This window comes from Scyliorhinus canicula, chromosome 9 (genome assembly GCF_902713615.1).
Source record: "Scyliorhinus canicula chromosome 9, sScyCan1.1, whole genome shotgun sequence".
Classification (NCBI taxonomy): Eukaryota; Metazoa; Chordata; class Chondrichthyes; order Carcharhiniformes; family Scyliorhinidae; genus Scyliorhinus; species Scyliorhinus canicula.
The window spans coordinates 77449694-77510641 of NC_052154.1; the positions used below are offsets into that span (position 1 = coordinate 77449694).

At 48.4% G+C, this 60948-nt stretch overlaps 1 protein-coding gene across 1 annotated transcript; it reads right to left on the reverse strand.

Moving 5' to 3' along the window:
- Positions 1-15468: 15468 nt before the first annotated feature.
- Positions 15469-58001, reverse strand: LOC119971444 (mixed lineage kinase domain-like protein). Its single transcript, XM_038806981.1, has 11 exons — positions 57857-58001; positions 48743-49205; positions 46814-46915; positions 42909-43083; positions 37888-37985; positions 36115-36250; positions 29617-29701; positions 20766-20914; positions 20181-20230; positions 16385-16525; positions 15469-15647 (listed from the first exon to the last, which is right to left on the reverse strand). The coding sequence occupies exons 2-11, from the start codon at positions 49203-49205 to the stop codon at positions 15598-15600; spliced, it is 1449 nt and encodes a 482-aa protein (XP_038662909.1). The 5' UTR covers positions 57857-58001; the 3' UTR covers positions 15469-15597.
- Between the last annotated feature and the right edge of the window lie 2947 nt (positions 58002-60948).

Here is a 60948-nt window from a genome sequence, read left to right on the forward strand (position 1 = left end):
CTTTTACCTCTTTATATGCACTTGTGCATTCTTCTGTCCAGTGCCACACCTGTTTGGCACATAACAAAGTGTGTAAAGGCTTCAACTGCATTGCTAAAATTTGGAACAGATTTACCATAATAATTTATTATTCCCAGAAACGACTTCATCTGTGTCACATTTTACGGGTGTGGTGCTTCTAAGATTTCAGTCATCTTTTTAGGCTCCTTGTGCAAGCCTTCTTTATCGATGATGTGACCCAGGTAGTTTATGGATGTCTTGAAAATGTCAAACTTTTCCATTTTAACTTGGAGATTGTGGCTTTGGAGGCATTCTTCAAGAGCTCTTGTACACTTGAACCAGTGATGAGAATATAATTGAGATAGCATTGCACCCCATTTAGCCCACTCAGAATTTGATTCATGGTCCTCGGAAAAAGACCAGGTGTAGATATTATCCCAAATAGAAGTCTCCTGTGATGGAACCGATTTTTGTGCATCACAATAGTGAGTAGCAGCTATGATTCTGCAGCCACATTCATTTGTAAGTACACATGTGATAGATCTATTTTACTGCATTTCTGCCCTCCAGACAGTTCAGCAAACAAATCCTCAATCAGCGGCAGTGGATCATGATCTGCGCACAATACTGGGTTAATTGTTGTTTTAAAATCTCCACATATTCATACTAAACCTTCATGTTTTCATACAGGAACTTTTGGTGTCGCCCGATCTCTTGTAATAACTGATTCAATGACTCCTGTTTGGACCAGTCTTTCTAGTTATTTTTTGACTTTTGGCCTGATGGGGTATGGTACTGTTCTAGCTTTGAGACATTTTGGCATACTGTTTGGCTTAATCTTGAGCTGGACTTCAACTCCTGTCATTGAGCCCAGTGAGTCTTGAAACACCTTTTTCTAATTTGCCAGATGTTGTTGTAGGTCGTGCTTTTAATCTACCAGTTGATTCCCCACTCCCCAGTTGAGTTTGATTTGTCCCAACCATGCTCTACCAAATAAAGCAGGAAAGCTTCCATGGACAAAGTGGAGAGGCAACTCGGCTGTTTGTCCATTTACGTCTACTTTTACCATAACGTATCCATTTAATAGTACAACCTCTTCTGTGTACATCCTTAGGATCACATTTGATGGTTTTAACAATAGATGCTTTAACTTTGACTATAAATTGGCTCAGGGTCAATGATACAGTTGCACTCATATGCACTTCCATTTTGACTTGGGTACCATAACGTTTTGTGAATACCCAGAAATGTTTTTGAATACCCTGTACCGGCAAGACACCTAGTTTCAGCTGTTGAAGTTGTCCAGGTACGTCATTTACTGAGGGGTCTTGAACTTTGTCAATTAACTTATAGACTCAACTAGTCTGTTTGGATGTGTTTTTTTCTTGGACATCTTTGATGTCGGTGAAGTTTGCTGTGTCCAATGTGATTTTGCAATATGGCCCCTTTTGCCACTTATTTTCTGTGCTCCAGCATTTCCCTGCTGCGTGCCCAACCTGTGCACATCGTTGACAAGGTGGTACCCTTGCAGACTTGTTTTTGGTAGTCTCCATTTTGTGGATCTTTGCTCCAGTTCCTATCTGTGAAGCTTCTTTTGTTACCAGCCCCATTGATATGGGAACCTCTACAGCAGATTTGAGAGTTAAGTCACTTACAGTAAGCAGCTTCCTCTGAATAGCTTCATGGTGGAGTCCACATACCAGCCTGTCGTGAAGAGTATCGTCTAGTGTTGCACCAAACTCACAGTAGAAGGTTAGCTACGAATTGTAAAATGCTTTCAGCTTCCTCCTGACCACGACAGTGGAACCAAAACCTTTCTGCAATCAAGAACGGTCATGGTGAGATATGTCCTTCCAGAATTTAATTAATTTGTTGTAGGTCTTATCTCCTGGCTTTGCTGGATGAACTAAGTTTGTAGTAGCATAGCATTTTTACACCCGACTGAACTGAGAAATGTTGCAACCTTTAGGTCTTCAGTTTTATTTGCTATAGAGTTGAAATCTTTCTTGGATGTTTGGATTTGTTCATTGTCACGTGTACCGAAGTACAGTGAAGAGTATTTTTCTGTGAGCAGCTTAACAGATCATTAAGTACATGAAAAGAAAGTAAAAGAAAATACATAATAGGGCAACACAATGTCAAACCTGCAAGAAAAGATAAGAGAGAGGTTAGTAATAATGTTAGTCTTAGAATTAAATTTTAAAAGATTGGAACGATTGTAAGATAAGTGAAAAGTGGATCTGTTAGGGAGAGCTCGCAGAGTCGCCACGCTCCAATGCCATCTTGCTGTAAGGATGAGTTCATATAAGTTCCAAATCTCATTGTCTTCATCAAATGCATCCATGGCGCCCATTTTCCCCGCCATTTTGGATACTTCAACCAATCTTCCTCCCTTCCATTTCTTTAGCATGTAAGTAACAAAATATCTCCTGATCCACAATGTAAATTTTCCTTTTGCCTGACTGTGGTTTGCCTTTTCTCGATGAGTGGCCTGTACAGAGTCGAAAGTCGTTTTGAATTCCCATTCCTGCAGCCCATTTCACCTCACCAAGTACACATTCCCTGCACCCTAGAATCTGCCCACTTTCAACAAAAGCAAGTTTTTGAAACTGTTCTGATTACTCACGGTTAGCTCATCTTTTTTAAACCTTCACCATTGACAGTGCTGGGGCTTTTCACCCTTAATCCATAAGATAATCGGAGGAAACTCAGGCACAGAACAATTGTTTATTAGCCAACACGTTTGGAGAACACAGCTTCAGAGAAGGCCTGTGGAGCTGACTCTGCCCAATGTAAGATATCAGGTAATATTTATACAGTGCAGGTCACATAGGCAAAAATATTGTTTCCATTTGGTTGCCTGGTTTAAACAAGTTGCATATGTGCACCCAGGCAAAGTGAGTGTTATCTACTTCTATCTACCCTTCACCTTTCTATGGATCCCTCCCCAACCTCTTTTCTTGGTGTTAGACCCAATAAATGTGTCTGGTCCTTAGGTCGATTTAGAAAAACATGACCTTTATCCTGACTCCCTACAGATAGTGTCTCAAAAACAAGTTAAGGTCACTATGAACCAGTTATACTGAAAACATGTTAATGCCCCGTTTTCGTGACTCCTCGCACATGGTGCTATCTCAGCATTCAGTTAGCATTGTTTGTGTCGAGCTTCCGGTGTGGACCATGGAGTAAGTGGTCACACATAAGGCAGCTCCTGCCCATGGTTACAGAAAAGAGCTCTTTTTTAATCATTACGGGGTGGAATTTTGATGAAAAGACGTAGGTGAATGTTGGAGGAGTACTTTCATCCAGGAATAGTATGTTTCTTGGTTACCAGACCCGGCAGAAACAGTGAAAGATTTGGCTGAAGCTGCAGCAAAGACAAAAGCCTCTTCCAGCAGGCAGTCGGGGGAAGGGTGAGCTTAAGGGCCTCAAGCTGACTTGAGGGCCTTTATTAAAGCTGAATTCTAGCAGCAGAGGGAACAACTGTGAAAAGATCTCGTCAAGGCCATTGAAGAAGCAGTGACGAGACTTCCGGTGGCAGCCATGGAGGAGTAGGTCGCGCATTCGGCAGCTCCCATCTGGAACTGACTCTCGGACCTTTTTCAGGAGTTTCCACGGACTTTTTGGGGCAGATTGGTGAAGCGAACACTGCCAAAAGGATTCTCACTCTGTTGTATGGATAGCTGGACCAGGAGTGGCCGGGTGAAGCGTTTAAGTCCCAGCAGATGGAAGTGTGTGGAGCGGGCGCTGAAGCACGGCATGGCGGCTGGTATAGACCAGGGTGCATGGACGCAGCGGGCACAGGAGCAACAGGAGTTCCTTAGGGGCTGCTTTGCTGATCTTAAAAAGGACATGCTGGCCCCAATGAAGGCATCAATAGACCAAATGATCGCAACTCAGGCAACACAAGGGAATGCGATTAAGGAGATGGAGAAAAAGCTATCCGACCATGAGGATGAGTTGATCGTATTGGCCCTTAAGGTGGAGGCGCAGGATGACTTCCACAAGAAGTGGCAGGAGAGGCTGGAGGACCTAGAAAACAGGTCCAGGAGGCAGAACTTGAGAATTGTGGGCATCCCCGAAGGTGTGGAGGGGTCGGATGCTGGAGCATTCATGTCCAAAATGCTGGAGGCGCTGATAGGATCGGGAGTATTCCCTCGACCCCTGGAGCTGGACGGGGTGCACAGAGCCCTCGCAAGGAAGCCCAAGGTGAATGAACTGCCGAGGGCCATGGTGGTGAGATTTCATCGCTTCTCGAACACTGAACTTGTCTTGTGGTGGGCAAAAAAACAACGGAGCAGCAGGTGGGAGAACAGCGTGATACACATCTACCAGGACCTGGGTGTGGAGCTGGCCAAGAAGCGTGCTTGATTCAACCGGGTGAAGGCGACCCTCTTCAGCAAGGGAGTGAAATTTGGGATGCTACACCCAGTAAGGCTATGGGTCACGTACAAGGAACGGCATCACTATTTTGAGATGCCGGACAAGGCGTGGTCATTCGTCAAACAAGAAAAGCTGGAGTTGAATTAAAGGATGGCTAAGCTTTGGTGGAATGCGGCGGTGGGGCTGGGTAACATGGTACCGTTTCTAATATAAGATTGTGTGCAATGTTGGGTGCGTGTAAGGGCTGTGGTGGTGGCTGGAGGGTGCAGTGTTTTCGGCAAAGTTGAGATACGGAGGGGGGAGGGGGCCCTGTACTTAGTGCGAATTTTCGGGAAGTTGGAGCCTTGGTTCAACAAGTGTCTCCTCATGGGGCAATGTTAGTGTCTTCTGTTTATTTTTTGTCTCGTATTCCTATTTACTCACTGGGGCTGGAGAGGTAGTTTAATTGGTTTATTCACGTGGGGAGAAGGGTCCGGACAATGAGACGACAGTCTGATCGGCGCCAGGGGTGGGAGTTGCCAGGTTCAGCATGGGTCAGCTGACTCTTGGGAGCGTAGTGGGGGGTGAGCAAGTGCCCAGCTGGTGCTTGGCAGGGGGATTTGGGTCGTGGAGCTGTTGGGGGGGCGGGGGGAGGAGGCATCAATTTGGGGGTACCAATTGAGGGTCGGGGGCGGCGGCTCCCAGTTGGGACGCTTGAGGAAGTGAACAGCGCGGGCTCGAGATTGGCCAAGAAAGGGCGATGGCTAGTCGGCCGGGGGGGGGGGGGGGGGGGGGGGGGTTGTGAACCCCCATCCAGGCTGATCACGTGGAATGTGAGGGGTTTGAATGGGCCGGTCAAAGGAGCGTGCGTATTCGCGCATCTAAAGGGGTTAAAGGCAGACGTAGCAATGCTTCAGGAGACACATTTAAAGCCCGCAGATCACACGAGATTGAGAAAGGGATGGGTAGGCCAGGTGTTCCATTCAGGGCTGGATTCGAAGACCAGGGGGGGTAGCAATTCTGATCCGTAAGGGTGTGGCATTCGAGGCTGGGAGAATTGTGGCAGATAAGGGGGGCAAATATATAATGGTGAGTGGAAAGTGGGAGGGGGTCCGGGTGGTGAACGTCTATGCTCCAAATTGGGATGATGTGGAATTTATGAGACACATGCTAAGCAAAATGCCGGACTTAGAGTCACACCACCTGATCATGGGGGGAGACTTTAACACAGTCATTGACCCCGAGCTGGACCGGTCGAAGTCCAGGACAGGGAAACGACCAGCATTGGCTAAGGAACTGAAGGGTTTTATGGAGCAGATGTGGGGGGTGGATCCCTGGAGGTTCGCGCGGCCGAGAGCAAAGGAGTTCTCTTTTTTCTCCCACGTTCATAAGGTTTATTCCCGCATAGACTCCTTTGTCTTGAGCAGGGTGTTAATCCCAAAGGTGGTGGGGACAGAATACTCAGCAATCACAGTCTCGGACCATGCCCCACACTGGGTGGACCTGCGGCTTAGTGAGGAGAGAGGGAAGCGCCCATTCTGGAGACTGGATGTGGGGCTGCTGGCGGATGAAGAGGTTTGCGGGCGGATTTGCAGGAACATCCAGGATTACCTGGAAACAAATTTTACGGTGAGGTAGCAGCGGCAACGGTCTGGGGGGCTCTGAAGGCAGTTGTCAGAGGGGAACTCATCTCAATTCGTTCCCATAGGGAAAAGAGAGAAAGAACCAAGAGGGAGAGACTGGTGGATGAGATACTCCGCGTGGACAGGAGATACGCAGAGGCCCCGAGGCGGGGCTACTGAGGGAGCGGCGGAGTATGCAGGCGCAGTTTGAACTGCTGACCACAGGGAAAGCGGTAGCACAGCTGAGGAAGGCAAGGGGGGCAGTCCATGAGTACGGGGAGAAAGCGAGTAGAATGCTGGCACACCAACTGCGAAAGAGGGAGGTGGCCAGGGAAATTGGGAGAGTAAAGAATAAGGAGGGTAACACGGTCTTTGATCCGGGGGCGGGGAGGTGAACAAAGTCTTTAAGGAATTCTATAGTAAGCTATACGAGTTGGAGCCCCCAATGGGAGCAGAAGGGATGAGGCAATTTTTGGACCAGTTGAGGTTTCCAAAGGTGGAAGTAGACCTGGTGGAGGGGCTGGGGGCCCCGATTGAATTGGAGGAGATTGTCAAGAGTATAGAAGGCATGCAATCGGGTAAAGCCCTGGGGCCGGATGGTTACCAGGTAGAATTCTGTAAGAAATTTTTGGAAATATTGAGCCCACTCCTGATGAGGACCTTTAATGAGGCTAGAGAGAAAGTAACCCTCCCCCCAACAATGTCACAGGCTTTGATCTCTCTCATTCTTAAACAAGGGAAGGACCTGGAACATTGCGGGTCATACAGGCCGATTTCGCTTTTAAACGTGGATGCCAAATTGCTAGCTAAGATTCTGGCCACAAGAATTGAGGATTGCGTCCCAGGGGTGATAGAGAAAGACCAGACTGGGTTTGTTAAAGGCAGACAACTCAATACCAATGTCCGGAGACTTTTGAATATTATGATGATGCCCTCACAGGGAGGGGAGGCGGATGTGGTAACAGCGATGGACGCAGAGAAAGCCTTTGACCGGGTGGAGTGGGAGTACCTCTGGGGAGGTTCAGGTTTGGTGAGGGCTTTATTGGCTGGGTAAAATTGCTGAACCAGGCGCCTGTAGCAAGTGTATGTACAAATTGGCTGAGGTCGGGGTACTTCGAGCTTCACCGGGGAACGAGGCAGGGGTGTCCCCTCTCCCCGTTACTATTTGCCCTAGCTATAGAACCGCTAGCTATGGCGCTGAGAGCCTCGAGGAACTGGCGGGGACTGGTTCGGGTGGGGGGGGGGGGGGGTGGAACATCGGATCTCGCTATACGCGAATGATTTGCTCCTGTACATTTCGGACCCTGTGGAGGGGATGAGGGAGGTTCTGCGGATCCTGAGCACAGCCATGTGTTCTGTCTCTTTTGGATCTGGCCTGTGCCAACCCAATTGCAGCAGGAACAGCCAGCCAAGTTCAAGACCAACGATTGCTACCTGATGAGCCCCGCAGAGACAGAGCCACTTTCTTTGAACCAGCCAAATGAAATGCAGATAAAGGCCTTATCCGTTTGCACAGTGCCGGTCGCCCTGAAGTTAAATATAGGTTATTGTAGCTGATAGGTGTAGTTTAACTCATAGTAGATATTGTGTTTGCATGTCGATATGACACTTGTGTCTGTAAATAAACCGTCATTTGAACTAACTAATTGGTTGTGTGGTCATTTGATCGATATAAGGGAAGGCTTGTGGTTCACCAACATTATTAATAGAATAACAAGGTGACCTTATTCAAATATATAAGATCCTGATGGGGTTTGGCAGGGTAGATGGTGAGATGTTTTCACTATTGGGAGAGTCGCGAACAAGGGACATGGCTACAAGATAAAGGGCTGGCCATTTAAAATCGAGATGCGTAGAAATGTTTTCTTGCAGAGGGTGGTGAATCTCTGGAACACTCTGCCTTGGAGGGTGGTGGAGGCTGGATCATTAGAAGATTTGAAGTGGAGGTGGATAAATATTTGATAGGAGGAATTGAGGGCTTTGGGGAAATGGCACAGAAAAGGAGTTGAGGCCGGCATAGATCAGCCGTGTTCATATTGAATGTGGCGAGCTTGAAGGGTCAGTGCTCGGTAGCACAGTGGTTAGCACTGTTGCTTCACAGCACCAGGGTCCCAGGTTTGATTCCCGGCTTGAGTCACTGTCTGTGTGGAGTCTGCACCTTCTCCCCGTGTCTGCATGGGTTTCCTCCGGGTGCACAAAAAAAATAGAAAAATGGAAAAAGAAAAACCACTAAGTGGTTTCAGCAGATGTTCGAGTGAGTGTTGACCCACCTACACAGCTTCAGCTACATCAGTCACACCTGCGCGGCTTCAACCAAACTGGTCTGCCCGTGTTCTTTTCCTTGGGCGAATCGCCCGGGGCCGGCGGAAATCCAGCCCCCGCCGTGGCAGAAAATCTCCGCCACCCGGGAATTGCCGGGGGCGGGAATCACGCCCCTCCGATCGGCGAGCCCTCTGCGGCGATTCTCCGGCCCGCGATGGGCCGAAGTCCCGCCGCAGAGAGGCCAATCCCGCCACCGTGGTTTGAACCACCTCTGGTGGTGGCGGGATTGGCGGCGCGAGCGGGCCCCTGGGGTCCTGGGGGGGGGGGGCGCAGAGCGATTGGACCCCGGGGGGTGCTCCCACGGTGGCCAGGCCCGCGATCAACGGCCCACCGATCTGTGGGTGGGCCAGTGTCTTGGGGGCACTCTTTTTCTTCTGCCGCCACCACGGCCTCCACCATGGTGGAGCGGAAGAGAATCCCCCCGCGCGCATGCGCCGGTGGTGACGTCAGCGGTGGCTGACGCACCGGCGCTTGCGCGAACCGGCGAAGGCCTTTCGGCCGGCGCCGGGCGGCAGCCGTCAAAGGCCGTTGGCGCCAGTTTTGCCGCTAGTCCGGCGCGGGCCTAGCCCCTCAATGTGAGGGCTTGGCTCCTTTGGGGAGGCCCGACGCCGGAGTGGTTGGCGCCACTCCGCTACGTCGGGACCCCCTGCCCCGCCGGGTAGGGGAGAATCCCGCCCCTGGTGTGCAGCTTCAACCAGACACTCAAGTGAGCATCCGTCACACTTACATGGGTCACGCTTACTGGCTTCAACGAATCTGGTCAACCTGCATTCTTTCTCGGTAGTGGTCTGGCCTAATTTGTGTGACTTCGGCCCCTCAAGCCCGCTTGCAGAGCTCTACCTCCTACCCTGGCGTCTCTCACTGACCTTAGATCTCCTTCCACAGTATATTTGTTACTTGGCCAGATCACTTCAGACAGGGTTACTGCATTAATTATTGGTGGCAAATAAAATATACACCCTCTTTGGGAACTCTGACGATCCGAGTGCCCTGCTCACAGTGCTAATTGGTGTGGTTTTTCTCTCTTAATCCACAAAATAATCAGAGGAGACACATGGACAGAACAATCGTTTATTAACCAACATGTTAGAACATAAAACATACAGTGCAGAAGGAGGCCATTCGGCCTATCGAGTCTGCACCGACCCACTTAAGCGCTTACTTCCACCCTATCCCTGTAACCCAATAACCCCTCCTAACCTTTTCGACACTAAGGGCAATTTAGCATGGCCAATCCACCTAACCTGCACATCTTTGGACTGTGGGAGGAAACCGGAGCACCTGGAGGAAACCCACCCAGACACGGGGAGAACGTGCAGACTCCGCACAGTGAACAAAGCCGGGAATCGAACCTGGGACCCTGGCGCGTGAAGCCACAGTGCTAGCCACTTGTGCTACCGTGCTGCCCTGTTGGGAGAGCACAACTTCAGAGAAGGGCCTTTGGAGCTGACTCTGCCCAACGTAATAAATCAGGTAATATTTATACAGTGCAGGTCATGTAAGCAAAAAATATTGTTTCCATTTGAGCATTGTCTGGTTTAAACTTTACATTAAACAAGTTGCATATGTGCATCCAGGTAGAATGAGCATTATCGACTTTTATTTACCCTTCACCTTTCTATGGATCCCTCCCGAACCTCCTTTCTTGGTGTATGACCCAATAAATGTGTATGGTCCTTAGGTCAATTTAGGAAACAATGTTGTTAACCTTTAACCTGACTTCTTACAGATAATGTTTCAAAAACAAGTTGTTAAGGTCATTACGAACCAGTTAGACTGAAAATATGTTAATGACCCGTTATCTTGACTCCTTGCAGGTGGTGCTACCTCAACATTCAGTTATCATTGTTTGTGTTCATTTTGTCAGATCAGCATATTTATTCTTGACAGCTTTGTGAAATTACCCTTTTCTAGTCCACTATATTGTACTGCATTATGTAAGTCCAAAGGTCCTTAAGAATAATTGTTGATTGCCCCAATTAATTGTTGTTAATAAACCCGATTAATTTGTCCCCTGCAACAATTCCTGCTGTCGACCGACGTGCGAGTCCTGTCCCAAGAATCCTTTCCTCCACTCCCTGCATGGACTCCACTTCTCTTGTTGACGATTTTTGCATCAGCAGTTTTAAAATTTTTCCCTCACAATCCTCATTACCAGTTTTCTCTTTTATTATATTCTCGGAATGTCATAAAGAGAAAAGGTACAGAGGTGCCACACTTTTGGATTTCCTACAAACACAATGCTGCTCATACAAAGTAAGATGGAGAACGGAAGGCCTGTGCAAATCACTCTGCTGACATCACTGCAGATCACACGATGTTCCACCAGCAGGGATGCATTCCCAGGACTTCTGGGAAGGTTTACCCCTCCCTAGTCAATAAATTCTGGTGGAGAGGAAACCCGAGACACTACACGTGTAGTGTCTCCCACCCGCCCTCCTCCTCTAGCCTAATAATAAGACCCATTGGGGTGAGCAGGTGAGTGCCTTATTACATTATTATTTTTCTTTTTCTTATTTGTTAACCAGAACTAGGTTGGAAAAGACTATAGCAGAGGTATCCAAGTTTTTTGTTTTTTTTTAACTGAAATTTATACAAAGTAATAAAGTAATTAACTAATCAGAGATGGCTGGGCAGGTGATGTGCTGCAGCTGTATGATGTGGGAGCTGGCTGTTCCCCTTGTCAATGGCAATGACCACATCTGCAGCAAGTGTTGGTTGCTGCAAGAACTCCGGCTCAGAGTTGATGATCTGGAATCTGAGCTTCAAACACTACGGCACATCCGGGAGGGGGAGAGTTACCTGGACACTTTGTTTCAGGAGGCAGTCACACCTGGGAGATTAAGTAATTCACATTCAGTAAGTGATCAGGGACTTCAGAGTGTGACTGTAAGTGAGGCAGGCAGGGGGAACCTGAGTTCAGGAGTGCAGGAGCCTCAGCCCTTGACCTTGTCCAACAGGTATGAGACTCTTGCTCCCTGTATGGATGAGGAAAAGGGCTCTGGACAGGATGAGCCAGCTGACCACGGTACCATGGTGCAGAAGGCCATTCAAGAGGGGGGAGTAAAAAGACAAGTAGTTGTTATAGGGGATTCTATAATTAGGGGGACAGATAGTATCCTATGCAAGCCGGATCGGGAGTCTCGCATGGTGTGTTGCCTGCCCGGTGCCAGGGTGCGGGACATCTCTGACCGGCTTGAAAGGATATTGGAGCGGGAGGGGGAGGATCCAGTTGTTGTGGTCCACGTTGGGACTAACAACATAGGTAAAGCTAGGGTGGAGGACCTGTTCGGGGACTATCAAGCACTAGGAAGAAAATTGAAATACAGGTCCTCAAGGGTCATAATCTCCGGATTACTGCCCGAGCCACCTGCCAATTGGCATAGGGACAAGAAAATTAGGGAAGTAAACACGTGGCTAAGGGATTGGTGTGGGAAAGAGGGATTCCACTTCATGGGACATTGGCATCAGTTTTGGAACCGGGGGGATCTGTACCGTTGGGACGGTCTCCACCTGAACCGATCTGGAACCAGTGTTCTAGCGAAGAGGATAAATAGGGTGGTCAGTAGGACTTTAAACTTCTGAGTTGGGGGGAAGGGAAAGTGAAAGCGACAGGGAGCATGGAGTTAAATGGCAAGATACGCAGGAGGATAACATGTAGGCAGGTGGATTTAAGCTTGAGGCAGACTAGGAATGCAACAAAAAGGAAGGATAACTTTGGACATCTTAGGACTTCCAATATCTGTAATGATAAGAAAGTTAGCATTAAGGCACTTTACCTGAATGCTCGTAGCATTTGTAACAAAGTAGACAAACTAATGGCACAGATCATTGTGAATGATTATGATGTGGTAGGCATCACAGAGACATGGCTGCAGGGGGTTCAGGACTGGCAGTTAAACATCCAAGGATATACAACTTATCGAAAAGACAGGGAGGTGGGCCGAGGGGGTGGGGTTGCCTTGTTAGTTAAGAACAAAATTAAATCTATGGCACTAAACGACATAGGGTCGGATGATGTGGAGTCTGTGTGGGTAGAATTGAGGAACCACAAAGGCAAAAAAACCATAATGGGAGTTATGTACAGACCTCCTAACAGTGGTCAGGACCAGGGGCGCAACATGTACCGGGAAATAGAAAAGGCATGTCAGAAAGGCAAGGTCACGGTGATCATGGGGGACTTCAATATGCAGGTGGATTGGGTAAATAACGTAGCCAGTGGATCCAAAGAAAAGGAATTCATGGAATGCTTACAAGATGGCTTTTTGGAACAGCTTGTCATGGAGCCCACAAGGGAGCAGGCCTTTCTGGACCTAGTGCTATGTAATGAACCAGACTTTATAAAAGATCTTAAAGTAAGGGAACACTTAGGAAGCAGCGATCATAATATGGTTGAGTTCAGTCTGCAGTTTGAAAGAGAGAAGGCAAAATCGGATGTAATGGTGTTACAGTTAAATAAAGGTAATTACGAGGGCATGAGAGAGGAACTGGCGAAAATCGACTGGAAGCAGACCCTAGTGGGGAAGACAGTAGAGCAAAAATGGCAGGAGTTTGTATGCATAATTGAGGACACTGTACAGAGGTTCATCCCCAAGAAAAGAAAGATTATCCGGGGAGGGATTAGACAGCCATGGCTGACAAAGGAGGTCAGAAAATGTATCAAAGAAAAAGAGAGAGCCTATAAAGTGGCCAAAAGCACTGGGAAATCAGAAGATTGGGAAGGCTACAAAAACAAACAGAGGTTAACAAAGAGACAAATAAGGAAGGAGAGGATCAAATATGAAGGCAGGCTAGCCAGTAATATAAGAAATGATAGTAAAAGTTTCTTTCAATACATAAGAAACAAACGACAGGCCAAAGTAGACATTGGGCCAATTGAAACTGATTCTGGAAGGCTAGTGATGGGAGACGAGGAAATGGCTGGAGAACTTAATAAGTACTTTGCGTCTGTCTTCACAGTGGAAGACATGAGTAATATCCCAAAAATTATAAAGGGTCAGGGGGCTGAGTTGAGTATGGTTGCCATTACAAAAGAGATGGTGCTAAAAAAGCTAAAAGGTCTTAAAATTGACAAATCTCCTGGCCCCGATGGGCTACATCCTAGAGTTCTGAGGGAGGTGGCTGAAGAAATAGCGGAAGCATTGGTTGAGATCTTTCAAAAATCACTGGAGTCAGGGAAAGTCCCGGACGATTGGAAGATCGCTGTTGTAACCCCCTTGTTCAAGAAAGGATCAAGACAAAAGATGGAAAATTATAGGCCAATTAGCCTAACCTTGGTTGTTGGTAAAAGTCTAGAATCGATCGTTAAGGATGAGATTTCTAAATTCCTGGAAGAGCAGGGTCGGATTAGAACAAGTCAACATGGATTTAGTAAGGGGAGGTCGTGCCTGACGAACCTGTTAGAATTCTTTGAGGAGGTGACAAGTAGGTTAGACCAGGGAAACCCAGTGGACGTGGTCTATCTGGATTTCCAAAAGGCCTTTGATAAGGTGCCACACAGGAGGCTGCTGAGTAAGGTGTTCGAGGTGAGCTACTGGCATGGGTTGAGGATTGGCTGTCTGACAGAAGGCAGAGAGTTGGGATAAAAGGTTCTTTTTCGGAATGGCAGCCGGTGACCAGCGGTGTCCCACAGGGTTCAGTATTGGGGCCGCAGCTGTTCACCATATATATTAATGATCTGGATGAAGGGACTGGGGGCATTCTAGCGAAGTTTGCCGATGATACGAAGTTAGGTGGTCAGGCAGGTAGTGCTGAGGAAGTGGGGAGGCTGCAGAAGGATCTAGACAGTTTGGGAGAGTGGTGCAGGAAATGGCTGATGCAATTCAACGTGAGAAAATGTGAGGTCTTGCACTTTGGAAAAAAGAATCCAAGCATAGACTACTTTCTAAACGGTGAGAAAATTCATAAAGCCAAAGTACAAAGGGATCTGGGAGTGCTAGTCGAGGATTCCCTAAAGGTAAACATGCAGGTTGAATCTGTGATTAAGAAAGCGAATGCAATGTTGTCATTTATCTCAAGAGGGTTGGAATATAAAAGCAGCGATGTGCTACTGAGCCTTTATAAGGCTCTGGTTAGGCCCCAATTGGAGTACTGTGTCCAGTTTTGGGCCCCACATCTCAGGAAGGACATACTGGCACTGGAGCGTGTCCAGCGGAGATTCACACGGATGATCCCTGGAATGGCGGGTCTAACATATGATGAACGGCTGAGGATCCTGGGATTGTATTCATTGGAGTTTAGAAGGTTAAGGGGAGATCTAATAGAAACTTACAAGATAATACATGGCTTAGAAAGGGTGGACGCAAAGAAACTGTTTCCGTTAGGCGAGGAGACGAGGACCCGTGGGCACAGCCTTAGAATTAGAGGGGGTAAATTCAGAACAGAAATGCGGAGACATTTCTTCAGCCAGAGAGTGGTGGGCCTGTAGAATTCATTGCCGCGGAGTGCAGTGGAGGCCGGGACGCTAAATGGCTTCAAGGCAGAGATAGATAAATTCTTGATGTCGCGAGGAATTAAGGGCTACGGGGAGAATGCTGGTAGGTGGAGTTGAAATGCCCATCAGCCATGATTGAATGGCGGAGTGGACTCGATGGGCCGAATGGCCTTACTTCCACTCCTATGTCTTATGGTCTTATGGTCTTATACATTGCACATTTAACCTGCTTATCTGGATTTAAAAATAAAACACATTTAACCTGCTTATCTGGATTTAAAAATAAAACAATCACCCCTGAAGGTTTGGAACATCTATCCACGGCATGAGTGAGTCTTGTGGTATTATCATAACTGTAAGAACGGCAAGGGTTAATGAAGTGTCTAGAGTAGCCACTAGAGGGAGCTGCAGTTACAACTGTATAAGGCAGTGATGCTAAGCCTTGTGGGAGAGTGTGTGCAGGAGTTAGCTGGAGAGAGTGAGAAGTACAGATAGTGTAGGTGAGAGCAGATCATAGTTTATATCAGTATTAAGATTAGCTGTAGATGAGTGTAGTTTATATGTTAATAATCAACTGTGTATTCTTTAGGAGTACGTGCCGAATCCAAATTAGTAGTGTTAATAAATTTGTAACTTTGTTTAAGTTCAAGCTATTTTGTGGTCTTTGTGAACACTACACCAACCATCTTGAAATAAGCAACACAAAGAACACTGCAAGACTTACAAGGCTTGATTTTGAGGAACTTTAGTATTCGGGCAATCTGTTTTCATCTGGTTAATATTAGGAATTAAATAACAAAGTAAAGGCTTCTGATTGAAGAACCAACTCCTTTCACAGTGAGTCCTGTTTGGTATTTCCTACGCTGACTTGCACTTCTCTTGTATTTGCAGAAGTCGATCGACCACAGCTGAAACAGAACCAGTGATAGTAAATTACTGGAAAGTAATGAGAAGTCAAACCCAGACCAGAGTCCAGAAACCACAAACCCTCCTCATCCAGTTCATCAGTCAGAGGTGTCCTCGACTGTGAATCTTCTCTTGTGGCGAGTCCCTCATCTGAGCATTGAGGCATAACTCTCCAAATGCTCCTCCTTCCCTGTACCAGCAAGGGGGATGGGGGGGGGGGGGGGACAACTCAACCTCCCTCATTGTAAGAGTAGAGAGCAGGGTGGAGGTGGTGGGGGGAGGAGAGGCTGGGGGGGACTCAGCTTCCTTCACTGTACCAGCAGAGTAGCAGAAAGCGAGATGGATCTGTCACTCTCACTGACTCACCCCACCTTTCTTGGTCCCCATTCCCAGCAATTGACAGCTTACTCACAGCCAACAGTTAAGGGCTGGACTTCCCTTTGACTGCATTGTAAACTGTTCACGCCAGCCATTAACTCAATAAATTCACTCTGTCAACGTGTGTAGAGAATTGCTCCTCCACTGCCACTCTAGCACAGTGGGCTAAATAGCTGGCTTTTAAAGCAGACCAAGGCAGGCCAGCAGCGCGGGTTCAATTCCCGTACCAGCCTCCCCGAACAGGCGCCAGAATGTGGCGACTTGGGGCTTTTCACAGTAATTTTATTTGAAGCCGACTTGTGACAATAAGCGATTTTCATTTCATGAAGATCCAGTTTATTAAGAGTAATATGGCTCCTACCGCCAGCTGATGGGCGTTCAAACGGCTCAAAGGCACGGCACTCATTAATCAGCTCAACCAGATCTCGAGGACAGTCATCTGGCAGTGGCTCGAGGAACCTTTCCTCATAAACCAATGTGCGAATTCTCTGGAGATCAGCACCTGATTGAAAAAGAGTTTAATTTTCACACACATGATGAGTAACATTGCAAATTCATCAGCAATAATTTGTTCTTTAAGCATCCAGCAGTACCATCACCAGCACTGGCTGGCTGAGGCCCTAATGCCCAATTCCATCCCATCAACCCCTCCACTCCATATTACCCCTCCACCCCAACAATTTCTTGAACTAGTCTTGGCTCCATCCCTAGCCCAATATCAACCATTTAAAATTTTATTTTAATCCATAGAATGCCTACAATGCAGAAGGAGACCATTTGGCCCATCTAGTCTGCACCAACCCTCCAAAAGAGCACTCTACCTAGGCTCTTTCCCCCTCTCTATCCCCGTAACATTACACATTTATCATGGTCAATCCACCTCAGTAGCACATCCTTGGACACAAAGGGGCAATCTGGCATGGCCAATCCACCTGACCTCTACATCTTTGGAATGTAGGAGGAAGCGGGAGCACCCAGAGGAAACCCACGCAGACACGGGGAGAATGTGCAAACTCCACACAGACAGTGACCCAAGGCTAGAATCGAACCTGCGTCTTTGGCGCTGTGAGGCAGCAGTGCTAACCACTGTGTCACCATGCTGTAAACTTGTAGGCAGGAGTTTGTTGAAAACTGCTACCTTTACAAAAGATCTCTTAGTCTCTATCATACACTGCTGAAGCCACATTGAATGGTCTGGATTGTAGTCGGGGGTTTTGCCCATTCACTTATCCATCAATGACGTATACCAGTGTTTTTAATACTACGTAAAACACTGTGGCTTCCCACTCAGAAGTGTTTGTGGTCTATACGGTGCTTACTTATTGAGTTCAACTGTAGAATCAACTGGAATGTGAGTTCCAGCACACTCGGAGGATCAGCTATAGCAAGAGCTGTAGACTGATTCTCAGCGTTTGCTGTGCCACAGCTTACAGTGGTTGATTCTGTCGCGTAAATAGATATATAAATGAAATTCCCAATCTTAAACTAAAGCAATGGGAGTTCTTGAGGGGCGACCTGATAGAGGTCTACAAAATTATGAGGGGCATAGACAGAGTGGATAGTCAGAGGCTTTTTTCCAGGGTAGAGGAGTCAATTACTAGGGGGCATAGATTTAAGGTGCGAGGGGCAAGGTATAGAGGAGATGTACGAGGCAATTTTTTTACACAGAGGGTAGTGGGTGCCTGAAACTCACTGCCTGAGGAGGTGGTGGATGCAGAGATGATAGTGACATTTAAGGAGCATCTTGACAAATACATGAATAGGATGGGAATAGAGGGATACGGACCCAGACGAGTAGAAGATTTTAGTTTAGACAGGCAGCATGGTCGGCACAGGCTTGGAGGGCCCAAGGGCCTGTTCCTGTGCTGCACTTTTCTTTGTTCTTTGCCCTTTGTTCTAAATCCTTCGATTAAAATGGCACTGGCATCAGTTTGAAGAAGCTATATTTTTTCATGCAAGGTTACTGATTATGTCCAAACAAATAATGATACACTGCATACATTTGGTATGAATGGAGCTGACTGTATGTGCACATCAGGTGCAGACAGAATCAGGTGACATGGTGATAGAACATAGAACAGTACAGCACAGAACAGGCCCTTCGGCCCTCGATGTTGTGCCGAGCCATGATCACCCTACTCAAACCCACGTATCCACCCTATACCCGTAACCCAACAACCCCCCCTTAACCTTACTTTTTAGGACACTACGGGCAATTTAGCATGGCCAATCCACCTAACCCGCACATCTTTGGACTGTGGGAGGAAACCGGAGCACCCGGAGGAAACCCACGCACACACGGGGAGAACGTGCAGACTCCGCACAGACAGTGACCCAGCCGGGAATCGAACCTGGGACCCTGGAGCTGTGAAGCATTTATGCTAACCACCATGCTACCGTGCTGCCCTTTTATCTGATCAGTTAATTTATCCTGAGACAGTCAGAGTCTCCTCTCACACATGGGGCAAAATTCTCTCCTACCCAGCGGGGAGGGGGGGCGTCCCAGCGTAGTGGAGTGGTGCCAACCACTCCGGCGTCAGGCCTCCCCAAAGGTGCGGAATTCTCCGCACCTTTAGGGGCTAGGCCCGCGCCGGAGTGGCTCCCGCTCTGCCGACTGGCGGCAACGGCCTTTGGCGCTACGCCAGCAGGCGTCGGGGCTGGCCAAAAGGCCTTCGCCGGTCGGCGTGAGTCCGCGCATGCGCCGGAGCGTCAGTGGCCGCTGACATCACCACCGGTGCATGCACGGTGGAGGGGGTCTCTTCCCCCTCTGCCATGGTGGAGGCCGTAGCGGCGGCGGAAGAAAAAGAGTGCCCCCACAGCACTGTCCGCCTGCCGATCGGTGGGCCCCGATCACGGGCCAGGCCACCTTGGGGGCACCCGCCAGGGTCCAATCGCCCCGTGCCCCCCCCCCCCCCGCAGGACCCCGGGGGCCCGCTCGTGCCGCCAATCCCGCCGGCACAGAGGTGGTTTAAACCACGTCGGCGGGAGAGGCCTGACAGTGGCAGGACTTCGGCCCAACGCGGGCCGGAGAATCGCCGTGGGGAGCCAGCCAATCGGCGCGGGGGTCACGCCGATCGGGGGGATGATTCCCGCTCCCGCCGATTCCTGGGTGGCGGAGAATTCCGGCCACGGCGAGGGCGGGATTTGCGCCGGCCCCGGGCAATTCCCCGACCCTGCGGGGGGTCGGAGAATTCCACCCATGGTTAGTGTGGGCACATGTTGAGTAGTGTCCAAGGTCCATGGACCCTTAGCCCAACACAAGTCAATGGCTTCAAAGAAGAGGGGAGAAAATGGATTCCGTACAGCACTGATGGACTGTGTCACCTGTATCTTCTGTGTTAGAAGGGCGTGAGTTCAAGTCCCACTCCTGAAATGCAAGCAGGTAATCTCGGCTGGCACTCCTGTGCAGTACTGAGGGAATGTTGTGCAGTCGGACAGCACCGATTTAATGAGAAATGTTAGCTCTGTTTGCTCGTTCGGCAGCATGTAAAAGATGCCTGACACTATTCTGAGGCAGAGTGGGGAAGCTCTCATCAGTATCCTGGTCCATATTTAACCCTCATCCAACACCACTGAAATAAATGGTCATTATCTCATTGCTGTGTGTGGAATATAATCTGTGGGCAAGTGGCTGCTGTGTTTCCTACACAACAATAGTGGCCATATTTCAAAAGTACGGGCGGCCTAGTGGTCAGCACTTCTGCATCACGGGGCCGAGGACCCAGGTTCGATCCCAGCCCCGGGTCATTATCCGTGTGGGTTTGCACATTCTTCCCGTGTCTGCGTGGGTTTCACCCCCGCAACCCAAAGATGTGCAGGGTAGATGGATTGGCCATGGTAAATTGCATCTTAATTTGAAAAAAAAAAGAATTGGGTACTCAAAATTTTTTTATAAATAATTTAAAATGTACTTCATTGTCTGCAGAGAGATGTGGGACATCCTTGGGTTGTGTATATAAATGCAAGTTCCTTCTTTCTTTCATTGACTATCATATCACTACGGTGAGTGAGCCATGCGAAGCAAAAGAAAATAACCACAAACAACTGAGCTTGACGATACAAACTACAAACCGCACCAGGCCCCAGATACACACCGGCCGTGCACCAGGTCCCAGATGCACACCGACCACAGTTAGCTGTGTATACACACATATTACCTTCAAACGGTGTTTTACAGCTGCTGATTTCCCACAGGACAATCCCGAGGCTGAAAGGAAATTCAAGGCTTCATTTTAATCAAATGTTTTACTCAGCTGGTACAGCCGCACAGTCAATGAGGGAAAGCTGCCTGCCAGAAATTACAGTTCCATTAAAATTGAAGTTTGGAAGGACAAAAGGCAATTTGGACCAATGTGCCTGACCCTTGGCAGGCTGAACAGGTCTAATCTCCAGAAAGAAGCAACCATCCATACCACAAACCTCTGTCAATGTAGAACCTGAGTAAAGATCACCAAATTCTCAATGAAGGGATGTAACAGGGTAGCAATGCAGCCTCATAACCGACATTTACAACTCAGGGAAGTTGTATTCCACAGCTTTTGCATTGAGGAACCCCAATTAAACCCCAACTAAAAAAGACCAGGGTGCAGGGGACCACCATGAAAAGAGCATAAGAGATCAAAGTAAATCAGGAAAAAGAAAGAAGAGTTACAATTACATTGAGGGTTCGACTAAGTGGAATGGATGCAATAATAACTGTCGATAATTTCCCTTGCTTCTTGTGGGACATTGCCAATGCTTACCTGTACACTTCACATTCCTTATCGTACGGGTAATTCACATCATTGTACTGCTGTGGTGAGAGATAACTGATTTCCGATGCAGAGTCTTTCTTTGTTGACTCGTTAACTCGGATTGAACTTTCAGTCTTTGTTAGCTCCAGCCCTGCTAACTGAACAGTGAGAAGAAAATATAGATGAAAATTACTACTAATAATAATAATCTTTATTAGTGTCACAAGTAGGCTTACATTAACACAGCAATGAAGTTACTGTGAAAATCCCCGAGTCGCCACACTCCGGCGCCTGTTCGGGTACACTGAGGTGTGATGTTCTTTGCTTTCTGAATGAGGATGGCTTCAAAGTGTAGTGTCTCACAAAGAACATCAAGCTAAGTTTTGAACAAAGCTAATTTATTGACACTACAACTAAATAGATTCGACTTGCTTGCTAAGATATGAAAGATTACAGATTCACTAAAACTGTGATTCTAATTACAGAGCTCCTGATAACACGACTGTTCTCTATCTCACCTAATAAACTTCTCCCCGAATCAAGAGTATCACATGATCCACGTATGTGCTTGATCGCCATCTAGTGGTTGGATGCAATTACTGTAATTGTTAACCCTTCATTATTCTTACAATACACATATTGTCATATGAGAGAGAATTCAGAAAGTCCAGTTCAGCTAACAAGCACGTCTTTCGGGACTTGTGGGAGGAAACTGGAGCACCCAGAGGAAACCCATGCAGACACAGGGAGAACGTACAGATGCCGCACAGACAGTGACCAAGCTGGGAATCGAACCTTGGTCCCGGGCGATGTGAAGCAACAGTGCTAACCACTGTGCTACCGCGCCGCCCATTGCACAAACTCTTCCTGAAGGTTATGTGTGTTCCTATTTTGTGTTTCAAATGGTGTTCTTCTGTAATGGGCAGAGGCGGACTTACACTTTTGGAGGCTTCACACTCTCCCTCTTTGTAGGGCCTCCACGTCATGCCCCGCACTCTGGGGACGTGGCAGTCCACCGCAAATAACATCAAGCCCCATCCCAAATGATACCAGACCCCGTTCTCAATGAAGCAGTGCCCTCCTGACACTGCCCACCCTCAGTTCACACAATGAAAGCCACAAAAACCCAAACTCACTGCATACCTGCTTTAGTGTCTTTTTAACTTTAAACAAGCCTGTAATGATAAATTTAAATACAGCTTACCTCTTGTCAGCATGATGGTAGAGAGGATGAATATTGCGATCTATGTGTCTTGAGGCGAGCAAATGTGAACTGGCTCAATCACTCTCCCACACACTCGCTCGCTCACTCTTTGATGGAACCATCAATTCACCAGACACGTGTTTCCGATATGAATATAGGCTTTAATCGACTTACTACAGATCCAGCCTGTTACCCGTTGATGAACTCTCAGTGAACTGCAGGCTGACTCTGGACAAGAGTATTTATACAGCAGCACTAGGGGGAGGATTCGTGGGCGGAGCCAAGGGTGGAGCCCTGTACAATCTCCTGAGCATTCCCAGAGCTACTCCCCCTAGTGGACGGATAACGCTACTGCGCTTACAAAGACATAATGTGGATTATCATATTACATTCACCACATTCACCCCCTGCAAAAAAAATCAAGTCCGGCGGGGGTGGTGGTCTACAACGTCAGTCTGTCCGGTGGTCGAATTGTCCGTTGTGATCTGCGGAGCACCGGGGTTGCAGCCTCTTGTGGTGGCTGGATGGGTGTTGTGTACTGGGGTACGATGGCGGACTCCAGGGAGGGTTGTATCCGAGCTTCATACTCTCCTGGTTCAACCGGGGACTGGGGGCGCTGGGGGCTGGCCGGCGCGGGTGCGCGGAACTGGTGGAGCGAGCTCGCGGGCTCGGGAGCGCAAGGGGGCGGCACATTGGGGTGTAGGGTGAGAAGTCCTTCTGTGGGGGTAGAGGGGGCGCTGGATCCGGCGGGTGACAGATCCCGGAGGGATACCGTGTCCTGACGGCCGTCAGGGAACTCGACGAATGCGTACTGGGGGTTGGAGTGGAGCAGGCGCACCTTTTCAACCTTTGTGTGCCCTGACGTGTTTCCTCAGCAGTACGGGGCCCGGCGTCCTCAGCCATGCCGGAAGTGAGACCCCCGTGGTAGTGCCCCTGTAAAATATAAAGAGCCTCTCATGAGGGGTCTGGTTGGTCGCCGTGCACAAAAGGGACCTAATAGCGTGGAGCGCGTCTGGGAGGACTTCCTGCCATTGGGAGACTTGGAGCTTTCTAGACCGGCGGGTCATAGGACGGTCTTCCAGACCGTCGCGTTCTCCCTTTCCATCTGCCCATTCCCCCTGGGGTTGTAGCTGGTAGTCCTGCTTGAGGCGATGCCCTTGTCGAGCAGGTACTGATGCAGCTCGTCGCTCATGAAGGACGAACCCCGGTCGCTGTGTACGTAGCTGGGGAAACGAAACAGGGTGAAGATGCTATGCAGGGCCCTAATGACTGTGTGGGAGGTCATGTCGGGGCACGGGATAGCGAATGGGAAACGGGAGAACTCGCCTACGACGTTTAAAAAGTAAACGTTCTTGTTACTTGAGGGGAGTGGCCCTTTGAAATCAATCGCGAGGCGTTCAAAGGGCCTAGAAGCCTTGACCAGGTGGGCCCTGTCTGGTCTATAGAATTGCGGTTTGCACTCCGCACAGATCGGGCAGTCCCTGGTGACCGCTTTTACCTCCTCGTTGGAGAAAGGCAGGTTTTGGGCTCTGATGTAGTGGGTGAGCCGGGTGACCCCCGGGTGGCAGAGGTAATTGTGGATGACCTTTAATCGGTCGATCTGCGCGCTGGCGCATGTCCTGCGGGATAGGGCATCCGGAGGCTCGTTGAGCTTCCCGGGTCGATATTTGATATCGTAATTGTAGGTGGAGAGTTTGATCCTCCACCTCAGAATTTTGTCGTTTTTAATTTTGCCCCTTTGCAAGTTGTCGAACATGAAGGCAACCGATCTTTGGTCGGTGACAAGGGTGAACCTCCTACCTGCGAGGTAGTGCCTCCAGTGACGGATAGCCTCCACAATGGCTTGTGCTTCTTTCTCGACTGAAGAGTGTCGGAGTTCTGAAGCGGAGAGGGTACGGGAGAAAAATGCAACTGGTCTCCCTGCCTGATTTAACGTGGCTGCAAGAGCTACCTCTGAGGCGTCGCTCTCTACCTGAAATGGGTGGATTCACCCACCACCCTCATGGCCGCTTTGGCGATGTCCTCCTTGATGCCGTCGAAGGCCTGGCGTGCCTCAGCTGACAGGGGAAATCGTGTGGCCTTAAAGAGTGGGCGGGCTTTGTCTGCATATTGAGGGACCCACTGGGCGTAGTAGGAGAAGAAGCCTAAGCACCGTTTGAGGGCCTTGGGGCAATGGGGGAGGGGGAGTTCTAAGAGGGGGCACATACGGTCCGGGTCTGGGCCCAGGACTCCGTTTTCCACGACATAGCCGAGGATGGCTAGTCTGGTTGTGCGGAAAACTAATTTCTCCTTGTTGTACGTGAGGTTCAGTTTCTGTGGCGTCTGGAGAAAACGGTGGAGGTTGGCGTCGTGGTCCTGCTGGTCATAGTCGCAAATGGTGACATTGTCCAAGTACGGAAACGTGGTCTGCAGCCTGTACTGGTCCACCATTCGGTCCATTGCTCGTTGGAACACCGGGACCCCATTAGTGACGCCGAAAGGGACCCGGAGGAAATGGAAGAGGCGGCCATCGGCCTCAAATGCCGTGTAGTGGCAGTCCTCCGGGCGGATTGGGAGCCGGTGGTATGCAGACTTCAGATCCACCGTGGAAAAGAGCCGGTACTGGGCGATCTGGTTTACCATGTCTGCAATCCTGGGGAGGGGATACGCGTCGAGGAGCGCAAATCTATTTATGGTCTGACTATAGTTGACAACCATGCGGAATTTTTCCCCGGTCTTAATGACCACCACCTGAGCTCTCCAGGGACTATTGCTGGCCTCTATAACCCCCTCACTGAGTAGCCTTCGGACCTCTGCTCTGATAAATACCCTATCCTGCAGGCTATACCGCCTGCTACGAGTGGCTACGGGTTTACAGTCCTTTGTGTGATTGGCAAAGAGAGGAGGGGGGGATTCGCAGCGTAGCGAGGCTGCAGATCGTGAGTGAGGGCAGGGGCCCGCCGAAGCTGAGGGTGAGGCTCTTGAGGTTACATTGGAAGTCTAGGCCTAATAAGAGAGGCGCGCAGAGTTCGGGCAAAACGTAGAGTTTCAATTTCCAGTAGCTAGCGCCTCGGGTTGTGAGTGTCACGGCGGTGCGCCCCTGGATTTGGACTGAATGGGAGCCTGAAGCGAGCGAGATAGTTTGCCGCACGGGGAAAACGGGGAGCGAACAGCGTCTTATCAGGTCTGGATGTATGAAGCTTTCAGTGCTCCCGGAGTCGAAGAGGCATGGCATTTTGTACCCGTTGATTTGGACCTCTGCCATCGAATTTCGCAGATGCTTCGGGCGTGATTGGTCCAGAGTGACTGCTCTGAGTTGCGGGTAGATGGCGGCTCGATCAGCTGTGCTGGAGTGGCCCTGTGATGACTGCCCTCTGAGTTCATAGTCGTATTCTTCCGATGAGTTGTCCGAGCGTGGAGATGCAGGTCGGGCCCGTGGATCGCACGAGGCGGGCGGCGAGGAAGATGGCGTCTAAGATGGCAGCCCCCATGAGTCGCACGTGGCCGGCCGCGTGGTAGAGGTTTGCCAAGATGGCGGCCCCCATGGATCTCATGTGGCTGGAGGGGGCGGAGTCAGGGCATAGGCCGCAGCGTTTCGGGGCACGCGGGCCTGCGGGTATGGGGAGCGATTACTTCGTGCCGCTGGGGAGTTGGAAGCTGGGGCCCTTTTAACGAGGCACACTCTCGCGTAGTGGCCTTTCCGCCCGCAGCTGCTGCAGGTCGCGTTGCGGGTCGGGCAGTGCTGCCACGGGTGCTGGTTCTGGCCGCAGAAATGGCAGGCTGGAGCAGCATAGTGGCTGGCTGGAGCAGCATGGTGGCTGGCTGGGGCAGCATGGTGGCTGGGCGGCCGCGCAGCACAGGGGGAGTCGCTTGTCGGGGGCCCATGATTGGTTCGCGGAGTCCGCGGGGAACGAGGTGAGGCTGCGGAAGGAGACCGCTATCATGGTAGCAGCTTCCACAGTTGTTTCTAAGTCTTTGGCCCCCTTTTCCAGCAGTCGTTGTCGCACATAATTAGACCTGAGACCCGCTACAAAAACATCGCATACAGCAAGTTCTCTATGTTCAGCCGCGGTAACCGCTTGGTAATTACAGTCCTTGGACAAATTATTGAGTTCCCTTAGAAATTCGGCGAGTGATTCTGTAGGCCGCTGGCGGCGAGTCGTGAACACATGGCGTGCGCAAACTTCGTTAATGGGCCTCACATATATCTTATCGAGTACTGCTAGCGCCACAGTATATGAACTGGCCGAGTTTAGTTGTGTAGAGATTCTGTGGCTCACCCTTGCGTGCAGTAGACTCAACTTCTGTTCCTCTGTCGTTTCGGCTGTGCTCGCTTCTGCCAGGTAGGCCTTAAAGCACCACAGCCAGTGGGAGAAGATTTCTTTAGCCTCTGCATCCTGCGGGTCGAGTTCCAGGCGTCCAGGCTTGAGGGCTGTTTCCATGATCGATCTTGCTGTTCTTAAGTCGATTAAATTGATGGAACCATCAATTCACCAGACACGTGTTTCCGATACGAATATAGGCTTTAATCGACTTACTACAGAGCCAGCCTGTTACCCGTTGATGAACTCTCAGTGAACTGCAGGCTGACTCTGGACAAGGGTATTTGTACAGCAGCACTGGGGGAGGAGTCATGGGCGGAGCCAAGGGTGGAGCCCTGTACAAACTCCTGAGCATTCCCAGAGCTACTCCCCCCTAGTGGTCGGATAACGCTACTGCGCTTACGAAGACATAGTGTGAATTATCATATTACATTCACCACACTCTTGCCCACACACTCGCTCTCTCGCCCTCACACATTCTCTCTCGCTCACACACACTCTCTCGCCCACAGACACTCTCTCGCCCACACACACACTCTCTCTCTCCCACACACACTCTCTCTCTCGCCCACAGACACGCTCTTGCCCCCACACACACTCTCTCTCTCCTCACACACTCGCTCTCCCCCACACACTCTTTCACCCACACATACTCTCTCTCTCACTCACACACTCTCTCTCACTCACACACACTCTCTCGCTCATACACTCACTTTCTCTCAACCACACAGACATTCTCTTTCGACCACACACTCTCTTTCTCTCTCCCACACACTCTCTCTCTCACTCTATCGCCCACACACTCTCTCTCTCTGGCTCACATACACTCTCTCGCCCACACACTCTCTCTCGCCCACACACACTCTCTCTCTTGCATGCACACTTTGTCTCTCGCCCACGCACACTCTCTCTCGCCCTCACACACTCTCTGTCGCCCACACACACACTCTCTCTCACCCACACTCTCTCGCCCTCACACACACTCTTTCTCTCTCCCCTACACACTCACTCTCTCCCCACACACTCGCTCTCTCACTCTTTCACGCACATAGTCTCGATCTCTCGCCACACTCTCTCTCACCTACACACTCTCTCTCTCTCGCCCACACACACTCTCTCTCTCTCACACACACACACTCTCTCTCTCACCCATACACTCTCTTGCCCTCACACTCTCTCCCTCTCGCCCACACATACTCGCTCTCTCGCATGCACACTCTCTCTCTAGCTCACACACTCTCTCTCTTGCCCACACACTCTCCCTCTCTCTCTCACCCACGCATACATTCTCTCTCTCACCCACCAACACTCACTCTCTCTCTGGCCCACGCACACTCTCTCTCTCTCCCACACACTCTCTATCTTGCCCACACACACACTCTCTCTCTTTGGTCCAACACACACTCTCTCTCGCCCACATACTCTTGCTCTCTCTTGCCCACACACTCTCTCTCGCCCACACGCACTCTCTCTCGCCCACACGCTCTCTCACCCCCACTCTCTCTCTCGCCCACATGCTCTCTCTTATCCACACTCTCTCTTGCCCTTTATAGTATATGTTAGTTTGCTTCTGGGACAGAAGCAAATCTATGCGTCTTGCTTCAGTAGCAGTATTTAAGTCACTAGCTTCCACATAAAGCTGGAACTGTTGTTTGAACAATCTCCATTAAGATTAAGATTACCAGTTATCTTTATATGTCTGGGAGCTTGCACTTGTTCCTTCGAAAATCTCTTTGTAGTCAAGGATTCAATTGTTGCAATTACTCCACCAGTCGAATAGTTGATTACGAACTTTGTCTTTTTTGTTTAAATTTCTTTACTAGTCATCTTTAAAACTTAATATATCCTGGTACCATGTTATATTACCATATGTAATATATATATTACTCTCTTAATCAAACTGAGTTGTTAAATTCTAGCCGTAATCTTCCAGTAATGATTCAGTAATTTATTGAGTAATACAAACTAATCTCATGAGCTCTTTTTACTTAATACTAAACTAGTAAAACAAATAAACAACTGTAGAATATTAACTATTAAATAAATAGACATAAAACTCTGATAACTAATAACTTCTTCTTTCTAGCTTTCTCACTTCTGTTCTCTGCAATCCTGACACACACTCCTATAAGAGCGGGAAAACATTTATATATGTCCTGATGTGAGGCCATCTAGTGTTCATTTGCCTGTACTTGTTTAACATAGTCTGATCATTTATTATTTAATACAGAGATCTCTACATCGCCCACACGCTCTCTCTCACCCACACACTTTCTCTCGCCCACATTCTCTCTGTCACCCACACTCTCTCTCTCTTGCCCACACTCTCTCTCGCCCGCACACTCTCTCTCACCTACACACTCTCTCTCGCCCACACTCTCTCGCCCACACACTCCTCTCGCCCACACACTCTCTCTCGCCTACACACTCTCTCTCTCTCACCCACACACTCTCTCCCACAAACACTCTATCTCACCCACTCTCCCTTTCACTCTCTTCAGGTGGGATTTACTGACCAGCCCGCTATGTGTTTTTCGTCGGCGGAGGCGGCCTACCAGCGGTATCTACCGGTCCCGCCATTATCAATGGGATTTCCTTAACCCTAACCCTAAATTTGTTCATCGACATCCGAGAAAAAAATACAAATCATAGAATTTACAGTGCAGAAGGAAGCCATTCAGCCCATCGAGTCTGCACCAGCCCTTGGAAAGAGCACCCTACTTAACCCCCACCCTATCCCCTTTATCCCCGTAACCCAGTAATCCCACCTAACCTTTTGGACACTGAGAGCAATTTAGAATGGCCAATCCACCTAACCTGCACATCTTTGGACTGTGGGAGGAAACCGGAGCACCCGGAGGAAACCCACGCACACGCGGGGAGAAGGTGCAGACTCCACACAGACAGTGACCCAAGCCGGGAAATCGAACCTGGGACCCTGGAGCTGTGAAATAACTGTGCTAACCACTATGCTACCGTGCTGCCCACTGTGACCTTCCAATTAAACAGGCTTTATGGAGTTACTGAAGTAATGTTTGAGTGTAATTTTAACATGTGTTGACATTCAAAAAATATGTTAGTGTATCTGCCACTTGCCTTATATACCTGGATCAATCCTCTTTTCCACTGCACAAGAGGCATTCCTACTATTGTTGCCTTGACCAAGTTACACTGCATAACTAAATGTCTAGTGTCAGACACATCCTGTAACCATTCCCCAGTCATGCACCAAGCCTGTTATTATAACTGGTGCTCAGAGAGACTTCATTTCTCTATTGCCATTGTCTAAACTCAGACAGACATGTAACCAGTGCCCAGGCTGGATATTTTCCATCATTGTCCAATTCAAATGTACCTTTACTCGATAATCTTCGTTGACCAGGAAGCTGGTGCTGCTGACACGACAGAGAAGTCGGGCCTTCTCTTGAGATTGGTGTAGCCTGAAATCAAACACAAGTTACCTTTCCATGTGAGCCACCAAATTTCCCTGTAAAAACATTTTCTTACAGTCAAAGATGCAAAACCTCGCACGAGATGATGGCCATTAGTAAATATCAGACAGACTGGGCAAAAAACCCTCAAATCAGTGATTTGCAAGAGGTTTTCCTGCTAAGAAAGTCTCTGGTCAGTTTAGTGGAGCTGTCACAAGATCATAAGATGTAGGAGCAGAAGTAGGCCATTTGGCCCATCAAGTCTGCTCCACCATTCAATGAGATCATGACTGCTCTGATCTGATAACCCTCAACTCCATTTTTCCACCTCATTCCCATAACCCTCGATTCTCTCACTAACTAAAAATCTGCCTTGAACATACTTAATTAGCCAGCCTCCACAGCCCTCTGTGGTAAAGAATTCCATAGATTCACATCCTCAGAGAAGAAATTCCTCCTCATCTCTGCCATAAATGGGTGAACCACTTACTCTGAGATGGTACCCTCTGGTCCTAGACTTTCCTACATGAGGAAACATCCTCTCAGCGTCTACCCCGTCAAGCCCCCTGAGAATCCGATATGTCTCAATAAGGTTGCCTCTCATTCTTCTAAACTTCAATCAATAGGTCCAACCTATTCAACCTCTCCTCATATGAAAATCCCTCCATACCCGGGATCAACCTCGTGAATCTTCTCTGGACTGCTTCCAATATCTTAGACGGAGGGACCAAAACTCTCAAAAGCCCAATCTCTCTCAGGGTGCAGCCAGATCCAATTTTCAATATCAGGCTCAGATGTGAGTGAACACAACATCAACAACTTGCAATGGCTTCGCTTCCTGCCCCAGCAATATTATCTTGGTTTTCCCCCAAAGATCAGGACTTGGTCCCTCCTGTTTCTCATTTCCATGGTGTTCATATGTATGCTGATGACACCCAACTCTACCTTATCACCACCTCTCTGAACTCCTCCAATATCACTAAATTGTCACTACTTATGTGACATCTAGTAATGGATGAGCAGAAATTTCCTCCAGTTCAATATTTGGAAGACTGATTCCATTGCCCAAGGGGCAGCACGGTAGCATTGTGGATAGCACAATCGCTTCACAGCTCCAGGGTCCCAGGTTTGATTCCGGCTTGGGTCACTGTCTGTGCGGAGTCTGCACATCCTCCCCGTGTGTGCGTGGGTTTCCTCCAGGTGCTCCGGTTTCCTCCCACAGTCCAAAGATGTGCAGGTTAGGTGGATTGGCCATGGTAAATTGCCCTTAGTGTCCAAAATTGCCCTTAGTGTTGGGTGGGAATATGGGGATAGGGTGGAGGTGTTAACCTTGGGTAGGGTGCTCTTTCCAGGAGCCGGTGCAGACTCGATGGGCCGATTGGCCTCCTTCTGCACTGTAAATTCTATGTTTCTGGTCCCTGCTCCTCCCTACCAGCTTCATCACTCTCCTTGGCAGAAGTCTGAAATTAAGCCAGTCTGATCACAACTTTAGTGTCATATTCAATCCTGAAATGAGCTTCTAACTTCATATTTATACCATCTCTGAATTCACCCCCATTCCAGCTCCGTAACATCACTAGCCTTCACCCTTGTCTCAGCTTCCTTGCAGCTGAAACCCTCATTCGTGTCGTCCTTACCTCTCGCCTTCCAATGTACGCCTAGCAGGTCTCCCACCATATCTCCCACATTGTAAGCTTGGTAAACTTGAAGTCACCCAAAATTCTGCTGCCGATATCGGAACTCACTTCAGGTTCTGTTGTCCTATCACCCTGTGTTTGCTGACCAGATTGGCCCCAAGTCGAGAAACATCATGCTTTTAAAATTCTCATCCTTGTTTTCAAATCCCTCCATAGCTTTGCAGCTGTCTATCTCCGTAATCTCCTCCAACCTCTATGCCTCTAGAGGCATACAAAATGATCAGAGGGTTAGATAGGGTGGACAGCGAGAGCCTTCTCCCGCGGATGGAGGTGGCTAGCACGAGGGGACATAGCCTTAAATTGAGGGGTAATAGATATAGGACAGAGGTCAGAGGTGGGTTTTTTACGCAAAGAGTGGTGAGGCCGTGGAATGCCCTACCTGCAACAGTAGTGAGCACGCCAACATTGAGGGCATTTAAAAATTTATTGGATAAGCATATGGATGATAAGGACATAGTGTAGGTTAGATGGCCTTTAGATTTTTTCCATGTCGGTGCAACATCGAGGGCCGAAGGGCCTGTACTGCGCTGTATCGTTCTATGTTCTATGTTCTAACCCCACAACCATCCAAGATATCTGCACTTCTCCCTTTCTGCCCCCTTGCCCATCCCCAGTCAGAGGAGGAGGGGGGGGGGGGGGTAGGGGGTAGGGGAGCTGTGGAGTGGGGGGGAGGATGGTGGGGTGTTCGGTATTTAGTTGAGTTGGTTATTTGCAGCCCTGTTGGCTTCTTTTGTGATTGTGTTTGATGTGTAAATATATAAATGCCTCAATAAAATATTTTTCCAAAAAAAATTGTTTGGAAGCATTGTTTCAAAGTCATTTGTAAAACCGGGCCTGGATTTCAAATGCAAGCCGCCAAGGGAAAGCATTATTTAAAATATATATATTTTTTATTCTCCTCCTTTTTCACATTTTCTCCCGAATTTACACCCACCAACAATAAACAATAATCAACAACAGATATGTCAATCCCCATAACAATAACCCCCACCAACCCCCAGACATCAGCCCGCATGTTTACATAAACAAATGACAAAAAGGAATCAGGGATTACCCATAGTCATCCTCAATACACAGCCCCCCTCCCTCCCCAACCCTCCCACCCATCCACCCCCAACTAATGTTCGATGTTATCCAGTTCTTGAAAGTGCATAATGAATAATTCCCATGACTTGTAGAACCCCTCCGAGCTTCCCCTCAGTTCGAACTTAACCTTCTCAAGGGTCAAGTATTCCAACAGGTCCCCTCGCCACGCCAGGGCACAGGGTGGAGAGGCCGCTCTCCATCCCAGCAGGATCCGCCTTCGGGCGATCAACGAGGCGAAGGCTGCGAAATCTGCCTCCGCACCCGTTTCCAACCCTGGCTGGTCCGACACCCTGATTATGGCCTCCTGGGGAGCCGGGTCCAGTTTTACGCGCACCACCTTGGAAATTACCCTAAAAACCTCCTTCCAGTACTCTCCTAGCTTTGGACAGGACCAAAACATATGAACGTGATTAGCAGGGGCCTCCCCGCAACGTTCACACACATCTTTTACTCCTTGAAAGAATCGGCTCATCCTCGCCCTCGTGAGGTGCGCTCTATATACCACCTTCAGCTGTATCAGCCCCAACCTCGCACATGAGTGGAGGTATTTATTCTCCGGGGCACCTCACACCAGACCCCCTCCTCTATAACCTCTCCCAACTCTTCCTCCCACTTTGCTTTGATCCCCTCCAGTGGTGCCTTATCCTTTTCCAACATAGCTCCGTACACCGCTGACACTGTCCCCTTCTCCAGTCCACTTGTCGTCAGCACCTCTTCCAGCAATGTGGAGGCCGGTTCCTCCAGGAAGCTCTGTATCTCCTTCCTGGCAAAATCCCGAACCTGCATGTATCTAAACATTTCTCCCTGCTCCAGCCCATACTTCGCTTCCAGCTCCCTCAATGCTGCAAACCGTCCCCGAAGAAACAAATCTTTTAGCGTCTTAATCCCCTTCTCTTCCCATTTCCAAAAACTTCCATCACACCTCCCTGGCTCAAATCTGTGGTTCCCCTGAATTGGCATTTCCCTTGACCCTGTCCCCAACCTGAAGTGTTGGCGAAACTGCCTCCAGATTTTCAATGAAGCTATTACTACCGGACTCCCTGAATATTTCCCCAGAGCTATTGGTGCTTTCAGTCCCGAACCCCTGCACAAACTCTCCTCCATTCTGACCCACTGGGAATCAACCCCCCTGACCCAGCTCCGCATCTTCTCCACATTCGCCGCCCAGTAGTAGTACATCAGGTTCGGAAGACCCAAACCCCCTGCCTGCCTTCCCCTCTGTAGCAACATCTTTCTCACTCTGGCCACCTTCCCTCCCCATATGAACGAGGTAATCCTTCCCTCAATCTCCCTGAAAAAATACTTTGGCAGGAAAATCGGTAGGCATTGAAAAATAAACAGAAATCGCGGCAACACATTCATTTTAACCGCCTGTATCCGACCCGCCAGTGACAGAGGGAGACCATCCCACCTCGTCAGATCGGCTTTCACTCTCCCCACCAAACTAGGGATGTTGTACCTGCGAAGCCTCCCCCACTCCCGGGCAACCAGCATCCCCAGATACCTAAAGTGAGTCCCTGCCCTACGGAATGGCAGCCCCCCCACCCCTGCCCCCACACCCGGCCGAAACACCACAAAATATTCACTCTTGTCCAGGTTCAGCTTGTACCCCGAGAAAGACCCAAATACTCGCAGTACCTCCAATATTCCTCCTATCGACGCACTCGGTTCCGACACATATAGCAGCAAGTCGTCGGCAAATAAGGACACCCTATGCTCTATCCCCTCCCCCCCCCCCCCCCCCCCCCCCCCCACTATTCCTTTCCACGCTACCGAACATCTTAATGCGATGGCCAACAGCTCAATTGCAAGTGCAAACAGCAGGGGGGACATAGGACATCACTGCCTCGTCCCACGGTGGAGAGAAAAGTGTCTCGAACTGATATTGTTCGTGCGGACACTCGCCTTCGGCTCCTTATATAATAGCTTTACCCAGATCACAAATCTTGATCCAATCCCAAACTGCTCCAGAACTCCTATCAAGTACCCCCATTCTACCCGGTCAAACGTCTTCTCGGTGTCCAATGCCATAACCACCTCTGTTTCGTTCCCTTCCGCCGGTGCCATAATGACGTTCAAAACCCTCCTAATGTTCGAAAACAGCTGCCTCCCTTTCACGAACCCCGTCTGATCCTCAGCTATCACCTTCGGGAGGCACTCCTCCAGCCTACCCGCCAGTACCTTCGGCAATACTTTTGCATCCACATTCAGAAGTGATATGGGCCTTTCCGACCCACACTCCGTCGAATCCTTATCTTTTTTTAGCAACAGTGAAATTGATGCCTGCCCCAAGGTTTGTGGCAGCACCCCCTTCCCTATCGCCTCTTCAAACATCCCCACCATCAGGGGTGCCAGCTTATCCTTGAATTTTTTATAATAATCTACCAGAAACCCATCCGGCCCTGCCACCTTCCCCGACTGCATCCTCCCAATCGCATCCTTTATCTCCTACTCCACTATTGCTCCTTCTAATGTAGCCCTGTGCCCCTCCCCTAGCCTCGGGTACTCCAACCCATCTAAAAATTCCTGCATCTCACGGTCTCCCCCGGGTGGCTCTGACCTGTACAACCTCTCATAAAACTCCTCAAAAACCTTGTTAATCAGTTCCGGAGCCACCACCAAATTCCCTGCCCTATCCCTCACCTGAAGAATTTCCCTTGCCGCTGCCTCCCTCCGGAGCTGACCGCCTTCCTGGTGGACAGTCGAAGGGAAAGCATTATTATGAGAGAAGATTTTAAAGCGTATTTTGGAAGTGGAGTTTGGGAACTCCCATGTGACAATCGTTTGGGGGGGGGGGATCACGAGCAGAAAACCACAGACACTAACGTGGGTTCTGAGTGGAGTGTGTGTATTTGGCCACAGCAATCTGTGTGCTTAAAGGGACTTTGTGTTAATTAAACCATTGTAGCTTAAGATAATTAATAATAATCTTTATTGTCACAAGCACGCTTACATTAACACTGCAATGAAGCTACTGTGAAAAAACCCTAGTTGCCACATTCCGGCGCCTGTTTGGGTCACAGAGGGAGAATTCGGAATGTCCAAATTACCTAACAGCATGTCTTTTGGGACTTGTGGGAGGAAACCGGAGCACCCGGAGGAAACCCACACAGGCATGGGAAGAACGTGCAGACTCCACACGGACATGATCCAAGCGGGAATCGAACTCAGCGCCAAAATGAACTCTGCTGCTTCACCCTGGTGCTGTGAAGCAGCAGTGCTAACCACAGTGCTCCCGTGCCGCCCATAGATGTACTTTGTAATCAGTGTTAATCTTAAAATCTGTGTGTAATTGTTAAGCTAAGAGGGGAGCAAAGGAGTATTGTATCATAATTCCATTTTTTCATTTTTAATGTATCTTTTCTCGTTGTCAAAACTGATTAGCCGTCCTGTGACTCTGTTCCTCCGTGTTTCACATAAAAAAGTAAAAGCTGTGGTCTTTTGAGCCAGTATTCCATTCTGAAATCTTCTCGTCCAGTTACAATACAACTGGGTTCCTAACATTGTTACGGTGTGAATCATTCCCAAAGCTGCTGTGTCTATAAGGACCACCATGGTGCTTTCTATAGAACTTGGATATTATACTGTCTGGGATCCCAGAAGGTGCAGCCAGTTTTCCAAAACAATCATTTGGCTTACCAGTAAACACCTCTGGCAGTATCCAGTGACATCCGAACACGCGTTGACCAAGGGAGGGGTTTCTTGCTGTTCAGTGCATTTTTCAAGTTCCCGCGTTCACAGTACTCCATTACGATCAAAAACTCGGACCGGTGAGCTAAGAGCAAGAGACAGGAGGATCAGTGTTACCTCATCACGTGAGAGGCATTTGCCAGCTTTTCAGATGTGTTTACCAATTAACAGAGAGCAGGATCACAGATATCTCCTGCCAATGTATCAGCACTTGCATATATTTTAATTTAATAACGGTTCTTCTGTGTGTGAAAAAAACAGAAAAACAACAGAAAACAGTAAACAGGTAAAATACAGCAACACCACCAGCATTTCACCATTACAAAGAGACAGACCAAGCCTGGTCCATGGACACTCTGCATAGCACAAGGACCATAAATCCACAAGGAGACTGTGCCGTACCACACGTACAGGCCCCAATGCACTACAATATAGCTGTACAAAGGGAAAACCACAACATTACGGTTTATGGACACAACAGTTTATGGATAGATTCTATTCCATGGAGGCCTCTTATATCAGGATCACATTTACCACAAAAAGCAGCAATCTGATACAGATTTTTACCCCAATCGCAATCGCTGAGTGCAGGAGAAAATCAGTGCACGGGAGTGAGCCTGCTAACTCTCCTACACTCCCTAACATAATGTGGAGATGCCGGTGTTGGACTGGGGTGGGCGCAGTAAGAAGTCTTACAACACCAGGTTAAAGTCCAACAGGTTTGTTTCAAATCACTAGCTTTCGAAGCGCAGGCTGCGCTCCAAAAGCTAGTGACTCCAAACAAACCTGTTGGACTTTAACCTGGTGTTGTAAGACTTCTTACTGCTCCCTAACATAGGAATTCAGTCCATCAAGTCAATTCCACCATTTTTTTCTTAATTCAGTTTTCATGCTTTGGTTTTGTCTCCCTTAATATCCTGAGCTTGAAATGTTCAATAATCACCCTCCCTCTCCCACAACTCCCTTGCTGGCTTAATGAGGCCATTCCAAGTTTCCACTACCCGGACATTGGGCGCGATTCTCTGCTCCCCACGCCGGGTGGGAGAATCGCGGGAGGGCCGCTCTGGCACCCCCCGTGATTCTCCCACCCTCCCCAAAATGGCGTGTCGCGTTTTGCGACACGCCGCTCGGAGAAACGGCGACCGGCGATTCTCCGGCCCAGATGGGCTGAGCGGCCTGACGACCCCGACGGGTTCACGCCGGCGGCAACCACACCTGGTCACTGCCGGCATGAACAGCGCGCGACAGGTAAGTGTGGGGCCTGTGGGGGGCGGAGAGGGGATCGAGCACCACGGGCGTGCTCGGGAGGGGACTGGCCCACGATCGGTGCCCACCGATCGTCGGGCCAGCGTCTGTAAACAACGCACTCTTTCCCCTCTGCCGCCCGCAAGATCAAGCCGCTACGTCTTGCGGGGCAGCGGAGGGGAAGACGGCAACCGTGCATGCGTGGCTGACGTCACTTAGGCGCCGCTGCCGCGTCATTCTCGCCGTGCCGCCTTGACGCAAGCATCAAGGCCCGGCGGCTGAGTTCCTCGCAACGCTGCTCCTAGCCCCCCTGGGGGGGGGGGGGGGGGGGGGGGGGGGAGGAGGGATAGGGGGCGAGGAGCGGCCTCCGACGCCGGAGTGAAACACTCTGGGTTTCACTCCGGGTTTCACTCCGGCGTCGGCTGTTGCGGAGAATCGCGCCCATTATATCCGAATGGTATACCTGGCTGCACTCACCTTCCCTTCTCATACAGATTCCATAAATACGCACAATGTTGTCCGACCTGAACTGATTCATCGTTTCAGCTTCTTTCATGAAAGTCTTTTGAACCTTTCTGTGATGGGAACAGAAACACAGGTACTCAAGAGTAAAAAGCTGGTGAGAAATTTCAAAGGTGAATTTGCTGGCAATGTATGCCACAGAGTGGTCAGTCACAGAAGTACATCAGAGATCGTAGGATCATAGAATCTTAACAGGACAGAGAAGAACAAAAGACCATGCTGCCCGTCTGAACTAAAACCCCCAACCCTTCTAGGGACCATCTCCCTCTATTCCCATCCTATTCATGTGATTGCCAAGACGCCCCTTATAAGTCACTATTGTATCTGCTTCCACTACCTCCCCCAGCAGCGAGTTCCAGGCTCCCACCACCCTCTGTGTAAAAAAACTTGCCTCGTACATCTCCTTTAAACCTTGCCCCTCGCACCTTAAACCTATGCCCCCTAGTATTGACTCTTCCACCCTGGGGAAAAAGCTTCTATCGACTCTGTCCATGCCTCTCATAATCTTGTAGACTTCTATCAGGTCGCCCCTCAACCTCTGTCGTTCCAGTGAGAACAAACCAAGTTTCTACAACCTCTCCTCATAGCAAATGCCCTTCATACCAGGCAAGATCCTGGTAAACCTCTTCTGTACCATCTCCAAAGCTTCCCTATCCTTCTGGTAGTGTGGCGACCAGAATTGAACACTAAATTCCAAATGCGGACTAACTGAGGTTCTATACAGCTGCAGCATGATTTGCCAATTTTTAACATGAAATGGGCCATTCAGCCCACCATGCCGTTGCTGGTTCTTTGAAAGAGCTGTACAATTTAATCCCCCCCCCCCCCCCCCCCCCCACCACGTCCCCCGGAACTCTGCAATTTTGTACATATCAATTTGCCTTTTCATGTGGAATATGATTCCACAGATCTTTCACAACCCTCTGTGTGAATGACTTCTTATTTCCCCTCTTGTTCTTTTGTCAATTATTTTAAAATCTTATGACCTCTGGTTGACGGCCCACTTGGCAGAAGAAACAGTTTACACTGGGATTTCTATTATGTCACAAAGTAACAGTCTGGCATGAAAGTATCTGTGTTCTATTTCAAATAAGGTCGAAACCTCTTACAATTTTCAATATCTCTATTGAGTCTCCACTTTTTACTTTCCAGAAGTTTCCAGAACATTTAATAGAACAGAGACTATAGAAGGTGGTAAGAATCTAACCTCAGAGCAAAAAAGGTGGCAAGTATGAAAAGGGAAGTGGCCAATGCAGGACTGAGGGTATTCTACCTAAATGTGCGCAGTATATGGAACAAGGTAAATGAGCTTGTTGCGCACATTGAAATTGGCCGGTACAATATTATGGACGTCACAGAGACGTGGCTGCTAAGGGATCAGGGCTGGGATCTAAATATCCAAGGGTATGTGTCCTATCGAAACAACAGGCAGATGGGCAGAGGGGGCAGGGCTGCATTGCTAGTAAGGAATAAAGTTAAATTGATAGCAAGATGCAACATAGGATCAGAAGGCATAGAATCTATGTGGGTTGAGTTGAGGGATCACAAAGGAATAAAGACTCTGATGGGAGTTATGTACAGACCCCCAAGCAGTAGTCAGGATGTGGGGCAGAAAATAAATCAGGAGATAGGAAAGGCATATAAAAAAGTCAATATTACAATATCATGGGGGACTTCAATATGCAGATGGACTGGGAAAATCAGGTTGATAGTGGATCCCAAGAAAAGGAATTTGTGGAATGTCTAAGAGATGTTTTTTTGGAGCAGCTTGTGACAGAGCCCACTAGGGAACAGGCAATTCTGGATTTGGTGATGTGTAATGAGGCAGACTTGATTAGGGAACTTAAGGTGAAGGAACCCTTAAGGAGCAGTGACCACAATATGATAGAATTTACCTTGCAGTTTGAGAGGGAGAAGCTGCAATCAGATGAAATGGTATTACAATTAAATAAAGGTAACCACAGAAACATGAGGGAGGAGCTGGCCAGAGTTGATTAGAAGGGAAGCCTAGCAGGGAAGACAGTGGAAAAGCAACAGTTTTTGGGAGTTATTCGGGAGGCACAACAGAAAGTCATCCCGAGAGGGAGGAAACGTGCTAATGGGAGGACAAGGCATCTGTGTCTGATGGTGGAAGTCAAGGACAGCATAAAAGTAAAAGAAAAAGCATACAAAGTGGCGAGGAATGGTGAGAAGCCAGAGGATTGGGAAGCCTTTAAAAATGAGCAGAGGGCAACCAAAAAAGCAATAATGGGGGAGAAGATTAAATATGAGTGTAAGCTAGCTAGTAATATAAAAGATGATAGGAAGAGTTTTTGTCAATATATAAAAGGTAAGAGAGAGGTAAGAATAGACATTGGACCACTGGAAAATGAGGCTGGAGAAGCATTAATAGGAAACAAAGAAATGGCAGAGGAACTGAATAGTTACTTTGCATCAGTCTTCACGGTGGAAGACACCAGTGGGATGCCAGAGCTCCAAGAGGATCGGGGGCAGAGTTGAATTTAGTGGCCATCACTGAGGAGAAGGTTCTGGGGAAACTGAAAGGTCTGAAGGTGGATAAATCCACCTGGATCACATGGACTACATCCCAGGGTTCTAAAAGAGATAGCTGAGGAGATTGTGGAGGCATTGGTGATGATCTTTCAGGAACCACTGGAGGCAGGGAGGGTCCCAGAGGACTGGAAAGTGGCAAATTTAACACCCCTGTTTAAGAAGGAAGAAAGGCAGAAGATGGGAAATTATAGGTCGGTTAGCCTGACTTTGGTCATTGGTAAGATTTTAGAGGCCATTATTTAGGATGAGATTGAGGAGTACTTGGAAGTGCATGATAAAATAGGACTGAGTCAGCATGGCTTCATCAAGGGGAGGTCATGTTTGACAAATCTGAGTTCTTTGAGGAGGTAACAAGGAAGTTAGACAAAGGAAAACCAGTGGATGTGATTTATTTAGATTCCAGAAGGCCTTTGACAAGGTGCCGCATAGGAGACTGTTAAATACGTTAAGAGCCCATGGTGTTAAGGGTAAGATATTGGCATGGATAGAGGATTGACTGACTGGCAGAAGGCAGAGAGTGGGATAAAGGGGTCTTTTTCAGGATGGCAGCAGGTGACTAGTGGTGTTCCTCAGGGGTTGGTGATGGGACCACAACTTTTCACAATATACATTAACAATCTGGAAGAAGGCACTGTTGCTAAGTTTGCAGATGATATAAAGATATGCAGAGGGACAGGTAGTATTCAGGAAGCACGGGGGCTGCAGAAGGATTTGGACAGGCTCGGAGAGTGGGCAAAGAAGGGCAGATGGAATACAATGTGGAAAAGTGTGAATGAAGGAGGAATGAAGGCATAGATAATTTTCAAAATGAGGAAATGCTTAGGAAATCAGAAGCACAAAGGGACTTAGGAGTCCTTGTTCAAGATTCTCTTAAGGTTAACGTGCAGGTTCAGTCGGCAGTTCGGGAGGCAAATGCAATGTTAGCATTCATGTCGAGAGAGGGCTAGAATACACGAGCAGGGATGTACTTCTGAGGCTGTATAAGGTTCTGGTCAGACCCCATTTGGAGTATTGTGAGCAGTTTTGGACCCCCTAGCTAAGGAAAGATGTGCTGCTCTTGGAAAGGGTCCAAAGGAGGTTCACAAGAATGATCCTGTCAATGAAGAGTTTGAGGACTGTACTCGTTGGAGTTTAGAAGGATGAGAGGGGAGCTTATTGAAACTTACAGGATACTGCGAGGCCTGGATAGAGTGGATGTGGAGAGGATGTTTCCGCTAGTAGGAAAAACTAGAACCAGGGGACACAATCTCAGATTAAAGGGGCGATCCTTTAAAACAGAGATGAGGGGGAATTTCTTCAGCCAGAGGATGGTGAATCTGTGGAACTCTTTGCTGCAGAAGATTGTGGAGGCAAAATCACTGAGTGTCTTTAAGACAGAGATAGCTAAGTTCTTGATTAATAAGGGGATCTGGGGTTATGGGGAGAAGGCAGGAGAATGAGGATGAGAAACATATCAGCCATGATTGAATGGCAGAGCAGACTCGATGGGCCGAGTGACCTAATTATGCTCCTATGTCTTATGGTCTTATGGTCTCTTGTAGTACAACTTGCCTGAAAATTATAATGTAGTGTCCAATAGCATCTCATTCAGAACACTGTAGACCCAATAATGCTCTAACCTAAATCTGTCTAGTTGACCAGTATATTTTGCTTAAAACAAAAGGACTGAAGGATTTCTGTTCACACTTAGGGCCTCACGGTAGCATGGTGGTTAGCATCAATGCTTCACAGCTCCAGTGGTCCCAGGTTCGATTCCCGGCTGGGTCACTGTCTGTGTGGAGTCTGCACGTCCTCCCCGTGTGTGCGTGGGTTTCCTCCGGGTGCTCCGGTTTCCTCCCACAGTCCAAAGATGTGCGGGTTAGGTGGATTGGCCATGCTAAATTGCCCGTAGTGTAAGGTTAATGGGGGGATTGTTGGGTTATGGGTATACGGGTTACGTGGGTTTAAGTAGGGTGATCATTGCTCGGCACAACATTGAGGGCCGAAGGGCCTGTTCTGTGCTGTACTGTTCTATGTTCTATGTTCTACTTCTAGGGCCCTGAATTTCCAGCCATTACTTCAAGCCTTTAATGCTTGATTGAATCTTTGATCTCATAACATTTCCTTAGATTAAATTATAATCAAAGGTTACAAGGAAACAACATCCACTGCTTATTGATTGACAATTATATTTAAACGCATTGTCAATTGACTGATGGGCCGACCTACATTCACTGTCATTGGGTGACTGTACCACCCAGACTTGCTGATAATTGGCTAGTTTCACTGTCTACAGTTGCTACCCATTGGCTAACTGTACCACCCACCCTTGCTGCGGAATTGCTGACTGTACTCCCAGCTCTAGGTGCCCATTGGCTGCTTTGGTAATTATATTCGACACACGAGAGAAGGTGCAACCGAAGCTCTTTGCAATCCACACTCACTTTATATTGGCAGACTCACTAATAAAGCGTTTAATCACAACGGGCTGTTTCAAGAACATTCCTTTGTAATACATTGAAGTGTTAGTTCTCTGGAAAGGTTGACTGTCCTTCTGCAACTCCTGCATGTTAATCTCCCGGATTCCATCCATTCGTGGAGAGGAGGCTGCCTTTTTATCTGTATTCAGAAAGAAAATGGAGAGCAGAAAGAATGAGAAGATTACAGAAAAATAAAACAAATCACTGTCCTGATTGTGTAGCCATCCCAAACTTCTCGACATGATTTTAACTTTCACAATGTGCAACAGATAAATTTATGACTGCACAGGTAGGTTTTGTAGTGATAAACCATGTCAAGGGTTATATGGCAATTGCAGCTGCGTCCTGTGATAGCAGGTCAACGTCAACTGAATGGAGATGATGGATTGTGTCAGGAGACAGATTGGTGGAGGAGGAGGACTTTAACATGTTGGACTTTAACCTGGTGTTGTACGACTGTGCCCACCCCAGTCCAACACTGGCATCTCCATATCATGGTTTCTGATTTTGGCAGTGAATTCTCAATCTTAATTACAATGTTAGAAGTATTAACAAATTGAGAAGGATCAACAAACTAGATAGCTAGGTAAGAATATAAAGATTGTTTTTTGATACTTATAGTGATTGTCTGTGGCAATATGAGAGGTGGAATAAATAGGGGTTATCTGTGGGTGCAGGTAAGGGAGAGAGCATATGTGCATCTGTGTGTCTGTATAGGTCAGGGGTGGGTAAACTACGGCCCGCGGGCCGCATGCGGCCCGACAAAGGTTTTTATGCGGCCCGCCAATGAGGTGCCCGGAATCATAACCGGCATTTTTGAAAAGCCGCCGGGGAAAAGCTGCTGAAGTAAATGCGCTTATTCAATAAGTGCATTTACTTCAGCGGCTTTTCCCCGGCGGCTTTTCAAAAATGCCGGTTATGATTCCGGGCACCTCATTGGCGGGCCGCATAAAAACGTGTGTAGTGGGGTGGATGAGTGGGCTGTCTCATTGGTCGGTTTAGTTGGGTGTGCGACCAATAGGAGTCCAGGTTACAAACAATAAGCCTTATTATTGTTTGTAACCTGGACTCCTATTGGTCGCACACCCAACTAAACCGGCCAATAAGACAGTCCCACTCATCCACCCCACTACGCACGTTTTTATCGTTGACTCGGCTAGGCTGTGCTTCTGTCAGTGTTAAGGATCAGCACAAGCAACTTGACACCTGATTTCAACAAACTGGTAAATGACTGCAGTCAGATGCATCATTCTCATTGACATTGTTCTGTTACTTACTGAGTTACTTTGTTTTTCAAATAAATGTGCTTTTTTTTCTTTAAAGACCTTTTATTTTGGCTATTTAAAATATTAATTATTTTAGTTAATATACTATGCGGCACTTTAAAATTGTGAATTTCTGAATGTGGCCCTTGCACGGAAAAGTTTGCCCACCCCTGGTATAGGTGAATGAATGTTTCTATGAGTAGGTGTGTGCAGATAGCTGCATAGGTACATGGGGCAACGTGTGTGTGGTGTTATGCATTCACTGGTTTGTTGTATATCTCAAAAATCTGATTTATCTAAGAACAATGCTGACTTTAGTTCTAAATCCAGTTTATTTGCAATATACTTAAAAAATCTTAGAACTTACAGGATTTGTACACACCTGTTGGTGTTGTCCAACCTGTGCATGTGCGGCTGGCGTCATCGGCCGCGTCAGCCGGCGTGACGCTTGGTGTGCGGCCTTGACGACCGTCGTCAAGGGAGCGCCGCCGTGACGCACGGGGCCGCGCTCCTAGCCCCGCCCAGGGGGGAGAATCGACCCCGGAAGTGGGTGTGAAGGCTGCCGTGGGTCACGGCCTGTCCCACGGCAGCCTTTACGATTCTCCACATTTGCGGCGAATCTCACCCTTAGTGCCGATGCCGGAGTGAAAACCGGAGTGTTTCACTCTGGCATCGGAGGCCGCTCCTCTCCCCCTTTTCTCCCGCCCCCAGGGGGCTAGGAGCGGTGCCATGTCAATTACGCGCGCAGGGCCTTGGCGTTGTGTGAAAGCGGCGCCGCCTAAATTACGCGGCCGGCGTCGGGTAAATGACATCGCCCGCGCATGCGCGGTTGCCGTCCTCCCCGCGGGGGCCCCGCAAGACTTGGAGGATTGATCTTGTGAGATTCTCCCACCCGGCGTGGGGGTCAGAGAATTGCGCCCATGGTCTCTGCCAGAACAAAGGGGAGGAATTTTATGGCCTTTCCCACTGGCAGGATTGTCCCATTCCCACCAAAGTAAATGGCATTTTGAATGGCTGTCCGCATTTTACGGCCCAGTCCCGGAATAATTCTGCTCAAGGTCTTTTCTTCACTACGCTTCACTGTATAATTTGTTCTCTCTAGCTCCACTCACAGGCTTAATCAGTCAAGTACAGTTACAAAAATCAGTGAACAGACCAAAATAATTAAACACTGATTACTCAAACCATTGAATACAACATGAGAGTGTTTCTGGAGGCATGGGTATGAGCATAGGCAAGTGGTGTGATGGAAGTTGAGATAGTTTTCTTTTCATGTGTCAGAGTGGGTGTCCATGTGTTTCTGTGTTTGTGAGTGAGTTGGTGTCCATGTGTGGGTGTGGATATATGTGCAGTATTCGTGTGCATGTGCAGGACATGGCTGCATACATAACTCAATTCAATAAATTACATTCAGCAATGCTACATCCTCAGTGCGGAACATCACTCATTGGGGTTGTGGGTCACAAAGCTGACTCTACAAAAGTACTGGAATTTGACTCATTAATTTATTTTCAAACCACTTCTGCAACCAAACCCGAAGCGTGGAGGGCCAGTACAAGAGTATTAGGTGTCCTATGCGAACCTTCAGTCTTGTGCACCCCACCACCCCCTGCATAATTAACAACGAACATTGTGGATTTGCGTTACGAAAAATTCTGCATTTATAATTATAGATTTGATTTTACATGACAAAGGCAAATATGATTATACTAATTGTAGATTCTCATTGTTCCACACATTTCACAGGATATGCACCAGGAGAAATGCACATTATAATGTGTAAAATGGCTCACATGATGTAATGCTATGTTCCTGCTATGGTTACTGGATGATTTTATGTGCAATTTGCACAATCAATAATCATAATGAGTGAGATTAAATTACATACTTTGATATTATTTACTGGTTTGCAGTAAGTCATGTAGGTGGTCAAATTTATAAAATTGTTGCTGAAATAGAATGAAGAATATGTTACATTTTGGAAAAGACTGACGTAAATATAAAGAAATCTAAATGAATGTCAGTATATGTGGATGTATATCAGTCAATCTAAACTTTCATTCCCGCTGCTGAAGACTGTTTCTTATGCAGTTTCATCAATGGTTCATCAGTGTTGTGTGGCTGTTCTAGGCGATCGCCGAGTTTGCATGATGGTTGCACAGCCCTGGAAACAAGCTGTGGTACAGTTTTGGGTGCTGTCATTTCCAAAACCTTGCATTTACAGAGCATCTTTAATTTTGTAAAATGCTCCCAGATGCTTCACGGAGGGTTATCTAAAAGGAATGTGGCTGCCTGGTGCAATCGCACATGAGAAGTGACACTTAACAGTTTAAGATCATGCGTAATTAAAGAACAGGAAACAGCCAGCTGGTCTATTTTTTTGTTATTCTTTCACGGAATGTGGGCATCCCTGACTAGGCCAGCATTTATTGCTCATCCCTAATTTCCCTTGAAATTATGGATGAGCTGCCTTCTTGAACTGATGCAGTCCTCAAGTCTATCTTGTACTCACGCGATGTAATTTCAGCTTAACTTCCTTTCCATTCACCCTTCCTGTTAAAAACAGGTTGTGCTGCCTGTCCATACAGGCTTAATGTTACTCACTGGATATCATCATGGTCTTGATCTCCTTAATTTCTGCCGTTATCTCTTCCAGGCTCTTCTGGATTTGTGAATTTGCTGAGTTGTCACATTCATCAGGCAGATCTGTGCGGATATAGTTTACACAAAGGTTAGAATTTCTTCCAGAGTAACAGGTTGCAGTACCTTCAATCGCCTGAGTAACAAACAGGAGGCAGGAGTAGCGTGTAAATGGGGAAAGTCCATGCAGGGTTTGGCATTGAAATCTGTACTTTTCAACATTTCCAGAAATGATCCGGAAGAAGCTTGTTGATAACCTTGGGGTAATGTACCCCTTGGGTAGGAAGCTAACAGGATCAGACAGACCCACCCTCCACACCCCCTGGCTCCCAACCCATTCCACTCTCCATTGCAGGCAAGGGAAGTACATTGGATATATTCTTATATTCTGTACACATCGAGCAGCTGGGTACAAACCATGGGCGCGATTCTCCGCTTGCCGACGCCGATATTGTAATTGCCGGTATTGAGACCCGGCAATTCTCCGGACGTGTGGAGGCCGGGCGTTTTACGTGGTGTGGCTGCCAGCCTCCCACCGGTCAGAGCATCGGTGCGGGGGCGGCACTAACGTTTTCATCGTAAAACCAGACACTTACTCTGGATATAACCTCAAAACCTCTTATGTTGATATGTGAATATCTAAAGACAATATGCGAATGACAACTGATTAGGTGAGTTTAACCAGAGGAAAGGGGAGGGAAAAGCAGAAGGACGAAAGGTTGAGGCAGAATCTGGCAAGAAGTTCAATTTGCAAGGCTGGAGGAGAGCATAACTTTTAGTGTATAATCTTTGAGAATTTTATGAGTAAATTCCTGTCTGACAGCTCAACAGGTAGGACAGGACCGAATTAATTCAATCAACTGTTGAGTTCTGAATTAACCCAGTTCTTTCAGTCACCTCGATCCCTTTCTGTACAGACTCTCTCAATGTACTTCCTCATCTTCATGTTGACCATGATGTGGAGCTGCCGGCGTTGGACTGGGGTGAGTACAGTAAGAAGTGTTACAACACCAGGTTAAAGTCCAACAGGTTTGATTCAAACACTAGCTTTCGGAGCACGTGAATCACCTGAGGAAGGAGCAGTGCTCCGAAAGCTAGTGTTTGAAACAAACATGTTGGACTTTAATCTGGTGTTGCAAGACTTCTTACTATCTTCATGTTGCACAGACCTAGGGCGAAATTCTCCGACCCCCAGCAGGGTCGGAGAATCGCCTGGGGACTACCAAAAATTCCGCCCCCACCATGGCAGAGATTCTCCGCCACCCGGGAAGTGGCGGCGGCAGGAATCTCGCCACTCCGATCGGAGAGGCCCCTGCGGTGATTCTCCGGCCCAGATGGGCCGAAGTCCCGCCGCTGGGAGGCCTCTCCCGCCGCCGAGGTTTAAACCACCTCTGGAACGGCGGGCTCAGCGGCGCGAGCGGGCCCCCGGGGTCCTGGGGGGGGGGGCGCGGGGCGATCTGGGCCGCGGTGGCCTGGCCCGCGATCGGGGCCCCCCGCTCAGACTCCGGGCCAGCGCCCTGGGTGCACTATTTTCCTCCGCGTCCGCCACGGCCTCCGCCATGGCGGAAGCGGAAGAGAACCCCACATAGCGCATGCGCCGGCAGTGACGTCAGCGGCCAGCTGCCGCTGACGTCACTGTCAGCGCATTCGCCAACCGGCGAAAGCCTTTCGGCCAGCCCCGCTCCCGGGGGCGCCGGTTTTTTGCGCCAGTCTTCTGGTGCAAACCGCTCCGGCGCGGGGCTGGCCCCCAAAGGTGGGGAGAATTCCCCACCTTTGGGGAGGCCCAACCCCTGAGTGATTGGCGCCACTTCCCTACGCCGGCACCCTCCGTCACGCCGGGTAGGGGAGAATGCCGCCCATGGTCTTGTTACTAACTCTCACTCCAGCTATTACCTTCCTTCACTGCATTGCTGATATCATTCAGAGATTCCTCATCCTCTTGTTGATCCTTCCTGTCCTCTATTTTCCGGGTGTCCTCTTCAAAAGTGTCCCTTGTCTGAGAGAGGCTGGCTGTCAGGACCAGTATCAGCTGCTGTGCCGCATCATTCAAACGGTCGTTGATGTGTTCAAACTTCTCAAGGATGTTGGAAGCTCTCACGACCTTCTTGATGCTCCCCCAGCTGGTGAAGCTCTTCACCAGACCCTCCGCATTTTGTAATGTAAGTTCCAGCTCTTTCAGAACGTTGTCAACGCTGTGTCCCTTCAGGGATCTCTCGTTCTGCACCATGTTCACCGATATCATCAGCATCTTGATCCGAGAGCACAGGCGCTCACACTGTCTCTTGTTCAACTTCACCTTTCTGAGGTGAGTGTAAATGTCTGCGGCCAGGCTAATGATCTTGGGAATGTATTCCATCTGAGGAAGAAGCAGAACAGGAATGGATACGAAGGTTGGAACTCAGTATTCTTCCCATCACCTACTGAGACCAAGGTGAGATTGCCACATGCACACATAGTTAAGTACAGATTTACACGATTACCCCTGCAACAGTGAACCGGGTCATCTGCCATAACTGGCAGCAGCTCCACAGAAACACTGGAGAAATGGCATAAATTACATTTTAATGTAAAGTGTTACTGTATGTTTTATGTAATGATAATAATAATCTCTATGGTCACAAGTAGGCTTACATTAACACTGCAATTAAGTTACTGTGAAAAGCCTCTAGTCACCACACTCTGGCGCCTGGTCGGGTAGGCAGAGGGAGAATTCAGAATGTCCAAATTACCTAACGTCTTTGGGACTGTGGGAGGAAACCGCAGCACCCGGAGGAAACCCACACAGACACGGGGAGAACGTGCAGACTCTGCACGGGCAGTGACCCAAGCCGGGAATCGAACCTGGGACCCTGGCGCTGTGAAGCCACAGTGCTAATCACTATGCTACCGTGCTGCCCATGTATTGACAATCGAAGGATGTGTACATTTAAAATGTTGACAATGTACAGATGTATTTAGGATATTGACTATTTAGAGTGTTTATATTTGTTGAATTTGGGATGTTGTGATATGTTAAAGGTGCTATACAATCTTAGAATCATAGAATTTACAGTGCAGAAGGAGGCCATTCAGGCCCATCGGATCCACACCGGCCCCCGAAAAAAAACACCCTCAACCTCCAGCCCATCTGCGTAACCCAATAGCCCCACCTAACCTTTTGGAAACTAAGGGGCAATTTAGCATGACCAATCCACCTAACCTGCACATCTTTGGACTGTGGGAGGAAACCGGAGCACCCGGAGGAAACCCACGCAGACATGGGGAGAACATGCACACCCACACAGACAGTGACCCAAGCCGGGAATCGAACCTGGGACCCTGGAGATGTGAAGCAACAGTGCTACCCACTGTGCTGCCATAAATAGAGTAAAGTAAGTAAGCAAAGTTGCCATGGGCCTATAGGCTACTTTCCTCTTTGATGTGGAGAGCTGGCAGGTGGTGATTTAATCTGAGGATCACCACACATCAATCGAGGGACATGTTGAAAAGACGGAGCCTTAAAATTCAATTCAGATGGTACGGGAATTGAACCCACGCTTTTAGCCTCGTTCAGCATCACGAACCAATTGTCCAACCAACTGAGCTAAACTTGGTGTAAGCAAATGCAAACTTGTTACTGTTTGCGCCTGTCAGATTAAAAAGTAGTGCAACCAGTTATGTTAGTGAACCAGAGGGCAGCACGGTGGCCTAGTGGTTAGCACAACCGCCTCACGGCGCTGAGGTCCCAGGTTTGATCCCGGCTCTGGGTCACTGTCCGTGTGGAGTTTGCACATTCTCCCCGTGTCTGCGTGGGTTTCGCCCCCACAACCCAAAAATGTGCAGAGTAGGTGGATTGGCCACGCTAAATTGCCCCTTAATTGGAAAAAATAATTGGGTACTCTAAATTTTAAAAAAAAAAATGTTAGTGAACCAGTAGTCAAGAGGTTTGAACAGGTAATTAACCAGGACTTCAAATCCCACCACTGACAGTTTGATCATTAAAATTTACTCATTTAAAAAATATATTGTTATGCTAGTATCTGTAAAAATGACTGTAAAGCTAATGAATCGTTGTGAAATTCTTATGGGTTCATGAGTGATCTTTAGGGATCGAATCCTGTTCTGTTTACCTGGTCTGGCCGACCAGTGATCCCAGAAGAAAACAGTTCATTGCCACCTACTCAGGGCAACTAGAAATGGACAATAACTTTGATTACCCCTATTTAAATTCCCTTTGTCGTTCTGTCCACGAGAAATTTGTCAATCTCCACCTATCACTGCCCCTCCATCCAGCGCCTCCCCCCTCCTCCCCACAAAAGTATAAATCTGACCCTATTTCCAGTTCAAAGAGTCATCCAGACTCAAAACATTAGCTCCCTTCTCTCTCCATAGATGCTGTCAGATCTGCTGAGATTGTCCAGTATTTTCTATTTTTGTTTCAGATTCAGATCCGCAGTAATTTGTTTTTATTTTTTTAATATAACTTTAGAGAACCCAATTCATTTTTTTTCCAATTAAGCGGCAATTTAGTGTGACCAATCCACCTACCCTACACATCTTTGGGTTGTGGGGCCGAAATCCATGCAAACACGGCGGCGAGAATGTGCAAACTCCACACAGTGACCCAGAGCCGGGATCAAACCTGGGACCTTGGCGCCGTGAGGCAGCAGGGCTAACCCACTGTGCCACCGTGCTGCCCGTAATTTGTTTTTATATCATTATGGGCAATAGATGTCGGATTCATCAGTGGAGCCCACATCCCTAGAATGAGTGATTATATAAATAATTATTGCTTATATGCCAATATTTGAGAACAAAAATGGTTGTTGCAGGTTCCGGGGTTTAGGTGCTTTAGTAAGGTCAGAGAAGGGGGCAAAAGAGGGGGAGGTGTGGCGCTGCTAGTCAAGGACAGTATTACGGTGGTAGAAAGGATGCAAGATGGGGACTCTTCTTCCGAGGTAGTATGGGCTGAGGTTAGAAACAGGAAAGGAGAGGTCACCCTGTTGGGAGTTTTCTACAGGCCACCTAATAGTTCTAGAGATGTAGAGGAAAGGATGGCGAAGATGATTCTGGAAAAGAGCGAAAGTAACAGGGTAGTTGTTATGGGAGACTTTAACTTTCCTAATATTGACTGGAAAAGATATAGTTCGAGTACATTGGATGGGTCGTTCTTTGTACAATGTGTGCAGGAGGGTTTTCTGACACAATATGTTGACAGGCCAACAAGAGGCGAGGCCACTTTGGATTTGGTTTTGGGTAATGAACCAGGCCAGGTGTTAGATCTGGAGGTAGGTGAACACTTTGGAGACAGTGACCACAATTCGGTGACCTTTACGTTAGTGATGGAAAGGGATAAGTATACCCCGCAGGGCAAGAGTTATAGCTGGGGGAAGGGCAATTATGATGCCATTAGACATGACTTAGGATGTGTTGGTTGGAGAAGTAGGCTGCAAGGGTTGGGCACACTGGATATGTGGAGCTTGTTCAAGGAACAGCTATTGCATGTTCTTGATAAGTACGTACCAGTCAGGCAGGGAGGAAGGGGTCGAGCGAGGGAACCGTGGTTTACCAAAGAAGTGGAATCTCTTGTTAAGAGGAAGAAGGAGGCCTATGTGAAGATGAGGCGTGAAGTTTCAGTTGGGGCGCTTGATAGTTACAAGGAAGCGAGGAAGGATCTAAAGAGAGAGCTGAGACGAGCAAGGAGGGGACATGAGAAGTCTTTGGCAGGTAGGATCAAGGAAAACCCAAAAGCTTTCTATAGGTATGTCAGGAATAAAAGAATGACTAGGGTAAGAGTAGGGCCAGTCAAGGACAGTGGTGGGAAGTTGTGTGTGGAGGCTGAGGAGATAAGCGAGATACTAAATGAATACTTTTCGTCAGTATTCACTCAAGAAAAAGATAATATTGTGGAGGAGAATGCTGAGACCCAGGCTATTAGAATAGATGGCATTGAGGTGCGTAGGGAAGAAGTGTTGGCAATTCTGGACAAGGTGAAAATAGATAAGTCCCCGGGGCCGGATGGGATTTATCCTAGGATTCTCTGGGAAGCCAGGGAAGAGATTGCTGAGCCTTTGGCTTTGATTTTTAGGTCATCATTGGCTACAGGAATAGTGCCAGAGGACTGGAGGATAGCAAATGTGGTCCCTTTGTTCAAGAAGGGGAGTAGAGATAACCCCGGTAACTATAGGCCGGTGAGCCTAACGTCTGTGGTGGGTAAAGTCTTGGAGAGGATTATAAAAGATACGATTTATAATCATCTAGATAGGAATAATATGATTAGGGATAGTCAGCATGGTTTTGTGAAGGGTAGGTCATGCCTCACAAACCTTATCGAGTTCTTTGAGAAGGTGACTGAACAGGTAGACGAGGGTAGAGCAGTTGATGTGGTGTATATGGATTTCAGTAAAGCGTTTGATAAGGTTCCCCACGGTCGGCTATTGCAGAAAATACGGAGGCTGGGGATTGAGGGTGATTTAGAGATGTGGATCAGAAATTGGCTAGTTGAAAGAAGACAGAGAGTGGTAGTTGATGGGAAATGTTCAGAATGGAGTTCAGTTACGAGTGGCGTACCACAAGGATCTGTTCTGGGGCCGTTGCTGTTTGTCATTTTTATAAATGACCTAGAGGAGGGCGCAGAAGGATGGGTGAGTAAATTTGCAGACGACACTAAAGTCGGTGGAGTTGTAGACAGTGCGGAAGGATGTTGCAGGTTACAGAGGGACATAGATAAGCTGCAGAGCTGGGCTGAGAGGTGGCAAATGGAGTTTAATGTGGAGAAGTGTGAGGTGATTCACTTTGGAAAGAATAACAGGAATGCGGAATATTTGGCTAATGGTAAAATTCTTGGTAGTGTGGATGAGCAGAGGGATCTCGGTGTCCATGTACATAGATCCCTGAAAGTTGCCACCCAGGTTGATAGGGTTGTGAAGAAGGCCTATGGTGTGTTGGCCTTTATTGGTAGAGGGATTGAGTTCCGGAGCCATGAGGTCATGATGCAGCTGTACCAAACTCTGGTACGGCCGCATTTGGAGTATTGCGTACAGTTCTGGTCGCCTCATTATAGGAAGGACGTGGAAGCTTTGGAACGGGTGCAGAGGAGATTTACCAGGATGTTGCCTGGTATGGAGGGAAAATCTTATGAGGAAAGGCTGATGGACTTGAGGTTGTTTTCGTTAGAGAGAAGAAGGTTAAGAGGTGACTTAATAGAGGCATACAAAATGATCAGAGGGTTAGATAGGGTGGACAGCGAGAGCCTTCTCCCGCGGATGGAGGTGGCTAGCACGAGGGGACATAGCCTTAAATTGAGGGGTAATAGATATAGGACAGAGGTCAGAGGTGGGTTTTTTACGCAAAGAGTGGTGAGGCCGTGGAATGCCCTACCTGCAACAGTAGTGAACTCGCCAACATTGAGGGCATTTAAAAATTTATTGGATAAGCATATGGATGATAAGGGCATAGTGTAGGTTAGATGGCCTTTAGTTTTTTTTTTCCATGTCGGTGCAACATCGAGGGCCGAAGGGCCTGTACTGCGCTGTATCGTTCTATGTTCTATGTTCTATGTTCTAAAACACAACTGCATAACAGTGGCAGAATTTCAGAAAGGGATGGCACGGTGGCACAGTGGTTAGCACTGCTGCCTCATGGCGCCGAAGTCCCGGGTTCGATCCCGGCCCTGGGTCACGGTCAGTGTGGAGTTTGCACATTCTGTGTAGAGCTCGCCCCCACCACACAAAGATGTGCAGGGATTGGCCATGCTAAATTGGCCCTTAATTGGAAAAAGAAGAATGGGGTAAGATAAAAAATGCCAGTGAATTCCTGGGTGTGTAGTTTTCTTTTTTTTTTAATAAACAATTTTATTGAGGTAATTTTTTGGCTTTGTAAACAGTTACAGACATCAACAGAAAGAAAGCAAAAAAGGCAAAAATGTGCAAACATCCATGTACATTCAATACCTCAATCGTAACATATTGCACAAGCCCGCTCCTCTCCCACCAGTACTACCCGCCAATTTATCCCTCCTACTCTACTCTACTCTACCCCCCCGCCCTGCTGACGCTCACTCTCCCGCAAAGAAGTCAATAAATGGTTGCCACCTCCGGGCGAACCCCTGTACAGATCCCCTCAAGGCGAACTTAATTTTTTCCATACCCAGGAAACTCGACATGTCCGCAAGCCACAACTCAGTCTTCGGGGGCTTTGAGTCCCTCCACGCCAATAGTATTCGTCGCCAGGCTATCAGGGAAGCAAAGGCCAAAACATCGGCCTCTTTCTCCCCCTGGACTCCCGGGTCTTTCGAAACCCCAAAAATTGGCACCCCTGGACCCATCGCCTCCCTTGTTTTTAGCACCCGGGACATGATCCCCGCAAATCCCTCCCAGTACCCCCTAAGCTTAGGCCATGCCCAAAACATGTGAACGTGATTCGCTGGTCCTCCCGCGCACCTAACGCATTTGTCCTCTATCCCAAAGAATTTGCTCATCCAAGCCACCGTTATGTGGGCCCGGTGAATGACCTTAAATTGAATCAGGCCGAGCCTGGCACATGTCGCGGTCAGATTTACCCTACTCAGGGCCTCTGCCCACAGCACGTCCTCCATCTCCCCGCCTGGTTCCTCCTCCCATTTGAGTTTCAGTTCCTCCGTCTGGGGCCCTTCCCCCTTCATGAGCACCTTATAAATATCAGAGACTCTACCCTCCCCTTCTTCCCCCCGAGATACTATTCTGTCTTGGATCCCCATTGGCGGAAGGCGTGGGAAAGATGGGACCTGTCTACGAACAAAGTCCCGCAACTGTAGGTACCTAAAATCATTTCCCCTTACCAGCTCACATTTCTCCTCCAAGCTCCTCAAACTCGCAAAGCTCCCTTCCAGGAACATATCACCCACCCTTCCCACCCCCACCCGCCGCCATACTCGGAACCCCCCATCCATACTCCCGGGGGCAAACCGATGATTGTCGCAGATTGGCGCCCAAACCGACGCCCCCGTCTCCCCCACATGCCTCCTCCACTGGCCCCATATCCGCAGGGTCGCCACCACTACCGGGCTGGTGGTGTACCTGGCCGGCGGCAGCGGTAGAGGAGCCGTGACCAGGGCTGCCAAGCTGGAGCCCCTGCACAAAGCCGCCTCCACCCGCTCCCAAATAGACCCCGTACCCACCATCCACTTCCTTATCATAGCGATGTTGGCCGCCCAGTAATAATTAATCAGACTCGGCAAAGCCAGCCCTCCCTCGCTCCGGTTCCTCTCCAGCATCACCTTCTTCACCCGCGGAGACTTTCCCGCCCAGACAAAGCTCATGATCATCCTGTTAACTCTTTTGAAGAAGGACTGTGGGACAAAGATCGGGAGGCACTGAAAAATAAACAGGAATCTAGGGAGGATTGTCATCTTTACAGTCTGCACCCTCCCTGCCAGCGACAGCGGGAGTGCATCCCATCTCCGAAACTTTCCCTTCATTTGCTCCACCACCCTGGCCAAATTTAACTTGTGCAGCCTGCCCCAGTCTTGTGCCACCTGGATTCCCAAATACAGGAAATTTTCCTCAACCAGCCTAAACGGTAGCCCTCTCAATCTGTTCTCCTGGCCCCTTGCCTGTACCACAAACATTTCACTCTTGGCCATATTTAATTTGTATCCTGAAAACTGGCCGAACTTCCTCAACATTCCCAGCATACTTCCCATCCCGGTCACTGGGTCCGACACGTACAGGAGCAGGTCGTCTGCGTAAAGAGAGACCCTATGTTCTACCCTGCCACTCACCATCCCCTTCCATCCCTCTGCGGCTCTCAGCGCAATCGTCAGCGGCTCTATGGCCAGCGCAAACAGCAGCGGGGAGAGCGGGCAGCCCTGTCTGGTCCCTCAGTACACCCTAAAGTACTCCAACATTTCTCTGTTAGTCCTGACGCTGGCCCTTGGGGCCTGATATAATAATTTGATCCAATCCACCAATCCCTCCCCGAACCCAAACCGTCCGAGCACCTCCCAAAAATAGTCCCACTCCACCCGGTCAAAGGCCTTCTCGGCGTCCATCGCCACCACTACCTCCACCTCCCTGCCCACTGGGGGCATCATTATCACATTAAGTAATCTTCTCAGGTTGGCCGCCAGCTGCCTACCTTTCACGAACCCAGTTTGATCCTCCCCAATCACCTCCGGTACGCAGTCCTCCATTCTAACCACCAGTAGCTTTGCCAGGAGCTTGGTGTCAACATTAATCAGGGAGATTGGCCTGTAGGACCTGCTCGCTTCCGGGTCTTTACCCCGCTTCAATATCAGTGATATAGTGGCTTGCGACATTGTCGACGGCAGGGTCCCTCTGTCCCTTGCCTCATTGAAAACCCTCGCCAAGACCGGGCCCACCAGCTCAGAAAACTTCCTATAAAACTCTACTGGGTATCCATCCGGCCCCGGGGCTTTCCCCGACTGCATGGCCTTTAGGCCCCCCAATACCTCCTCCACTCTAATCGGGGCCCCCAGCTCATCCACTTGCCCCCCACTTACTGTTGGGAATATTAACCCGTCCAGAAACCTTTTCATCCCCTCCGGTTCTTCCGGCGGCTCCGAAGTATACAGCTTGCGATAGAAGTCCCGGAATACCTTATTCAATCCTACCGTGTCCTCCACTTTGTGCCCCTCCCCATCAATCACTCTACTTATTTCCCTGGCCGCCTCCCTCCTCCTGAGTTGCTGCGCTAGCAATCTGCTAGCCTTTTCCCCATGCTCGTACGCCACGCCCCTCGCCTTCCTAAGCTGTTCCACGGCCCTACTCGTGGATAGCGCCCCCAGTTCCACCTGTAGTCTCTGCCTCTCCCTGAGTAAAACCTCCCCGTGTGTAGTTTTCTTTCTGACACTAAGATAACCTGAAGGGTTTGATGGGAAAGGATTGAACACATGCCAGCCTTCAAGGCATCTCCATTGGGCGCTTTTTGAGAACTGTAGTTCAGTCCAGAAATGGATTTGTTCACAGTTGATTTGATTCCAATTGTTCCTCTTGAATTGAAAATTCGACGGGGTGGTTGCAAACATACCTTTTAAATTTATTGCACTCCTTTTCCCTGCCTTCTGCCCAACGAGAAAGGATCCTATTGCTAGCAGCGAGGTTTCCAATCACTTCCTATAAATTTTGTCAGAGTTTACACTCCCGCCTGATAATATTTCCTGTACCTGCCTCAAAACCTCGAAACTCAGCAGCTATTGGATAGCCCCGAAAATGCCCGCGGCTTCCGTGCTATCACCCGATCCCACGTTTCCTGGGGCACCCTCTCCACCTTTGCACAGAGCTTACCTGTCCATTCTTGCCAATGCGAAACCAGTGGCGGGCGCCGCCTGCTGGGGCTTTGTGGTTCCTGCAACAGAAAATTATATTCCAAAAGCTTTTGTGAGTTAAATAGCCCCTGAAGGGAGACGGAGGAATTGTGATGAATGCCCGTGCCATGTTGTTAGAAATAAGGTTAGATTACATGTACATATAAATAGTAAATTTAAATACTGCACATAAAGAGTAACGCGAAAGGAACGAGATAGTGCTGTGTTTAGTTTTACTGAAAATTGCTTCAAGTTGCACCGCCATAGAAACAAAGCGAGTGGAATGATAATTCTTGGATGGTGGCAATGATGCCTTGCTTGGAAAGGGGTCCATGGTGATAAGGCTAGTGGGATAACTAACTGTATAATCTAAAAGCAAATTACTGCGGATGCTGAAACAAAAACAGGAAATACTGGACAATCTCAGCAGGTCTGACAGCATCTGTGGAGAGAGAAGGGAGCTAACGTTTCGAGTTGTTAGGCTTCGTTTTTTTTTTCCCTTTTTTTTTTTTTAAATTTAGATTACCCAATTATTTTTTCCAATTAAGGGGCAATTTAGCATGGCCAATCCACCTACTCTGCACATTTTTGGGTTGTGGGGGCGAAACCCACTCAGACACGGGGAGAATGTGCAAACTCCACACGGACAGTGACCCAGAGCCGGGATCGAACCTGGGACCTCAGCGCCGTGAGGCGGTTGTGCTAACCACTAGGCCACCATGCTGCCCAGGCTTCGTTTTTAACTAGGATTATACATTGTTAGTGTGTACTTCTAAAATAATATGTTTTCGAAATAGTATGCCTTCAATATATATATTTGCAAGTGCCTCTGTTCTGGGCTCATTTCAACAGAGCTGAAAGTCCCTGAGACTTTTCTGGTTAAACTGTTTTAATCTGAGCCTGGTCTCATGACTATAGTTTTGTCAATCCGACGCCAATCCCTGGAAGAGTTTTGAAACTTGAAATAACTGTGGAAAACATCAAACGTGCAAAAAACGTCAAGGAGAAATCAACCAGCAAGGCAACTTGGTAGTTGATCATCTTAAATAGCATAGGGGGTGGGAGATTGTTCCAGATTGTTCATCTGGAACGTGGAGACCCAAAATTGCAGTGCTGACTCAGATCAAAGCTACATACCGATTGAGGCTATGATTTATGCAGAAATATGCAGGCCATGTGCGCATGCGCTAATCCCTTTACCAAGATGACATCTAGTGTGCTCCATCAATTCCATTTGCTCCCTTCTCTCTCTCCTGAAGGTGCTGGTTATTGCCGGATTGCAATGTCACAGGCAGCAGCTGCTCTCTGGGGGATCTTGCAGAGTGAACATACTTTATGTGAGGGCATGGACAGTGACTGTCAGCTGGACATTCAGCCATGTTCTCTCAGTCCAAAGACATCTTTATTAATCAGCGGAATTCTCCGTTGACGGGGTCCTCCGGTCTGCCGGCAGCGCACCCACCCCCGCGAGTTTCTGGAGGACGTGGGGTGGTCACAATGGGAAACCCCAACCCCGGCTGCGGAAACGGAGAATCCCGCTGCCGGCGAGACGGCCCGTGCTGGAAAACATGGCTGGTGGACCAGAGAATCCCACCCATGTTCTTTGGGGTCACATGATGTGGGCATGGGAGCGACTGCATTTTCCCCAGCTCTGACTCTACTTGTCTTTAAATCCTTTATTTTATTCTAATACGCATCCCACAATTACTTACTTTTGGGTTATATGTCTTGTACTAAGACCCTGGAAGATTCTGGCTAGATTTTAGCGATGAGGGGCAGAGTTTAATCAGAAAATCCTGGTTTGATTGAGGTTCTGAGGCAGGTGGGGCTTGTAGGGTTTGTAGAGCAGGCCTACGCCTCGGCATTGATGTTGGCATCAAGATGATGGCTGCCAGGGGTTGGACAATGATCTCAGCTCCGTGGTGCAGATTTTTGGTCTTCACTTTGATGAACTGAGAAATATCCTCGAGAGAATAATGGAAGAGGAGAAGAGAATTCTGAGTGGGCCTGCCTTCGATCCTTGGAAATCCTGTTGGGATATACATCATTTATCCTGGCTGACTCGGGAGTAGGGGCTGGACAAGGAGTGTTGATGCATCCCAGCCTCTTGCGAGGGGTAGGGGATGAATTCCCGGCTGATTTTGAGTTGGCTGCCATGCTTTCGCAATCTCATTTGAAGGCTAGATATTTTGGGTTCGACAGAGCACAGTGTTTCTGGCCTTCAAGGCCTGAGTTCCGTCAGAGGCCTTGACCACTGGTCTTATATTGTCTTGTCCTCGATGCTCATTGTGAGGGGTTGGAGGTGGCTGGACACGTCGAGTCGTCCCCTATTACCGGGCCTTAGATTCCTTGCTGCCTGGGTACTGGGACAACAGCATGACGGAGGTGAAGGCACTTTATTTGATGGAATTTTGGAGGGATCCTGAAAATGTTGTTCAACAATCCTGTTGAGGCCCTTCCAAGCACCATATATAGTGCTATTATCCTGCAGTTCATCATTAATTCTGACCTTTATTCCCTTATGCTGTTGATTTAATAACTTTTATCCTGAATGGTGTACAATATGTGAGCACGGAGGCAAGGATTGTCTGTTATCCTGTTTTGGCAAAAGCCACACCGAGTCAGTAATGTGACATATTATTTGTGCATAGTCTTGCCCTTTTTTATCTGCTGTAATCCTTGCATTTACAAAGAGGGAGTCGACTTTTGACATCCCTCCCCTCGTTTATGGAGAAGATGAATGGGGTCATGGCAAGGTGCTGGGTGGAAGTTTGGTGCGGTGGTGAGTGGTAAGGTTAGGTAAGTCCTCTCTTGG

Coding starts and splice junctions, on each gene's coding strand:
- LOC119971444 (XM_038806981.1), bottom strand. CDS start 49,205: ATGGAATACATTCCCAAGATCATTAGCCTGGCCGCAGACATTTACACT. Junction 46,916..48,742: donor CAGCAATGCAGTGAAGGAAG/GTAATAGCTGGA, acceptor ATATCCGCACAG/ATCTGCCTGATGAATGTGAC. Junction 16,526..20,180: donor CTGTAAAACACCGTTTGAAG/GTAATATGTGTG, acceptor TTTTTCAATCAG/GTGCTGATCTCCAGAGAATT.